The following is a 67,369-nucleotide window of genomic DNA, read 5'->3' on the forward strand; positions in this document are numbered from 1 at the left end:
GTCATCCTGGAAGAGACCACTCCCATCAGGATAAAAATGTTTCATCACAGGTTAAAGGTGATGACTCAGAACAACTTTGTATTGATTTGCAGTGACCCTTCCCTCTAAGGGGACAAGTGGACCCAAACCATGCCAGCAAAATGCCCCCCACAGAATAACAGAGCCACCGGATCCCCTCACTGTAGGGGTCAACCATTCAGACCTGTACCAGTTTTTCCTTTAATTTGTCATCTGTCTGTATATGTAAAACATGTACTTTGTATGTATGTATAGACTATGTATTTTTTTTTTCAAAATACACAATCTCCATTTTATTTCTATGCTTCACCCTATCTCTCCCATTGTTAACAAATGCTCCTCAGGCTATGAACAAATGTCCTGTGCTATAAGTTGGTTCCTATTAGCAACCCAAGGAAACATCTTAATCAGAGTAATGCCTTAGTCTCATAAGTTATTGTGTGGATCTAAACCTATAAAGCAGGTCTGGACAATGTTTGGCTGCACAGGTGTTTAATGATTGATCCACCAGTTGCTCTGGCAGGACTAACCATGATAAAATTATACTGTTTATCTGACTGGACTGACATATCTGGAGGACCACAAGGGTCACGGAAAAAGTAATAAATCATTTAATTAATTAATAACTAATTGTACAATAAAAACAGGAATTCATTCATTCATTCACAAATCAATTAATTAATCCATAAATAAATAGACCAAATTACAAAGTAATTCATTATTTGATATTCTAATGGGCAATAAAATCAAATAATGAATTACTTTGTAACTTGATCTATTTATTTATGGATTAGTTAATTGATTTGCAAACTAATGAGTTCATCCCTGTTTTTATTGTACAATTAGTCATTAAGTAATTAAATTATTTATTACTATTTCTGTGACATTCCGTGAATGTTTGTTTGTTTGTTTTTACAAAACTGGTAATAAGCAAATGTACATGGTATGATAACTATCAATTTTCATACTATGGTATAACCATGAAACCGGGATACCTCTGCATCCCTAGTGCTCACCTTCAATGTCAGTTCAAACATGTGTACTTGCATTACAACTATTTTGGAGCCACGTGTGGCCGACTATGCAACTTACACAAGTGTAATGTGGAAACTTGAAGCCTCCGGTGCGCATACACTGAGAATGAGCTTGACAGGGAAGTAGGACGCGTTTTGTGTCTAGCAGAAAAACTTTTGACATGAAAAATATTTGGATGTTCATGGATTCTGGATTTTTTTAATGAGGGAGGAAAAACCATATCAGACACAAGTTATTAGTCGAAGCAGAGTGTTTTCATATTCTTTAAAACATGTCTGGAGGGGTTACTGTAATTAAAAATATAATAAATGAATTATTATTTTATTACAAACAAAAATAAACAAACACCTCAAAGTAAGAAAAAATCTTTCACATTTTTATGTTCATGTGTGATTTAGTGGCTATGACTTATAATAAACACAGCATATACTCTTTCTATATGTGTAAGCAGTGACCTGTGTTTTTTGTGTAGATTTTTGGGATTGAATCCATCATGGGGAACACCACCCTGTGGCCCCTCCTGTTAGGTTTCACTCTACTGCCAGCTATTGTGCAGTGTGTCCTGCTACCCTTCTGTCCTGAAAGCCCTCGATACCTCCTCATCAATTGCAATGAGGAGAGCAAAGCCCATAGCGGTGAGACACACATACATACAGAAATACACATTTCACAAAACACACAATAAGAAACAATGTGACATTGACAAGAGTAAATAATGTTCACAGTGATCCTAACTCAATTATTAATAATGTGGTACATATCGTACATAGAAAGTGCATTTGAAGGGGATCTTTCGATAGCCTGTATGAACAGGAGGACTGATTACAGCAAGGAAAACCTCTTTCAGTGGTCATATGGGCCCCTGACTGTTATTTTAAGACACACTTGAAAAATTGTGAACCTGTCCTTTAATACCTCATCTTTTGACTATCCTACTAAACCTATCTGGCACCACTAATTTCAAAACCCTAGCGAAGACAGTGTGTGACAGCTTTATTTCCACATTGACATAGATGTGACTTGTCTTCCAGTGTTAATGAAGCTGCGAGGCACTGACGAGGTAAACGAGGACATGCAGGAGATGAGGGAGGAGAGCCAGAAGATGATGAGGGAGAAGAAAGTGACCATACTTGAGCTGTTCCGGTCTCCCAACTACCGTCAGCCCATCTTTGTTGCCATCATGCTGCATCTCTCACAGCAGCTGTCTGGAATCAACGCTGTAAGTCAAAGGACCAGAGGGACACAACGTACAATCTAATGAATCTTTTTTATTATCGGTCACATGTGTGGGTCAATACTGAGTCCACATCTTCAAAACTCTTCACACAGTCAACTTTACCAACACATTGCTGTGCACAGCAGGTCATTTTACACACAAAAGCAAATCTCTGAAGTATTAATTCACTTTGTGATCTCCAATTTTGTTATTGTGGATATGTATTTTGATTGTTGATAGTTTAAGAAATATGTATATTGTATAAATACAGTAAGATTTATACCTCTCTAAAGAACATACTACAGTGCATTCTACAGGAACGAGTCATAGAAACACAGCAGGGAAGCTTTCAGTGGGCTTTATTTCTGACACTTTGTCTTGTTTTTTGATTGAATATAGATTTATTTCAGTGTGGTTATGATTTAGCAGATTGCTGTCTGTATGAATATATGTTAGTGTTTGAAAACAATGCAAATGTGTCACAGTTGGGTCCATAATTGTTGACTGTGTGAAACTGTAAGATATATACAGCTGCACCATTCTTGCACCATATTTTTTTAAATGGTAGCTCAAATGTGTAATGTGGAAAGTGTTGCTATCACCAACTCTCAGCTTGACATGATATTATAGAATATCATATAATGCATGAGTAATATATTCATTAGGTAGACACAATCATTATTCAGTATGAATGCTAATGATGCTGGACGTGTAAATAGAAAACATGTTAGCTGCCCCCAAGTGGCCAAAAAAGAGACTGTCCAGCTTCTGTTCCTTATGTTACTTCATGCTCTGCAGGTGTTTTACTACTCCACTGGGATCTTTGAGAGAGCAGGTGTGCCCCAGCCTGTCTATGCAACAATTGGAGCAGGGGTGGTCAACACTGCCTTCACTGTGGTTTCTGTAAGTCACAAAAAGGAAATCATTTTTAAAAAAATAAACAAAAAGTCTTTGGTTCCAGGATGTTCGTAACATGTTTCTCCCTGTCTGTGCAGTTGTTTATTGTGGAGCGTGTAGGTAGAAGACCACTCCAGCTTACTGGATTGATGGGAATGGCATTTTCAGCAGTTCTTCTAACTGTGGCCATGGCATTGTTGGTAAGTGTATGATGATGCCAACCATGAATATTTAACATGTATAGTGATTGCTGTTACTATGTGACATGTTATATGATTAAAAGTGTCATTATAACAACATCACTCCGGGGTGCATTTTAAATGTGATACATCACCTTTACTATTTTCCAAAATATGGAATAAAAATAAAACATGATTCAAAATGATGTAGTTATTTTTATTTGTAGTGATTTATTGTGTATAAATTCAGATTTTCTGTGTGATACTGTAGCTGTACAACATTTAAATGATGTGAGTGAAAGCATCCCTGGTGTGCTGTTTTCCTCAGGACCAGCTCAGATGGATGTCTTATGTCAGCATTGTGGCCATCTTCAGCTTTGTAGCCTTCTTTGAAATTGGCCCCGGCCCCATTCCCTGGTTTATTGTGGCCGAGCTCTTCAGCCAGGGGCCCCGGCCCGCAGCCATCGCAGTTGCTGGCTTCTCCAACTGGTCTGCCAACTTCTTAGTGGGCATGGGTTTTCAGTATGTTGAGGTAAGGCAGCCTTTAATTTAAAATCAGAATAGCATTGTGCCATTCAGTCACAAACACCATCAACCTTCCAAACTGTTGCTCGACTAATCATTTAAAACAAACTATGTTTTGCCTTTAATTTCCCTGCAGCAACTGTGTGGCCCCTACGTCTTCATCATCTTCACCGTCCTGCTGCTGGGCTTCTTCGTCTTCACCTATTTCAAGGTGCCAGAGACCAAGGGTCGCACCTTTGACGAGATCGCAGCGGGCTTCCAACAGTTGGCTGGTCGCGGTGCTGACAAGTACTCAGCACCTGAAGAGTTCAGCACCCTCAGGGGGGACGATCTCGACCTTTGAAACCTGTTTCAAATATCCCATAAACTAACGTTAGGGATAGTACCACTCATGGGATTTAGTCTTTACACAGACTACTGAGAACATCACTGTTAGTCACTATGGGCTCAGTTTGGAGCCTAAGAAGTCTGTTTTCAGCACTTTCTATGCTGCTAAAAACAGCATCTTATGGGTTAAATAATTGAGTGAAGGAGAGGCAGGATGTGCTGCAGAAGGAGAACAGGGTGTGTTTGCAATGTAGATATTTGAAGTTATACTCTTGTAATATTCTTATTTAAAAGAGAAAATTTAAAAATTCAACCTATGCTCTTAAATTGTTACCTCTCTTATGTGCAGCTTGGTGGTCTGAGCAGTCATTATGAAAACATAGTCATCATCTGCCAGGCACGGCTGCATCATGTTCTGGCTTCACTGCGGTTTTGTTCCATCCTTCGCACAGTGTCATAACCCACAAGGAGTGCACCAGAGCATTTTGTTTTTTGAGAGAAGAGAGCCGCCCCTCTACCTGGACAGGAAGCCAGGTACCGGGGCAGTCATGGCAGCAGTGGTGTCATAAAATCTTGCAATTTTCCATTTCCAAGATGAACCTCTCATTGTCCATGGTGAGAAGTATCCTCTGACTGGTTGACTTCTGGTCTAGTGCCACTGGTTATAATGTAATGTTGATGTAGTGATGTGATATATGATAGGGAGTCTGCACAGGGTATTTTATTTTGAAAATTGCCCGGACACTCTATGCCATTCCTGTGCTGACTCTGTGTAGCTTGACGTGGCATCTATCATAAATAGACTAAGCTCGTATGTTTAGTGGAGCAGAAAGCAACTGTTAACCGGACACCTCAAACTGCAAACAATGTCAGTTATGACTCTTTCATTTATGAACTTTTGATCTATGGAGGTTTTATATTTGTAAACCTTTCCTCGAGCCAAGGAAAGCGATTTAAAAGTCTGTGACGTCATCACAATGTAAAGTCTATGGGCTGAGCGGGAACTCGGGGAAACACTACTGCGCATATTCAGTGGGCCGCACAACGCGGAAGCAAACCCAGAAGCCAGGAACTTTTTTTGGCATATGTGCCAGCCGAGCAATTCCCATAGGACTGAATGGGCGCCATTTTTGTCCAGTGTCCAGCTCTTATAATAAATCCATGCTGTGTCACAACAGGTGTTCTGTTGATATGTGCTACCTATCGAGATGTGCTACTTTGCGGTTCTGCGCATATGCACACATGCACATGACCCACAATCTTGGGCTCTGTTTCCATGTCCATAAATCTATGCAACCTTTCTGTTGTGCATGCTGTTGAGACTTTATACACATTTATACATTTACGTATACTATATATGTGTGAATACTTGGTAAAATGTATTTGGTAATTTTAATGTATATGGTAGAGACATTTCCTAATACAGTATATTCTGAATGTCCTGACAAGCAACTCAAAATCTTTTTCATAACTTTTTATCTAGCTGGAATTTAAAATATAATGGGTTTTATCTCTCCACATAAAATTAAAATTTATAAAATTAGCACATTTACTGTCTTCGGGGTAATAATAATAAAGATGTGATGAATGGATAGACTCTGCTATTCATTCGCGCTATGGTAGCATTTTGTGACAAGGCAGCATAAATCGTCAGAACACCGGAACACAACGCAGACACGCCCTGTGCTCCCTCCGGCGAACACGATGTTATAATGTCCATTGGTGCTCCCTAGTGGTGTAATTGAGTGAGGAAAGTGAGAATGCATTTAATGAGTTTTCCTCTCTCTTTAGACATGAGCACAATAATAGTGCCAGCAGGTAGCTCTTGTGCAGAGAAAGTTTGAAACAATAGTCTAACTACCTTGATTAAAATAGAAAACTAGTAACAATAATTGAGGAGAGGTTTTGAAAGCTGAAAGAGAAGTTATACAACAGCCACGGAGGTGCAAATGGCATGTATTGAATATTCCGGTGAGTTTATTTATATATTTATTGGGACCATGTACAGTGTTAAACATAAATGTTACCATTTGATGTACTGTACTAGTGTTGATAGACCAATACAACACTAGTACAGTACATCAAATGTTGATGTACTGTAGCTAATTTTCATCTACAGTCCCTTTGGCAGGTCACAATTAAAATATATAACAGCACAATAACAATCAGTACAAAGCAAAAAAACACACAGGACACATAATACAAAATACAAAGCTACACACATTAGCACATCACATACACCCACAATGTCAACTAGAAATTAATAATGTAAGCTTGTCAAATTAAAAGCAAGATTATTTGTGTTCATGAGAAGACAATGAGATGAAATTTAGAGTCAGTGGTTACAGAGCTGAGTAGTTTTTAGCAGATTTTTTAATTTGGTCTTGAACGTACTGATTGAACTGCAGCTCTTCATATCATCAGGTAGGGCATTCCACTGAGTTGTGGCTTTCACAGAGAAAGCTGACTGTAGAAATGCAGTGCAACGAAATGGTATGGTACAATCTTGTATAGAGGATATTCTGGAGGATCTAGTAGAACTTACTGAGCGAGTACACACAAAGTCACATAGTGGAGGAGGCCAAACCATTTAAGATTTTATAAACCAGGCACAAATTTGAGAATAATCTAAAATTCTCAAAGCTCAGTAAAAATGTATTTCTCCAGTACCCCACAGTGATGGAAATGCATTGGCTTTTTGTCCAGAGTTTTTAGAGTTTGTTTGTAAAAGGACCCAAGAAGTCTTAAGGCTGTTTCTCCAACCTGGCCCCAACATGTGATGCAATAAGACATATGGGAAAGAATAATAGCACGCATAAATATCTTGGCTGCGTCCAAAGAGAGACAGTTTCTAATATGTCTAAAATTTGCGATGCTGAACTTTATGATTTTAACTATTTTTTTTAACATGTTTCTTAAAGTTCGAATTTGGATCTAGTGTCACACCAAGATATTTAAAATCAGTGACTATGTCAGTTCTTTCACCTTTGATGAGAATATCAGCGTTAGGAGGTTGTACCATAGTTTTAGAGAAAAACATACCCTTTGTCTTGTTTACATTTAGACTCAGACATGATTGATCAAGCCAATGTGTGATCCTTTCCAATGCAATTGTTAGCTTAGCAGCAGCTAACTCAGCTGTTTTTGCATGTGTGTACACAACAGTGTCATCTGCATATATTTCCAGTTCTACATCATGACACGGTTGAGGAAGATCATTAATATATAGGCTTGATAATAGGGGACCTAACACTGGTCCTTGAAGACACCCATTGTGCACTTAATGTTACTGGACCATGCATCACAAACTTTAATACATTGGGCCCTATTTTAACAATATAAAGCGCACAGTCTGAAGTGCATGGCGCAAGTGCATTTGGGGTGTGTCCAAATTCACTTTTGCTATTTTAACGGTGGAAAAATGGTCACTGCGCCAAGTACATGGTTCAAAGGGGTTGTCCATAGTCGCCTAATTAATCATGTGTTTTGGGCGTAAAATGCAATAAACCAATCAGAGTGTCATCTCCCATTCCCTTTAAAAGCCATGTGTGCTTGCACCTTGGCAGATTGCTATTATGATGGCGCATTTGCCAAGTAGTAAGAAGGACTGTTCTCTGCAGAGGAAACAGATCTGCTAATGTGCAAAGTGAAAGCACACAATCCATAACAAGCACACTGGCTGCTCCTGGATCCTCCCGTGGCCCCAGACCACCAGTTTAAGGTCCTGTTCATTAATTTGTTGCAAATGTATTTTTGTTTGATTTTTGAAAAGGTTTATATTTTAATTACAGCTTTGGTTTCTTTAAATTCATTTTGTTCAGTCATGGATTAACAGATAAAACCAGCAGGGTTTTAATTGCTGAAAGTATGGAAACCTGATCACTTTACTCTCAAAAATGGTAAAGAATATTTGTTAAATATTGTTCAAAACTTAAATCATTAATTTTAATCATGTAATGAATCATTAAACACAGTTATCAGGATTTGATCAGCTCTCCATGGTGCTAATCCTGCTGCTGGCAGCAGCTAGAAGCTGTGCAGATTTATTTCCTTCTTTAATTTAATCATTGTTTTCACTTTATTTCCTCATGTGTCCCTCATGTCCTCATGTATTAATGTAGCAGGAAAGTCGATCTGTGTCTGATCTGTTCTTGTCCATCTGTTTAAATACCTACATGTATTGCCACAATTTGGTCAAATAATTAGATAATTTTATCCGTCATTACTGCGATTAGTTCATTCTGATGAATATCATGACTAAGCATTATGACATGTATTTTTTAAAATATGTTGATGTACACAATAATAATCTTTCACATTGTAATCCTTTTATTTGTCATCTTTTGCATGTTTGGGCACTGCTGCACATCCGTGTGTGTGTAAAAAGCAGAGTGCACACGCGTTGTGCACCTGCCTATGTAGCCACATAGTACTATGTTGATAATGCGCCCTTAAAATAATAACAGTGAAACACTGCACCATTGACTTCAGACCAGGTTTTTGTTGGTCAATAGTGCAATCGCTCTCTGCTTCCTCAAGATAGCAATGCTCCAACAATGCGCTTGACCATACCTCATTTTAAGACCAACATGCCCATGGGCACTCTGATGGGCGCAAGTGCGTTTGCTATTTAAACAATGTGGGCGCTGGACGGGAAAATGACTACTGTGTCGGTCCTAACCTAACTAAGACACTTGCCTCGCGCTTGGAGCCATTTTGCACCGGGTGTAAGATAGGGCCCATTGTATCCTATTAGATAAATATGAAGACATCCATGCCAGTGCTCTAGATGAGAAGTTATATTTGGAGAGTTTTGATATTAAAACATCATTATCGACTGTGTCGAATGCTTTACGCAGATCTAAAAATACAGCACCAACTACTCCTCCTGTATCAAGTCTTAATTTAATTTGCGCTATTAAGTGCAAGGTAGCAGTTTTGGTGGAATGATTTGCTCTAAAGCCAAATTGCATACAATATAGACCAAAATTGCTCGTGTTAAGAAATGTTGTCAGTTGTTCAATGACAACTTTCTCAGCAACCTTTGAGAGTACTGGTAGTATACTTATTGGTCTGTAGTTACTGGCTTGAGGGCAGTCTCCAGATTTAAAAATAGGTGTGACAATAGCACATTTCCAGTCATCAGGAAAGGAGCTGTGTTTAAAAGACAAATTAATTAAATGAGCAATGAGGGGAGTTAAAATATCTTTGTGAGATTTAACAAACTTGGTGTCAAATTGGAAAGCGTCTCTACTTTTGGAGCTTTTTATGGAGCTGATGATTTTGTTTACTTGTAACTCATTAGTCTCTAGCAGCTCGAAAACCTAGCTTGTAGCATCTATATGAACAATATCCAGTTTCCTTTTCATAAATTATTTTCCTAACTCATATACAGACTCAAGAAAAAAATTATTAAAGACAGAAGCAACAGTAAGATGGTCTTCAATTAACTTTCCCTGTACTTTGACTGGTAAGCTAGTCCCTTAACTGCTAGCTAAACAACAAATTAGCATTATTGTTGTTGCTAAACTTGAGAATTTGTTGCTTTATTATATGTTGGAAAAAAAACAGGATGAGCTAATAACCTGATGAAGCTACCGATGGTATGGTTTCACTTGAAATTGTTGAATACTGTGCATTTAGAAAAAATGTTAAGTTAGATGTTGGTTAATTCAGCTACAAGTAGAAACAATCAATGTTTTATATATTTTCTGTCCTTTTGTTGTAACTTATGTTCTCGGTAAGCTAGTCCCTTAAGCTGGACAAATACAATTAATTTCTAGACTAAAATGTGTAAATGAAATGTAATTTAAATGTATAGTTATTGAGAAATGAGTAGTATGTAAGGATATTATGTATTGGTGTCCTGAGAAGAAACACAAATGAACTGTTGATATGGACAACTGAGTGATTACTCTGCACGTTTTGAGCAGGTTGTTTTTTTGTTGAGACTATACTACAGACAGAACTATGCTGCTTAAGTCGCCGTCATTCCACTGCCTCATGGTCTCCATCTCCATCATCACCATCTTCTCACCACTCTCTGGATCTTCATCATCATCTTCAGTCCTCATCTCCACTACTCATCAGATTCAACCTTCTTCATCTTCTCCATCCTCTTAGAAGGCAAGTTTTCCTTGCTAAGAGTGGCGGTAGGAACTCTAGTACACTCAAACTCATGAAACAGGGCTGGACAAACATAAAGACTGATTTCATATTCCCTTTTACTTTTTCTACGAAAGGTATAAACTTTCGTTCTGAGACCTCATTTTTATTTTTTTGTTGTGTGAGAGCTGCGAAGCAGCTTGCACATTATGTTATCTTCGCTCTTTATTATTATTTTGTGAGAGCTGCGAAACATGGCCTGATGCACTTAATGGACCATAACTCTTCAATGCTGAACTGGATTGACACCGAATTTGGGCATCTTTTACAAACAATGACAGTGCACTAGTGTGTGAAATTTAATACAATTCTACCCACAGAGGGCGCTACTGTAATATTATAACATATAATATTTACAGTTCTGTTGTCTTTAATGAAATGAAAGTTGGTACACAAGTTCTCCAAGTCAATGTGCATGACATGTTGAAACATGGCACCAATAGTCCCCACCTTGTGGCCATTAGTGAAATACCAACAAACTAGTAATTAAGTTCCATATCTTTTAAATATATTGTTCCATGGTCACCAAATCCAGCTGAGTTGAATAGATGTGGATGCTGAACAAGACTGTAGCATTTGACAAAATTTCACCTGTAGGCGGCACAACAAGATTTTGTTACTGCCAATGCAAGCAGCAGCTTGCATTGGCAGTAGCAGTAGCAACAGCTAGCAGCAACAGCTAGCAGTTTGCAGCTCTCACACAAAATTTCTTTAGAAATTGCAGGATTTTCTAGTCATTATTATTGTGTGATTCGCACACTATGTCATCTTCTATGTTATCTTCACTCTTTATTATCATTGTATGAGAGCTGCAATGCAGCTCAATCACTGTGTTATCTTCGCTCTTTATTGTGTGAGAGCTGGAGAGCAGCTCGCACACTACTACTTATCTTCACTTAATTATTTGTGAGAATGCTGAAAGCATTCAAACTATTGTTATCCAAATCTATATTTATTATTATTATTATTATTATTATTATTATTAGTGTGAATGCTGAAATCACCATTGTTATCCAAATCTTTATTAGTGTGAATGCTGAAATGCTGAATGCTGAACATCAAAATGTTCAGCTCTTTAAGGACATTCATGCTATTACTTTTCATCTTTCTAGCATATTCCATGGATTTTTTATATATTTTTAAAATATTAAAATTTATAACGGAAAGTCTATGGGAGGAATGTCTGAAAGCTAATATCTGGAAAACTAAAAAGTGCTAAACTATTCATATCTGATGTACAGGTCCACCATTTTGGATTTTTTGATAAACACGTTTCTGTTGGCACATATTTCATCTAATCTTCACCAAACTTGGTACGTACCATATTTAGAGGACCTAGACAAAACTTGTTCATTTGTTTTTTGATATCACTTATGGTTTGTTTGTTATTGGTTATCAAAGTTTTGAAGGAGGGGCCTAACGCACTTAATGTGGGAATGTTGTACACAAGGTGACATTACAGAAGTGTGTAACATTTCCTAAAATTCTGACCACAGGGGGCGCTAAAGTAACTTTATAACATGATATTTCTGCAATTCGGTTGTCTTTAATGAAATGAAACTTGGTACACACGTTTCTGTGAGAATCTGCATGATATACTGAATCATGGCACCAATAGCCCCACCCTGTGGTCATAAATAACACACCACCATACTACTTATTAAATGCCAAATCTCTTAAATGTAACATGCCATGGTAATCAAATTCTATTTGTACAGATGGTGATCTTGAACAGGTCTTTAGTATTTTCAGCAATGCTTTACGATTTATTCCAGTTTTCAGCATTCACACGCATTTTCTGCAGGAAATGCATTTCTAGATTTGTTATCCAAATCTTTATTCATTGTGTGATTGCTGAAAGCAATCTCAGCAGCTCATTTTCTGAAATGTAACGTTTCAGTGATTTTATTTAATTTTGTAAAACATTAAAATTTATAATGGTCTATGGGACGAACTGTCCAACTGAGTTTGAGCCTTTGTCACTTTGACACTCAACTGCTCAGATGTCCCTTACCCCGGGATTCCACCGGGCTCCGACGCCGTTTTGCTCCATCCTCTGCACAGTGCCCTATTCCACCGAGAGCGTGTCAGAAGCAGAGCGTCTTAACAGCGGGGAAGCCATCCATGGTTTAAAGTCAGTTGCACTCCTACTACAGTAATTACAGCAGCCTAATCAAAGCTTATAGAGTGCCTTATAGCTACTGTAATTACTGCAGTAGCAGGGCAACTAGCCAATTTTGTTAACTTGCTCAGCTTTCGTTGATTTGGTCATTTTCCTTGATCTTTGTGCTTCTGCTATGGTTAAGTAGGCTGCATAGTTAAATGGTTTCTTTATTCATCTGTTTTAATTGCATTTATTGTTGATATACAACCAGGAGTCTGCACAGGGTGTTTTATTTTGAAAATTGACCAGATGCTAAATGCTGTTTCTGTGTCTGACGCTTTTATCTCGGACACACATATTCCAAAACTCATGAAAATTGGCAGATGCGTCAGTTAAAGTGTAAATCGCATATTTTATCGCAAAAAGTTTGGGCAAAATGGCTCAACAGCGCCCCCTGGAAAATTTCAAAATTGAAGCCCCGCCTTCCAGATTAACGTAGAAAAATGAAATTCACAGGGCATATGTATCATGTCCAGATGCACAAAAAAAGCCTCTTTAGCTTTAGCTACCGTTGAAGTGCGTTGCTGTGGCATGGCGTTGAGTTTTGATTTTTCGCCATGACAGAGATAATTGCTATAACTTTAGTGTAAATGCTCCAGTCAGCACCAAACTCTACATATTTGACAAGAGTCCTGCCCTGAACACGTCTACATGACAATATTTAATCAGTGATGCAAACTGGCTGAATAGCACCCCCTATGAAATTTCAACGAAGCAGCCCTAGCAGCAGGCAAAATAGTGCACAAAGGAAGTGATGTTTATCTCATTCTTGTACTGTCTGAAAACAGCCCGGGTCTGAAGACATCTACTTGCCTGTGACAGAAGCCCTATAACTGTGCCACGCCCTGACGTATGCAAGGCTGCAGAGGGTCCATTCATCGCTGCTTTAATTATTATTATTTTTATTCCCCCACGCTATTTCATTTTTAAGGGGCTTGAGATGCTTGAAAACTCATGAAAATTGGCATGCACATCAGAACTGACAAAATTCCAAAATTCTGTAGTGATTGGACTTGGGCATGGCAAACAGACTCCATAGCACCCCCTCCATTTTGAAGTTTCTTTGATGTGCATGAAATTCGGTGGGTTCATTGCTCTCATCATTATCAACATACATATTTGTACGTAAAAAAGCTTCTTGGAGGCATATTCTAAGTACATCAGGAAGTCAACCATTTTGAATCTACTTTGCATTTTTTTCGCTAAGTGAAGCCATCGACAGGCGTTGTATTTGAACAAGCTCCTCCTTAACCCAAGCGACTTCAAATTTGGTAGGTTACATCTAAACAGCTTTGTTATGCTAAACTGCAAAGCTTTTTAGTTTTCATGGAATGCCCTTGGCGTGTCTGGCCAGACAATTTTGCCCAAAACATGTTTGGGGCATTAAACAGGACGTTGTTGTAACTTGGCTTTACATTGTCCAATCAGCCCCAAATTTGTCATGCTTGATAAGAGTCTAAGCCTGAACACATCTACATGTCAATATTGAGTCATAGTCATACCACCACCTACTGGCGACAAGAAGTCATCCTTATGAGTGAAATGTCCTCCAATTGACATGAAATTTATGTGGTGTGGTCTACACATAATATATATATCAAAATGACATATTCTCAGTGGGTGTTCTCTAGCACCACATAGTGGACACAGGAAGTGATAGTTGTTTCCTACATGCAATGTCCAATATTCACGAAAATGTATATTCCTGTCATTTGCCTTCTGGTAGATATATTGCTGCATTAATATTTCTCTTAGTAGTATTTCTCTTAGTATTGCCTATGTACAACAGAAGTGAGGCTTAAATGATGTAAAATCCAGTTGTGTTAGTTATTTAATTATGAAAGTTGTAAACGTAAAGCTGTAAACCTAAATGAGAGAAAGCAGAATCAAAGTGAAGGTGAGTGGTTATGATAATAGTACAATATTAGTCTGCTGGCATGGCCTCAGGTGCAGCCATCGCATTCTGTTTCATTACTATTTTTGTGAATAAAGATTACCTTTTTTGCACATATTCCTGCCTACTGATCTTCACCAAATCACTCCAAATGTACTGTAGCCTACATTCACGGCAAAGGTTAACAATCGCTTTATTCCCCATACTTCTTCCCTTTTGCTCATAGGTACCCAGTAACTGTTTCATGGGTCCTTGGTAATTACAAAATATTTACACTGTAATTTGCAGGCTGTAATCTAAAGTGTGGAAAAGACATGAGTGAATTGTATTATGGGAATAGGAGGATCAAGCATTTTTGGATTTGGATCCGTACTAGAAACTAAATGTCAGGATATCTCGACCTCTGCTGCACAGATTTTGACCATTGTTTTTTAAATCTGTCTCTCGCAGTTCATCCAACTTTATGGAAGTACAATATTAAATCACTGAAGTATCCTGATCAACCGCTCAGCACTACACAAAAATAGTCAACGGTGGAATAATACTCCATTAGAGTCCTGCATTCAACATATTATTGAAATACAAGTATACAAGAGAAATTGTACTCAGTTACTTTACAACTCTACCATTTACCACTGTTACTGTAGATTTTATACTGTATGTTCTTTAACCAGAGTTTTGTTCACTGAACTTGAATGCTCCTATTCAGAAGTGCCTGCCTCACATACAATCAGACACAGTCACACCAAAAAGAATCCAAAGTGCAATTCTGAATGATTTTACATGTGGAAAAATCATTCCAAATGTTTTGTACACCATAAATCATACAATCATAGATTTAATGTCTTCAGGAACATTTCTAGAGCAGCCAAACCTCCATACACACCGTGGAGTGAATCAGCAGACACACTCAGCTGAAAGTGTGTTCCTGTGTGGAAACAATACACCAAAATAGCTGTGGGAGTGCGTATATCGTGGACCATCTGTTGTTTCAAACAACGTGGTTCAGCTGCAGTACTCAGGTCACCTCAGATACTGGCGATCATTGGTTTATACATTTACCTTTCTGTGGAACTTGTTCACATTGATCTGATGCAGAACTAGCTTTTTCCAGTTTGCTTCTATTGCAGGGTAGGCTCTTATGCAACCCTGTGCTGATCACCATATTTCCACTGTTACCACAACTCACAAGGCAGGGAGTAGGAAGAAAGCTGAAACATGGAAACAATTCAATTGGCCCAGTGTGTATGAGCAGACCATAGGAGCCCAGTGAACTCCCCATAGAGCAATCCATCACCAGATCCCCGAGAGAAGTCACAGTTAACTTGTTTTCTTTTTTTGGAAAGGAAGAGGAGTGCCCATACCTGTGACATCACAAGAAATTTGAAACCATCATTTTCAGCAGCCCTCCCTCCTCACTGCCTGCTCCCACATTTGTAACCCTCTCCCCAAGCTCTCCCTGAAACGCTGTGTGCTTCTCTGCAGGACTCCAAAAACAGGCCAATGTTACCATCCTCCCAGCCCAAATTACACCTCTGATCCCAGGACTTCACCACACAGGTTCCCCTCTGCTTCAGAGAGTCAGCTGGGCCTGCTTCTGGAGGTAAGTCACTCCATTCCTCTGGCTGAGTTGGAGCTACTGTATTGCCACGTGGTTTTGCTACTTAAGGAGGTCTGCTCGGGAAGAGTGAAGGAGCATGGGAGAAGAGCAGAGCTTTACTGCGTTGCAGGCACCTCCTGAGCTACCAGCCAGTGCTCAGAGGCTTTAATTTTGAAAGGTCTATCTGACTTAGATTAAACTAGTTGTAGAACACAGTGTGCAGCTGTGTTCCACTTGTGATCTAGTAGTTTTAATAGTTCTTGTTCCAGTTTTTGTAATGCTTGGTAGCCCTTTTATTTTTTACTATAAAGTTGCTTGACAATAATCACTCTTGAGATTATAACATCTTTGAAAAGGCAATTTTCTAATGTATTAACTATTCAACTTTTGCTTGTTTTATTAACTTTGCTAACATGGTCAGGGGGTAATTGTAACACAATGAGCATATTTTTTAAACTAAGGGAGCTAGGGAAAGTCACCTCTTGGTGGTGGTCTGGTTTGTTCTATAGTAGTGAAGTTAAGTGTCTTTGCTTGTGCATAAGAAGCGTTCCCAAAAATTCCCAGAATTGTTAAAAAAAAACTATTATTATAAATCTTTCTGTAGTAGCTTTCTAATCCCCTTCAAAGTACTCTCATTGGGATGCGATACACTTGTCAAAGCACTTCTCCCAGTCCTGGTAACATTTCCTGTAGTCATCTTTTGTCACTGTCTTGTCACCACTGGATTTCTTCCACGGTGGCGAATCTTCTCCCTTTCAGTCCTAATTCACTCATAGACATACGCTACGTAGCGGCAAATCCGATAACTACACCCTACCCCCGTGCTATCGATGGTGTCCTTAAATTTTAGGCTCCCCCCTCATATGTATTTTCTCTATTATGTTTACTCTTATTACTATTTTACTTTTTCCTACTTTTTCCTACATTTCAAGTGATAAATGGTGAGTCTAGGTGTCAAAGAGGGTTGCTAAGTGTAATTTTTTTTTAGATCTGTTCTGACTAAGAAATAAGTTTGAACACCTTAAGCTCTGTTGACAGATTATGAGAGAATGTATCATGTACATTTACTCATGATATGTATGTTTATTTCAGCAACTACGCAGAAATGTACAGTAATAAAATTTCAAAATGCAATTCAGGAAAAATCCAAATAAGAAAAACAAGAGGAGACAGTTTTGCTGATGTAGAGGTAACTTGAGTGTTAGCAGATGCCTCCCATACTATAGACCTCAGAGGTTACTGAGCTGCACATGAAAAAGGGTGACAGTATTACATAAGCTGCAAATGTACACAGTCCATGTAGGAAAACAGGGCAGGGCCTCATTTAGGCACACATTGTACACTATATGTTCTCTCATACCTCACTCTGCGGCAGGATCAAGTCCTGTACTATCCCTTTCAGGTGAAAACAGTATCTGTGATTTCTATGCTGTGAAATACGTTAAAGGTCCCATATTGTAGGAAGGGAGATATCCATTTCTTTTTTGATTATAAAGCAGGTTTACGTGCTATATGAACACTGTGGAAGTATCAAAATGCTCAGTCCCTGGAAAAATGCACACAGCCTGTATTCAGAAACTGTGCCTTTAAACGAGTTGCTTAGACTTCCGTAAGATTGTGATGTCGCAACTATATGCTCAGCTTTTGCCTTGGAGGGGCGGCCCACCCCTCCTGAAAGAAACAAAATATGTTTATGTCTTATTTACCTAATTTATATGCACTCGTTCCATTTCAGCTCAGTGTGAGAATCTCTGCTGCGTTTTGCTGTCATTTATGGTCGCGCTAGTTTCTCTCCTCTTCTCTGCTCTCTGTAATTCTCCTGAGGGTGGGGCTTGGCCCCTCCACACACACATGGAACGGAGCAGAGGAGAGACAGACAGCTGAGGAAACACTGCGCAGTTGTTGGATGTCAGGAAGCAAATTTGTAGTTGCACAGCCTTCCAAAGGTTGGATAACATTATCCTCAGCCTGGCCATTGCAATTTACTGGTGAGTTTTACTGAGAGCCCTACAGTAGTTTTCCCTACATTAGCTACAGTACACTACAATCCATTACCTGTGGTTGGCCTGGGCATGCATCACTCAGAAAACAGTCAGCCAATCAGAAGAGAGGGGCATTGAGCAGACACAAAACAGCCTGTTCTTGTTAGAGCTCCAAAGAGAGGTTCAAGAGAGGAGGTGTAAAACTATATTGAGATGGTTTTTGGTACTTAAATCCACAAAAATATCTTATGGATATCAAGACTTCAAATACAAAACACCAGAAAAGTGTTAAATATGGGACCTTTAAAGGCTTGCATTTAATTTCTAAAATGTTGAGGAACATGGTTTGTTATCATTTGGCACACATGGGGGAGTTTCTTAAAGCAATGGTACCAAACGTGACAAACTCACTGTGATAACAAGACTTCAGGAAGCTGCACACAGTCACTGCAAAAAAACATTTCTGTTTGTGTACAGATTAAACAAACATGATAGAATTAGTGAATCAGTGAGCTTTATTCTTTGAATAGTTCCCAAAATGTTGAACTATTCCTTTAACCGGATTATTGGCTGATTCTACTCAACATGTCTGTTCAGCCAGTGAAATAACAGCCCTGAATGTGAATGAGCCAATTCATAAAATGAAGTGTAGTTGTTTTACACCAGCTGCAGAATTAAACCCATATGTGGACATTTAAGACATACTGTGTATTGTAAATTGTAAAGTTAAAAAGATTTTCACAGACTGTGTTGCAAAAGAGATGTTTAAACATTTGATTCTCAATGACCCAGGCTACGGCACAGAGTCTGTCAGGAATAGTAGTTTCTGTTTACAATTGTCAATGTGTCTTTGGCCAGAAAACATTGGCATGGAACTCTCGAGCCTGATTGGTGCACAGGATGGGTGGGTGTACCTGCATTATTATAAGTCACATTGTGTCGGGTGAGCAGGCAGCCACAGAAAACCACCTGTCTTTGACTTTTAAATACTCTCACGTAATTGTTTGTTTTCTGTTTTGCATTTAAAATTGAATATTGTCCTTTTGCTGAACAATAAAAATGCATCATCCATCTAAATTCAACCAAATCCAAACTGTAATCTAATCAATTATAATTTGATTACAATTTAAACATTAATTCCCCATAAAATTTGATCCAAGTCAGGTTAAATTTTTTAAAATGCTGAAACACAGTGCAGACATATATCTGTCTGTATCATTAAACTAAGACCAGTGCTGTGTGAGAAATCCCCTTTGAATGGACAGACAGAACCTGACCTTAATCCAGACCACCCCCCAATCTATATAAAGTGTGAACTATTAACAGTGTGAATGTACAGTTTTGTACAGTTTTAAATGACATACTCTCAAGCACACAAACCTCAATAAACAACAATGTGTTTAAGTTTCCCACCACTTGAAACATATCACCCAAAATATGTATTTTTCATATAATTAAATATATCTAGATGTTTCATTTCTGTGTCAGGAACATGAACATATTTAGTAATGACACTATGAAAAGGTAAAATGGCCCTCTGTATAGGGACCCTATTTACAAATAATGTCCACGTGACGACTACTGTACAAAATGTCAATGTCTGAGGAAACAGCTCAGTCATGTTTGAGCAGGGAGGTCATTCTCAGCTGTTATCACTCTGTCTGTCATTACTGGGGCCTACAGGGAGGAGTGGAGCCATCCAGACTTGGTTTCACTCCAGCCTCTTATCTGAAGAGCCACGTTGCCGTTCACAGGGCTTTGGGAATATTTTGGCCCACCAATACAGAACTGAATTCTTATATATTACACTGGCAGCTAAGGTTTGATTCTGTTATCCAGTTCCATTGTTTTTCATCAACAAAGACCCATGTACAAACTATTCAAGTGGTCAACAAAATGACAAAATTTAATTCTGTGAATGTCAAGCTAAACAGATATGAATTCAAAATGCACAGTTTCCACATTAACGATCAGTAGTTGGTTAATTGTTAACAACTTATGGATGTTTTTCCATAAAAGTTAATATTCATACATACAGACGTGGCCCAAATTATTGGTACCCTTGTGTTTTATTAAAATAATCCACCATTCACCCTGAACAGTGTTGAAATTAAAAGATATTTTATTATCAGTGCATGTCTATGTTTGGTTTGCAGTGGAACAAAACAAAACTGAATTCATGCTTATTCCACAAAGACAAAATTATTGGTACCCTTTAGTAGTGATACTTAAAGCAGACTATTGTGTTTTAATTAGTATCACAGGTGTTTTCAATCTTATCATCACTCATGCAGCCAGTTTAAAAGGAGAAAATTACTCACTCTGTTGTGTTGTGCCACTGTGTGCATCATACTGAACATGGAAAACAGGAGGAAAACTAGACAGCGGTCTGAAGACATTTGAAAAAAGGTAATAGCCAAGCATGGTCAACGTTAAGGTTACAAGACCATCTCCAAAGAGCTTGATGTTCCTGTGACCACTGTTGCCAATATTATTGAGAAGTCTAAGGCCCATGGAACTGTAGCCAACATCTCTGGACGTGGTCGCAAGGGGAAAATTGGCCCAAGATTCAACAGAGGGATTGCTTGAATGGTCGAGAAAGAACCAAGGAAAACTTTAATACAGATCCAATCTGATCTTCAAGTTCAAGGTACAATAATTTCAAGTCGCACCATCTGTCACTGTCTGAATGAAAACGGGCTCCATGGTAGAAGACCCCATTTCAAAGAGGGAGATAGTCAGACTGGACTTTGCCAAAATGCATGTTGATAAGCCACACTCTTTCTGGGAGATTGTGCTTTGCACAGATGAAACAAAATTAGAGCTTTTTGGTAAATCACACCAACCCTATGTTTACAGAGGAAAAAATTAAGCTTTCAAAGAAAAGAACACCATGCGTACTGTGAAACGTGGAGGAGGCTCAGTTATTTTCACAGAAAGTTCTTGACTGCAGTTATTGCCTCCAAACACTGTTTAAATTATAATTCAAAAGCAAAGTTTCAGTTATATTCAATATGAAATAAAGAATTTTGGATACCACATACTTCTGTCACTTTCAACTTAATACAGAGAAAATTTTTTTTTTAAAAAAGGTGGAAGGGTACAAATATTTTCGGACACGTCTGTACATACAGGTGGACACAAACACAACGAATGTATGTTAATGTTGCTCAGTAACTGCTTGATGCGTAAATAGGGAACTGCTTGCTAACACACTCACCATAGCAACTTTATAAAGTGATAATATGTTCATTTTGTGTTTACAAATTGTTATACTGCCCCCAAGTGGCCAAAAATCTGTCCATTGCTGGTCAGACAGTTGCTTTGTGTGACTGCTATGTACCTGGAAAACCAACGACTGGGAAGCATGTTGCATTATTATCTGCGAGCTGTTACTTGCAGCACAGCTGTATCTCACGGTTTGTGATTTTCAAAAAATGTATTGCTTAGTTCTTTTTTTGATGGGTTTGAAAACATAAAATATCGATATATATTTTGATTAATTAATTGATTAGTTGTTCGGTCCATAAAATGTCAGAAAAGGGTGAAAAATGTTGATCACTGTTTGCCAAAGCCCAAGATGACCAAGAGTCCACAATCCAAAGATGTTCAGTCTTCACAAAATATTCACATTTAAGAAGCTGGAACAAGATACTTTTAGCAATTTTTCTTAAAAAATGACTCAAAAAGATTAATAGACTGCCAAAATAGTTGGCAATTAATTGAATAGTTGGCAATTAATCCTTTAATTATTGCAGCTCTACTCTTGAGGCACCCCAGGGTGCTGTAGAAATCTTTGGGAACCACTGAATTACCATAAACAACAAACCAGGGGCTTTTGGGCCCCCTGAGAGTCTGGTATTCAAGCTTTGTCAAATCTCAACCCTACTGCTGGCAGCACTGAGTCCAGTAATACAAACTCAGTTATGCTTAAATGTTTAGGTCATTTTTAACAGTACAAACATTACAAGATGATACCAGCTCTAACCCAACTTCAACTGAAAATTGTCATGTGTGTGCCCTGAAGTGTGTGGATAAATACCGCGGTGTTTGTTGTTTTGTCTTTTCTTTCTTTGATGCATTCAGACCAAACAAACAGACACATGGACAGAGGTGGGTCTTGGCTTGGTGGACTCAGATGTGTACTTTGATACTGATGACATGGGACTGACTGTAGCTGCCAAGTTCTCCTTGCGTAATTCACTTTTTCTCGTCATTAGTCGTCTCTCACCGACTGTATGCTGTTTTATAAATCAGCAGTAACAGGATAGGGAATGGATAGTTTGGCTTTTGAGACAGACCATGAACCTGCACAGATGTATTATGAAATGTATCAATGTAACAGTTAATCCAACTGTTTTTCTGCTTCTGCTTGTTGACAGATCAGAGTTTCTTTTCATTTGGCATAGCTTTTGCATTTTCTGTTAACCAGTAGCACCAATGTCAATATATTTACCATCTGACATCTTCGAGATAGATGAGGATAGAGAAAATGGCCCGCTTTAAGAGTTTTTCATTTTATTTTGGCACCTTCGGTACATTGCTGTGTGGTGCGAATGCTAACATGTGTCTTTGTGGTTTTTTTCCTGTTAAAGGTTTTTTTTTTTGTGGAGTTATGGAGGATAAATTGTTGTGATTTGTTATTTTGTGTTATATAAATAAAATGGCTTGACATTCTGTCATTAATTTAAGTTTTGCTTGTTGGTCAATTTCAGTACCATATTCATTGGGTGCCCAGATATTATTTCGGGTTTTGACAATAAACCTTATGTGCATTGCTAAAGCAGTTGTAACCAGCTGACACTGTGATGGTATCAGTGTTCTACACTGATCAACTGTTCAATATAAAATGACTTAAATAAGCCATGTGAGCTGTGTTTTGTCTCTTCTTTTTCAGATCTGTCTCCATGCCTTTCTATTCTTTTTGAAATTTTCATCTATCTGAAGACATAAGTCGGTCTACCGTACCTGTCATAAGTATGGAACTACAGAAGCTATCAAATGGTAATCACCAAAATGACGTTGCCACGCTAGTGGAGGGAGGGTATGTTCCCTATATGTTTCCTAGTTTCTCAAATTGTTCTGAATTCATACTAAATTAAGTATGCTCATATAGTTTAAAATTTCAGAGGTTCAGTGTTTCTTTTGTTCTTGATGGATCGCAGAGTGCCACCAGAGGAAGAGAAGTTCCTGCAGCACAAGAGTGATGGGTCAAAGAGACCTGAGTTCACAGATGTAAGTATGAGTGAGGCAGAGGCCATGCAGCCTGTTGTTCCATTTGTTCTTTCTGTCTTTCAGACAATGGCTTTGCTTAAGATACAGTATATAATTCATAACAATAAACATTTATTTTTTAAATGTGAAAGTCATCATCATGTGCTAGGGGACAACAGACACCTGATCTCACAAATACCAGGCTACAACATCATCTGAACTATTTCATCTGTCCTTTTATTATTTGGAATCCAGGGATGGTGCACCCACAGAGCTGCTATATCTGCCTACTTCACTCATTCGGTGGCTGTGATAAGTCTTGCTTTTTGATGGAAAATAGATAGAAATATAAGATTCAGCCCCTTTCCCCACGCCAAAAAATGATGTACAGTCCCTAATGCAGTTGCAAACAGGATTGGTATAGAAACCTTCCCGTTGGTGCACTCACGTATTGGGGGAAATTTCCAGCATTCAAAATTTAACCCTGTCTCCTATAAACTACAATCATGAGCAGCTATCTTGCATCAGTGGTTACATTTAGAGCAAATGTAATGCTGGAGGTCAAATGTTTGGCCTTAAGACCAGCATCCTCACTTCACATCTGGTCTCATGTTAGTAGTCAGGGCTAGACATCCTCTGACATCCCATTGAAATGATATTTCAACTTCACTCAACTTTTAATCAGTGTCCTGTCAACTGGTGGACATAATTTTATCATGGTGACAATATTTACCTAACATTAACTGAAAAATGTTGACAATGAACATAATCAAGGAAACATTGCTTCCCTCCCCCAAAAAACATGCATGTTAATGGAAAACAGTTGCATATCAAAGTATGTTGTAGATGACATGGTTGCATGATTTGTAAGAAAAATGCTGAAAGGCATTGCATTGCCTTAGACACTGTACTTAAGTGAATTGTGATGTTAAGACACAACACGCAGTTGAACATTAAATCACTGATATTGTGTCTTTTAGTTTGTATATTATATTTTTTATAATTAGTTTATATTTTATTTTTATGTTTCTTCCAGTTTGAGGGTAAAACCTCCTTTGGGATGTCTGTCTTCAACCTGAGCAACGCCATCATGGGCAGCGGCATTCTGGGTCTGTCATACGCCATGTCAAACACAGGCATCGTCCTTTTCCTGTAAGTCCCAGAGCTATACACACTTTGGAACAGGGAGGACAACTGAACGTGACACAAACACACACAAACACCCACACACATGTTCTGTACCTCAGTAGTTCCCTGAAAGAGAAGGACAGTACACAAACAGAAATGACAAGGTAAATATTACACAACACTTGGTTAGAAAAACATGCTTATGGCATACATAGTTATGACATATATGAAGTTCCTTAAATGTTTAAAAGGAAATGATATCAAATATAAAAAGACAACATCACTCAGGTGGTTGTAAAACCCAGCACCTGGACTCTTTAATGCTGAACACTGAAGCATTGATTTTATTTAAAGTGCTGATGTTGTGCATGTACATCAGAAGATCATTATCCAGTTAGCACAGTTTTAAGTCCACAGATGTGCCTGTTAGCCATGTCAACATTTTCACATGATGATTTTGACACAAAAACACTGTGACGTAGAAATGATATGCAGTACTGTGCAGGTTTAAGCACTGAAGTTTATCAATTAACTTCATACAAAGTTTATTAACAGAAGAAACTTAGATGAAATCAATATTTATTTGTGTTTTTTTGCTTAAAAACATCACCAATTCTTCTCAGTACACAGGGAGATCTAATGTAGATTCAAGCCTCGCGTACTGCCCATAATTCATTGTGTGGGTGTGCCAGCATGAGTTGATATTAAACTAAATCAATTTTTACATAGTGTTCTTGATGCTGTGTGTTAAACCACACTATCTTTGTTCAGAAAAGTGCAATATAAATATATATAACTGCAGTGCATAGACAGATAGGCCAACAGCTCTGTCACCATTACTGAATAGTGTTCTACTCTCAAACTAATCAACATGTATGAGGTGAGGTAAATGACATTATCTATCATTACTGTTTGTGTTTTACAGGGTCCTGTTGACATGTATTGCCTGTCTATCCTGTTACTCTGTCCATTTGCTGCTACGCAGTGCTGGAGTTGTGGGTAAGGCAATTTTGAAAATACTGCCTGACTATAAGACAACCCTGATTGAACAGCTGTTTTTGTAAAAAAGACTTTCTCATACAACACATTTTCATACTCGTCCTGTTGGGAAGGTTTCTCTGAGATACTATTAATACAAGGAGAAGAGAGTCTTCATCTGGGAAGTCTTTTCTCTCATATTAAATTGAAAATAATACCATTAAAGCAGAACCCTAATTTGTCTATCAGTTACATGCACACTCTCTCCTATCAGGCTCTTGGAAGCGGTCAAAATGATTTTCTCTGTCAGTTAGCATTCATCATCAGGCTGTCTGTGCTTATCATCTGTAACAGTAGTAATCTTGGCTGCTTGACAGACAAGGATGCCCCGGTCCTTTTCTATAGTAAAGACCCTGTCAATTTATTTCAACTCGTTTTCAGTGATCATGAATTTATTTCCCCCACAGTAGAAAAACACGTCACACAAGCCCCCAGAAACTCCTGTAGGTTAAACTGAGCAAACCAAACACTTTTAGGGCTGACAAACTCCAGACCCCATTTACACCTGTTATTAACATGTGATCTGTATGTGGATATATTATCTGGATAATTGTATCAGATTCATACATTCTCATTTTCTCAATTGTGCCCGTTTTATGTTCAAATCTCAATATGCCAATGAGTTAGGTGGGGCATTTATGCCTGCTGAGATCTGATTTCACTGCAAGCCTGACCACCTCTAAATGTGGTCTTGCAGATCCTATGGCATTCCAATGCTGATGTGTTGTGAGTGCATTTATGCCTGCAGTAACATACATTTTTACTCATCCAGATACAGATCGCATTTTAATGAAAGGTACAAATGGGCTACAAAAAACTCTATAAACTGACTTGAATACACTTGTTAGCAGCAATAATGTTACAAACTACCCATAATGCAACTGGGGTTGCAACAGAATGAGATTTTCATGGTATGATAACCCTCTCAGGAAATATCAGTTTCCCGGTATCACGGTATTTCACAATTATAATTATTATCAGTTACAATGACCCTTAAAGGAATGAAAACAGAAGCGTTTTTTTTGGTTGAACACTTTATTATAGTTGAAACTCAAAACATTTTTTTTAATGTTAGTACGTGTAAAAACTTGGTTTGCATGTTAGCACCAGTGATGGAGGAAGTATTCTCATCCTTTACTTAAGTAAAAGTACTAATACCACACTGTAAAAGTACTCTGTTACAAGTAAAAGTCCTGCATTGAAAATGTTAAATAAAAGTATGTAAGACTTATCACAGAAATGTACTTAAAATATTAAGTAAGTACTCCTGTAATGTCCCCTGTGACTAATATATATAATATCATTAGATTATTATTACTCATTATTATTACTCATTACTACATTAATGTAAAAACAGGATTTTACTGTTGTAGTTGGTTGAGGTGGAGCTCTTTTGAACTATTTAGTATCCAACTGCAACTAATGATTATTTTCATTATGGATTCATTTGCTGATTATTTTCTCCATTAATCGATTGTTTGGTTTGTAAAAATTCTCAAAATAGTGAGAATTGCCGGCACAAGTGCTCTAAACGATAATCAAAACAGTTGCCAATTTACTGAAGGTGTGTGACAGCACAGCCAGACTGATCTGGACTGGACACCTACTTTGATCTGCACAGAGGGAAGTGTTCCCTCCTTTGGCAACCACTTGCATCCACATTTTTTACAAATTGGATATCCATCCTCGAGGACGACCCCATATTTATTTTTGCGATATCCAAAATATTCCCACGCTGCTGATTTCAACTTCTTTTTGGGGGGATGGAGACTGAACCAAATATGTCAGTCTTGCTTCTCTCTGCCATTTTCTCCACTCCATATGTGTATGTGGCGCCAGTTGCTGAGTCTGACAGGCAGTCCAGGAGGAAAGGAGATGCACACGTCTTTTTACAAAACCGGTAATAATCAAATGTACATGGTATGATAACCGTCAATCTTCATACCATGGTATACCGTGAAACCGGGATACCGCTGCAACCCTTAATGCAACACACTCTGTAGGAGCCACTAATGATTATTTTTATTATTGATTAATCTGCCAGTTATTTCTTCGATTAATCAATTAATTGTTTGGTCCACAAAATGTCAGAAAATAGGGGAAAATGATTATAATATAATTATAATCTCCCAGAGTCAAATATGATGTCTTCAGATGTCTTGTTTTGTCTGAATAACACTCTAAAACACAAATGTATTCAGTTTGCTGTCGTGTATGACAAAGAAAAGCATTAAATCATCTTATCTTAGCAGCTGATACCTGCAAATGTTTGGCATTTTTCTTTATAAAATGAATAAAATGATTAGATCATCAAAGTAGTTGCTGATTAATTTTCTATCAGTTGACTAAGCGATTAATCCACTAATCATTGCAGATCTAGAGCCAGTGTTACACCAGTACACTCCATTAAAAAAGGATGTGATCTTGTGAACATGTAGTTGTCTAGTCCTTGAATGTAAGACAACCTCTACTCTTTGAAATTTTATTTCCATAAAATATCATCTTATATTCAAGCCAATCCAGCAAATTTGAGATTATCCTCAGATCTCAAACTTCTTCTATATAAGGCTCATTCAGCTGTTATTACTGTGCAGGTATCTGATGGTTTTGAGTCAGTTTTCACACTTTGCTGTTGGTCTGTTCAGGTATTCGAGCCTATGAGCAGCTGGGCCTGAGAGCTTTTGGTCATACAGGGAAGATCCTTGCAGCTGTCATCATAACGCTACATAACATTGGAGGTAAGACACTACTGGTATCTATATGGGGTATTTGAAATGTTTCTGTCAACCACCAACAGGAGTTGTGTGAGTAGGTGGTGGTGGTACAACTTCATGATGGCGCCAGGGAAACAAATAAGCCAGAATAGCTCTGTTTAGAGGGAATTCCGTGTTTTCCTCTTCTTCAGCCATGTCCAGCTACCTGTTCATTGTGAAATCTGAGTTACCACTGGTCATCCAAGCCTTTCTTGGCCAGACATCCAGCTCTGAGTAAGTACTGCCAACAACTTTGAAATCAACAAAATGTAAATGTAATAAAATTCAATCTGAGTTTCAACTGTGTGTGTCCATTACAGAGATATGTGTTGCACGATATATCGTCTACTTATACTTTTTCAGGATTTTTAGATATCTTTATCTCTAATTTAATTTTGACTAGTACAAAGTTGTAGATACAATTTTAAATACAATTTCTACTAGTAAAAATGTCATTGTGTATCTTTAATTACCATTCTGACTAGTGAGAATACAATTTTGACTAGATGAAATGCTATTATGGATATCTAAAATGTAATTACAGATCGGAGTGTGGTTCGATTAAATTTTAAAACAGATTGCCATTATAAGTGACCATTTTTACATTTAATAGCTCGACCGGATATGTACTGCAGATATCTGTAGCTCAGTTCTTCCTAGTCAAAATGAACATTTCAGATATCCACAATGACATTCTTTCTATCCATAATTGTCATTCTTCCAAACGTCATTTTTCCAAGGACAAATGACGTCACTTTTGCCATTCATGTGTATTGGGCTTTCAATTTCAGACATCCACAATTACATTTTTGTTATCCAGAGTGAACATACTTTTCAAGGATTTTTAGATATCTTAAATTTATTTTTGACTAGTAGAATCAAAGTTGTAGATATCTTGAAACACAATTTCTACTAGTAAGAATGTTATTGTGGATATCTTTAATTACCATTCTGACTAGTGAGAATACAATTTTGACTTGGGGAATTGCTACTGTTCAATTAAATATTAAAATGGCTTGCCATAAGCACCATAAATGAATGAAGCCTGATAAAATTATGACATGAGTACTGTCACTGCTGGTGACACCAAAGAACCATGTGACTGTAATAAAGTAACACAGTCAGCTCCTCCAGTGTCGCCATGTTTAGTTATGTTTACATTGTAGAAAATCTGAAGTTCTTAAGAAAGATATTCTGGTCTTCTGCCCTCATCTGCCACATGTATGTGTTGGTAAAAAAGCTTATCTGTGTGATGTCTTGTGTTCTGCACGCAGTGATTGGTTTATGAATGGAAACTACCTCATTATCATCGTCACTGCCTGCGTCATCCTTCCATTGGCCCTGATGAAACACCTGGGTATGTAACTTCCCCTCAGTCTCATTTTACTCAACAACCTGTGTATGTGTACAACTTTCTTTCATTATATTATGTTTTTTAGAAAGAACACAGCCCCCTTGTTTCCTTAATGTTTATCATTGTAAGCAGCCATCACAAAGACTGTCTCTGCTATCCAATATATCTGCCTGTAAGTATTTTGAGGTGTGTCTGAAGCTTATTTTCTTGCATTCTTCAGGGTATCTTGGTTACACCAGTGGCTTCTCTCTCTCCTGCATGGTCTTCTTCCTCTCTGCGGTGAGTCACTATGAGTGACTTCATAGCTTTTGTGTATTGGTAAAATGATTTGTTCTTACGTCAAGGGAAATTAATTCCCAATAAGCTACAGTATACCTGCTATAACAAATGGGACATAACATATACTGACAACCACTGATTGTGATGTATTTTCGTTTGGTTTTTGAAAAGGTTTATTTTTTTAATTACAACTTTGGTGTCTTTAAAATCGTTTTGTTCAGTCATGGAGTAACAGGTCAAATCAGCAGGGTTTTAATTGCTGAAAGTATGGAAACCTGATCACTGTAATCTCAAAAATGTTGAAGAATATTTGTTAAATATTGTTCAGAAATTACATCATTAATTTTAATCATGTAAAGAATCATTAAACACAGTTATCAGGACTTGATCAGCTCTCCAAGGTGCTGATCCTGCTGCTGGCAGCAGCTAGAAGCTGTGAAGATTTATTTCCTTCTTTAATTTAATCATTGTTTTCACCTTATTTATTTCCTCATGTCCTCATGTATTAATGTAGCAGGAAAGTCGATCTGTGTCTGATCTGTTGTTGTCCGTCTGTTTAAATACCTACGTGTATTGCCACAATTTGGTCAAATAATTAGACAATTTTATCCATTACTGCGATTAGTTAATTCTGATAAATATTAGAACTAAGCTTTATGACATGTATTTTTTAAAATATGTTGAAGTACACAATAGTAATCTTTCACATTGTAATCTTTTTATTTGTAATCTTTTGCATGTTAGTGCGCTGCTGCATGTCCTGTGTGTGTAACAAGCAGAGTGTATGTTGTGCACCCACCTATGAAGGTGCATATTACTGTCTTGATAATGCGCCCTTAAAATAACAGTGAAACACTGCGCCATTGACTTCAGACCAGGTTTTTGTTGGTCAGTAGCGCAATCGCTCTCAAAATAGCAAAGCGCCAACATATGAAAGTTTATTAAGATTAAATTTGACACAGCACTCCCTTTGTTACCCCATACACCTGCCAAGTGTGGAGAAGATCCAATGAACGGTTCAAGAGTTACGCGAAGGACAAACGCACAGACATAGAAACATGGGCCTACAGACAGGGATTTCTTCCTTTTAGATAGACTAGTGCAGTGCCTGTTCAAAATGTGCCTGTTCGGAATGGGCCGATTGCTTATTATTTCTCAAGAACCACATGTATTTGTATCACTTAATAACTTAAATGGTTTTAATCAAGACAGAGACTTCACCAGTGAGACTAAACTGAGGCTTAACTGTAGAAGTAGTTTATGATATTCCATTGGTTGATTCTGCTGTCATCAAATGTGTCTGCGCTCCTACTGGCTAGTTTTACTGCTTCCGCCTCTGTTTTTTTCTCCTATGTATGCTCGTTCTTCTCTCTCGCGCAGTTTAACTGAAACTTTGCCTCACTCAGCAAGTCAGAGCCCAGAAGCCTCGCTCCACTGTAATGTGACAGTGTTTATATCAAACAGCCCCTGTTGCATAAAATGAGGCGTAAAACCCACAACGAAGCCTAACATTTAACATTATCAAATGAAGAGAGATGTCATCTCCTTGAGTCACTCACGGCAGGGTTTACAGCTCTCATTTACAACCATTGCATACGCACAGAACGGGGCTTGAAAGAGACGTATGCCACTTTCCATGCAAAAGTTGTGATCTATAAAAACAAACTTGACAGGAGAATGTACGTAAACTCTGACCCATGCATACGAAAATTTAGAAGACAGGGGAAACTGGCAATGCAGATGGTGAGGTGGTGAATTGAAGCCAGATTGTATAAAAATCCTCTCACACATTTAATTTCATTTAATATCAAACTTTAATTATAGATCCACATTATCATAAACATTCAAACCAGCAGTGTTATCTGTACTTGTGCTGGTAGTGAGCCCTAACTATTTCATAAGCACCTTTCAATTTGAAAAGATATAAGCCAACTCAAATCTTAAAACAAAAAACCGCTCAACATTTCATCAGCGCTGTCTCACCCGGAGCGCAGAGGAGAGGCTCAGCTAAGGAGCAGCACAGCAGCAGCAGGAAAGTCTGGCTCTCCTTTCCCCGATATTAAGTGTGAATATACTGATCCTCACCTCAACCACATTAAATAACTGATGAAATTATCATCATCGGTTGTAGAAATCCAAGATGATATAGATTTGATGACTTAACGTTTGTTACGTTAAACAAACATAATTTTAAAAAAATTGCAGAACAGAGCGCTAATAGATTTTAATATCTTCTAATGCTGTGCATATATCATCAGGTATGATGATATATCAATGAATACTGTGTTTATTGTGTAAAACTAATTAAAACTGATTAACTGGGAACTGGTACACTGCAGGGTGTACAGTAAGAAACTTAACTAGAGATGTCTCATTGTACGATCCACAGGAATGTTTATTGAAGTTGTATATGGCTGTTTTGGGTTACAAACAAGCTGCAGCATTTATTAACTGACACACTGTAGCCTGTACTGTACATTTACTGCTAGATTGACAACTTACTGTTAACCTTTTCCTCTGCTCCACTTGCATTCACCATCACTTTTCTGCTGCTCACTCTCTCACTTAACCACTCACATGCTGACTCAATTGGCTTCTCTCAGAGTGTAAATAAACCCACTCACTGTCTTAATCACACCTTAATCACTTCTGCTGACTTACGGCATCGAAATGGAACATTTGATAGTTTTTCCACAAAATCCCATTTTATCAGACCATTACTTGATAACTTTTGAATTCCTATTACCGGATTACATGCCATTAGACAAAAATGTCTTCACTAGATGCCTATCTGATAGTGCTGTAGCTAAATTTATGGAAGCAATTCCATCAGTACTGAATTCTGTGCTATGTCTCAATACTTCAGAGGACTCCTATGCTAATTGTAGTCCCTCCCAAATTGATAATCTCATTGATAGTGCTGCAGGCTCACTGCAAATGACACTCAACTCCATTGCCCCCTTAAAAAGGAAAATAATAAAACATAAGAGGTTAGCTCCATGGTTTAACTCCCAAACCCACAAATTAAAGCAAATATCACGAAAATTGGAAAGGCGTTCCACCAAACAGAAGAATCTCGCCTAACCTGGCAAGATAGTCTTAAAACACATAGGAAGGTCCTCTGTAATGCCAGAGCAGCCCCTTACTCATCATTAATTGAGGAGAATAAAAATAGCCCTAGACAAGGTTTCTTGTCTGTCTTTAGTAATGGGCTATGTACCACAGTCCTTTAAAGTATCTGTAATTAAAGCTCTTCTTAAGAAGCCTACTCTCGATTCAGGCATCTTAGCCAACTATAGACCTATATCTAATCTTCCATTTCTCTCTAAGATCCTTGAGAAAGCTGTCACCAATCAGTTGTGTGACTTTCTAGATAACAATAGTTTATTTGAAGATTTTCAGTCAGGATTTAGAGCGCATCATAGCAAAGAGACAGCACTGGTGAAAGTCACAAATGATCTAACTGCATCAGGCAAAGGACTTCTCTCTGTACTTGTCTTGTTAGATCTTAGTGCTGCATTTGACACAATTGATCATCAAATCCTATTACAGAGGCTGGAACATTTAATTGGCATTAAAGGAACTGCATTAAGCTGGTTTGAGTCCTATTTATCAGATCAATTTCAGTTTGTACATGTTAATGATGAATCCTCCATGAAGGCAAAAGTTAGACACAGAGTTCCACAAGGTTCTGTACTTGGACCAATTCTTTTCACCTTATATATGCTTCCTTTAGGTAATATTATTAGGAAACACTCCATAAATTTTCATTGCTATGCAGATGATACTCAAATATATTTATCAATGAAGCCAGATGAAACCAATCAGTTAACTAAACTCCAAGCATGCCTTAAGGTACATAAATACCTAGATGACCTGCAATTTTCTGCTACTAAACTCAGACAAAACTGAAGTTATTGTGCTTGGCCCTAAACACCTTAGAAACACATTATCTAATGATATAGCTAATCTAGATGGCATTACCCTGGCCACCAGCACCACCGTAAGGAATCTGGGAGTTATCTTTGATCAGGACATGTCCTTTAACTCCCACATAAAACAAATTTCAAGGACTGCCTTTTTCACTTAGGTAATAATGCAAAAATCAGGCACATCCTGTCTCAACAAGATGCAGAAAAAATAGTCCACTTATTTGTTACTTCTAGGCTGGATCATTGCAACTCATTATTATCAGGCTGCCCTAACAAGTCTATAAAGACTCTCCAGCTGGTCTGCACGTGTACCGACTAAAACTAGAAAGAGAGATCATATTTCTCCCATCTTAGCTTCGCTGCATTAGCTTCCAGTAAAATCCAGAATTGAATTTAAAATCCTTCTCCTCACCTACAAAGCCCTTAATGGTCAGGCACCATCATATCTTAAAGAGCTCATAGTACCGTATTACCCCACTAGAACACTGCGCTCCCAGAATGCAGGCCTACTGGTGGTTCCTACAGTCACCAAAAGTAGAATGGGAGGCAGAGCCTTCAGCTCCTCTCTTGTGGAACCATCTTCCAGATTCGGTCCGGGGGTCAGACACCCTCTCTACATTTAAGAGTAGGCTTAAAACTTTTGATAAAGCTTAGGTTGGACCAACCCCTAGTTATGCTGCTATAGGCCTAGACTGCCAGGGGACTTCCATAAACCATGCTGACGTGTTGATGTCCTTCTTCTGTCCTTCTCCAGCTGTTCCTGCTGTTGTTGCTGTTTCTTGCTGCAAGTCATGTATCTGTTGTTGTTGTTGTTGTTGTTGCTGTTGTTGTTCTGCTTCTCTGTGTCCCCACCCCCCCACCCTCTTCTCTCTCTTGACTCAACCAGTCAAAGCAGATGGCCGCCCACCTGGAGCCGGGTTCTGCTTGAGGTTTCTTTCCGTTAAAGGGGAATTTTTCCTTACCGCTGCAAGTGCTTGTTCGTTGGGAAATTGTTGGGTTTCTCTCTCTGTAAATTAAAGAGTATGGTCTGGAGCTGCTCCATATGAAAAGTGCCCTGAGATGACTTTTGTTGTGATTTGGCACTGTATAAATAAAATTGAATTGAATTGAATGAAAATGCTACACGCACACATTACATACTGCCCTATGCCTTAAAAGGAGCTATGCTACCAAACGTTTCACAGGCAACGACAGAGGGTTGAGCTGCTGTAGTGGACTGTTAGTACCTTTGGGGAAGGTATAGTAGTTGATAGGTTCAAACAAATTACCTACATACAAAGGCATGGTTAAGATACTAACCAAAACAACATATATTTTGGGAAGGTTTGTTTTTTTTGTTCCCAAAGGCAGCAAAGTTGACATTTCTTCTACCTCCTCAAACTCTCTTTCTGTCACACCAGGTCATCTACAAGAGATTCAACATTGCTTGTCCTCTGGAAGTGTTTGGCAACCACTCTGTGATCACAGAAGTTCCAGAGGACTCATGTACTGCCAAATTCTTCACCATCAACCAAGAGGTCAGAGATGAGCTCCCTGAATTTGAAGCACAGACACAAAAATGATCATCTGCATTTCAACTGTTTATTTATGATGTACTCTGTTCAAAGGCTAATGTGTGCTCTGAACACATTTATGGTCAGAAACTATTTGTGGATGCATCATGTTACATGCAACACATGGCTAGACACGTTCAGAGTTGATGTGCTTCCTGGAAAACAACCAAGTAAAGTGACTCTGTTATTTGATTTGCAGACAGCTTATACCATCCCCATCCTGGCATTTGCTTTTGTCTGTCACCCTGAAGTGCTTCCCATCTACACTGAACTGAGCAAGTAAGAGCCACACATAGATTCTGACATTCCACATACACAGCATGCATTTCTCAGTGGTGGAAGAAGTATTCAGATCCTTTACTTAAATGAAAGTAACCAATATAACAATGTAAAAATACTGAAAGTTTAAACATTGTTTAAACATTAACATGGAAACCAACAGAAAAAATAAATCAAAGCAGAGGTCAATAATTTCTGACAGTTGGATGAGCAGACCTGATGTTCCCTCCACAAAAATTACACTCTGACTCTGCAGTTTGTTCCAAAATGACAGACACCTATAAAGTGCTGCTAAATGTCTAATTTATAATCAAAGTCCATTATACCAGGAACTTCAAAAAGCGCCATACTGTGCCACAGATACTGGAATACACAAAAAAGAGCAGTGCACAAGCCATGTCAGGCCAACAGCCATGTTATATTATATGAGTTAGGATAATATACTTGTAGGCTGGTTTTGGACTCAATGGTTTGAGTCTCATGAAGAGTCTTTGAAAGATTGGAGAAGTTTGAAAAGTTTGGAAGGATATTTCGGACTGAAGGTGTCAGTCAGGACGAGGACAATGCGGCATTCATCAGCCACATTTTCAGGACTAATCAGCACTGAGCTTCCCACCATGATGATACACATGACTTTCTGCTGTTCCTCTAAGACACACAAATACAGTTCAATTATTAGAACAATACACTCTCACAATTTTTGATGAAAGCACAAAGTTCAAGAGACAAGTGATGCTTCATTCCTTTAGTCTTGCTGGAGCAAAACATATAAGGATTTATTTATGAAAATAAATTAAGAAACACAACAAATAACGTCCACAAGAAGCTTATTTGGGCAATTTTACTCAATATATCCTGTAAAAGAGCCTTAAACACAAACACAGTGCCAGTCTATATAACCTCAGCTACCAGTTGTATTCAGACCAAATCACCACCACGGGGTTGAGCTGAGGGGTGTGGGCATGTTTATTTGTGTTCTAGAATGTAACAGCTGTGAAACAATCAGAAAATAACGTTTTATTGATCTGACTCACCGGCTTTCTCTCTACCAGCACTCCCTCTCTTCATTCACTCTCCAGCTCGCTCAACCACAGTTCCTCTCTCTCTCACTGGTGCTCTCAGCTTTCTCTTTTTTTAAATGAGTCAGGAAGCTGACAGCAAAGCCTAACTTTACTTTTAACATTATCAAACAAAGAAAAATGTCCTCCCCTCCTCCTAGTAACATCTTTGTACTTCCTCATGGTAGGGTTTTACAGTTCTGATCCGATCTTACAGTCTGATCTCCAGCTGCGATTAGCCACCGCAGCCTTCAGCCGCAGTGACATCAGGTTGCATTTCTCCAAAAGTTGACTCTGGCTCAACTTTCCAGCTGCAGGACAGTGAGGCGCATCCGCACCCAAAATGTACCACCCCCATTCAAATGAATGGAAGGACTGGCGTTTTTGCTGCACCACCTGATGCAGTTTGAATGCGACCTAAGCTACCAAAATAAAATGCGTGTGCAATATTAGTTTGTACTCAGGAGTTATGAGATTTTACCTGAAACATGGGGAAGAAACCACTGAAGACCAGGTGGGGATAGGTGTGGACAGGCTGTGGGTGGATTTTAGGCTGGACACTGCAGCAAACCAACACAATTAGCATCACATCTTTTACAAATTACATAAAATTGGTATAGTATTAAAAATACACACATGAATTTATATACTGTAGACTGCAATAAGTCCTCATTCAGGTGATATAACTCTTCATTAATCTAAATTACATCACAGACATATCTGTTTACCACTGACATGCTAATGCAGGCTAGCATGCTAACACCATAATCACGATTAGTAGCACACTTTTTACAAACTTCATCAAATTTGTACAGTGTCAAAAATATACACACGTACATTTACCTTCTGTATATTGCACTAACTCCTAAACAGGTGATATAATTCCATTATTCTGCCAAACAGCTGTGTCTATTCCCTACACAAAAGGCTAAAACTTGGATTTAAACAGTGAATAAAAGGAGCCTACTAAGGTGTCTTTAGTAGAACATAATTCCTAGGAAATGTTGTATTTTGTATCCCACTTTGGCGCCGTCAGCCATTGAGGCACATAGCTATTGACTTGCATCATAAAGTGACATGCAACCATGCATGCAACATGGTATTTACGTTTTTTGTGGAGCCAGGGGGACAGGTGTAATAGCCGAATAGCTACCATGCATGGCAAGCCGTTTTAATAGCTAGACTGGATATGTACTGCAGATATCCATAATTCAATTCTTCCTAGTCAAAATGAACATTTCAGATATCCACAGCATCATTCTTCCTAGGACAAATGACATCACATTTGCCATTCATGTGTATTGAGCTTTCAAGCACAGCCCAAGGACACATCGACATGTGGACTGGAGGAGCCAGGAATTGAACCACCGATCCTCCGATTAGTGGACGACCCGCTCTACCTCCTGAGCCACAGCCACCCCATATATTATCCAGTGTGTCAAATTTTCATCTGAAAAGTAACTGGTGACTAAAGCTGTCAAATAAATGTAGTGGAGTAGAAAGTAGGAGTGTGCCCAAATATGTTATTCGACAAAACACAAATAGTGTTGTTTTTTTAAAATATTTGATATTATAATAATATGAATATTATGTTTCATACAAATATTTTTAAAATTATTTGTCTCGGGAAGAAAACACCATGCCAAATACAAGTGCGCAGGTCGGTTACATCACTATCTCAGTCTTTGTCCTCTACTCCACTGTTACGTCTATCAGCAGGTTTCCACGAGGAGAGTCACATCCACCTACATGAGCTACATGATACACATTTCCTAATTTGGACACTCCCGGAGTTGGGGGTGTTCCCCAGAGATAAAGCTGAGTTACTGATACATGCAAAGTGCTCCCAAGGGACTCTCCATAACCTGTTGCTCCCCTTCTCCTTTCCACAAAGTTAAATTGTAAAAAATAGGTAATAAATGAAACGTGCAAAGCATTAATCGCCTATCAAGTTCTTCCCTACACATTACACAGTGTGCTGTCTCTGTGTTATGGGTGTATAAACAGGTAGAGGTCTGTCTGCAATGAGGTGATGAGTATAGTGGCTCATAGTGATGAACCTATAGAGATTTACCAGCGACTCTGCAAATCCCCGTGGCTTTACAGTTTCAGCTCATTGTTTAGCTGTCCAGCTGCAACTTTACCTTTTTGGTTCACTCTCAGTGCTCTCATAGTGTAGTTTTCAGAGAAAAAGGTCTAAAAACCCACTGTACACTACCTGCTCAGCACCAAGTGGCAAACAGACACAGTTAGCTGTAGACTAGCTGGTGAACATATGTGGAAATAAGCAACTGTTAGCTAACAAGTTCAACATGTCATCTTAAAAGGTGATGGTATGGCAGTGTTGTGTTCATTATTCGCTTTTGTTGCTTCCAAGTGGGAAAAAAAAGTTATTGCAGGTTTAAATATAACCTTTTCATAAAATAAACTATAGTAACAACTTTGTTTCTTCCTCTTAGCATCATGTACTGGATTCGCTAAAAGTCTGCTATCTTCTCCCCCTAAAGCCCAACCAAGAGAAGAATGCAGAATATTGGCAATGTTTCCATCCTCGGCATGTTCACCATGTATTTCTTCACTGCCATATTCGGCTATCTGACCTTCTACGGTGAGAGCTATACCTCTTTCAGTCTCCTTCAAAGCATAGCTCAGTCTGATGACAGTAAGGTGTCACCAGTTCTATATCTGTGTGTGTTTGTGTGTGTGTGCAGGGAACACTGAAGCAGAGCTCCTCCACACCTACAGTAAGGTGGACCCCCTGGATACTCTGATCCTATGTGTGCGGCTGGCTGTCCTGGTGGCTGTCACTCTGACTGTACCTGTGGTCCTGTTCCCTGTAAGAATATGTCTGTCTGCCCTTCAGTTAGACATCCATACATTCAATACAGAAGTAAAGTGGACAAGGGAAAGCTAGGCCAACACAATGAGAGGAGGTGGAAATATTGGTGGTACAACAGTTCACATGATAAATTCAGCAAAATGTCCATTTTCTTTAACATTTTGAGATCTACCAAACAGAAAAGAAACTCTTCTTCATTCAATTATCAGTTAAATTGACAACTTTATCTCATAAAGCATAGTGTGTAGTGAAGAGTTGTGCAACATGTTTTAATTCTGATGAATTATCAGTACATTAAGAGACCACTGAGAGATTTCTGAATGTACAAAACTGTGTTCATGAAAACTTGAGAGCTCTACAGAGATAAACATCCAATCACAGATCTTTGATCGATTGCAGTGCGACAAACAGCAGAGTGAAATATGAGGTAGAGCTGTGCAGAATTTGTTAAATAAACTCAACAATTTATAATATAATTGAATAAGTTCACTTGCAGATTTTGGATACATTGTTGGTCCTTTGCAAGGAGCACGTACACTGAATTATCTGTTTTACCGAGCAAAATTATTAAGATAACTGATAAAGTGACAACTGCGCATATTTCTATGTGTAATATTTCCCCAGTATTTGGAAGAGAGAAGAAAATAATATTCTTGTGCTTGCTGTGATACCTGAGCAGTATCATGCATGCTTATGTCTGTGTTCCTGTCAGATCCGTCGAGCTCTCTTGCAGCTGCTGTTCCCAGGGAAACCCTTCCACTGGCTCCGTCACATCGCCATCGCTCTGTGTTTGCTGTTTGCTGTCAACCTGCTGGTCATCCTCGTCCCCAACATCCGAGACATCTTTGGCATTACTGGTAGGACATTATACTTAAAAGCTTAAAGTTGGAGACTTCGCCATGTAACTAAATAATGGCACTCCATACTGTCCAATATTCTAAAAATTGTATATTATTATTATTGCTTTGTAGTGTGATATGGAAATCTCTGTGGGTGTGTGTACATTTGCTTCGGCATGTTGCTTTTAACTCTGTTCTGCTCTGACTTTTAACCCCAACAGAGCAGCCTACAATATGAAAAATTAGTCTAACTGGTTCACTACTTTCTAAACAAGGAACTGCACTTTACCCGTGTTAGTTCAGGTCACACTGCATGGTACTTTCAGGTCACCATCAGCACATTCTGGTTAAGCCAAACCTGCGCATTCACCTATCTGTGTTGTCTCGGGCCATCTCCCTGACCTTGGGTACCAGGACAACGTCGGTTCACTCTTTATCAGAGTGGCTCCAGTTTTCCCCAAACAACACAGACGGTTACTCTGAGTCTCAAGGAAAGGAGAAAATACCTCCTTCTGCTTAAGAATATTAGTATAACCCCTAAAGATGGAAAATTCCACAACACTCAGCTCATTATGAATTATTTCATGATTTTATTTCTGTTTTACCAGAGTTCATTCTTATTACATAACTAATTTTATTTAAAAATGCTCTTTTTAGAAACAGTTTTTATTTCATAGTCATTCTTCTTGTTTTTTTAAAAACAATTTTTTATGAAAGCTGTGTTGTCACCCATCCCAGACTGACCTCATTCCGTACCTTACTCCATAATTCAGGCACATAGTGTTCTGAATGCAAACCTTAGGAGAGGACCAAAGCCTTTTTTAACTTTTTTAACACATTCAGAGGTTTTTCCATGCTCTAACAGATATCTACAGTCCATATGGAATAATGAAAAGTATTTAAATCCAATATTTCCACAAAGATGTACAGCCATCTGGTGAAAAAATGCAGCAGCACAGTCCATGAAAATAAAGTTGGTTTTGCTCTTCATGAAAATTAGATGTAACAGGTTAAACAGTTCATCTTTTTCTCAAGGTGTGAGACAGTAACATACGAAGTGCGAGGGTCACAAATGAGGCTAGTGTGAAGAGGAGCTAACTAGGTAGCAGTTACTCAGCCTGGAAGAGAGGTGAGAGGCAGGAACAGGCAACAATATTATAAAAGACTGAAAGAAAAGAAGCATTTGGAAATAAAAAGTCCACTGTATAAGTCCATTACACAGTGTTACCAGTTTTGTTGTATTGTTTCCAGTTAGTTAGTTATGTTTCCACTGAGTGTTACCAAAACTCATCATTTGTATCCTTGGGGTCTGACAAACATGTAGAATGCATTTCCTTCCTCATAAAACACAGCAAATCTGTTTTTTAAAGTATTTTTATTGCTACACTGCTCTACATCCATGTTTACTAGCTTGCAGTCTTCTTCTGTGCCTTTGCTGGCATGTTAATGCGTATCATGGCGCATTCTAGCCACCTGTAGATCAGTGCAATAATGAATTACCTGCATGCACGCATGCACATGTGTCCTTGTGCGCATGCATGAGCCAAACAAACCAGGCACCAACACATAACTGGTGAATTTAATTTTCATAACGTCTTATTTATGTAATAATGGCCATAGTGTAATTCTATATTACAAGTGAACAATGTGCATCTGCAGTATGTGCAGTAGTGAGTGCAGTAGTTGAAAGTCAACTTTAATGACAGCTTAAAATATGTTTTTAAAGCACTGAATAATTAGCCACAGCACAGGGATTTATCCAAAAGACAGTTTGTTTGTTTGTTTTAGAGCTTTATTGGTTTCAGACAAAATCTATTTGAGATTTAACCAATATTTTAAAATGAAATGATTTATGCCATCTCCTCTCTCTGTGTTCAGGGGCAACTACTGCTCCCAGTCTGATCTTCATCCTTCCTGGACTCTTCTACATTCGCATCATCCCTACCAGCCGTGAACCCCTGAAATCCAGACCAAAGATCCAGGTAGAGTTATGAGCCTGGAGGTGGAGCTCAGATTCAAACAGATAAAAAGGAAGTATAACTGTATTTATAAAAACATAGATTGTAGTGATTTCATTCTAATATTTTCCTCTTTATTTGGTTTTCAGGCCGTGTGTTTCACAGCACTGGGTTTTATATTCATGACCATGAGCCTGACATTTATTGTGCTTGATTGGACGAGCGGGGAAAAACGAAGTCTCGGTGGACATTAAAGTGCATCCTCCCAAATCCCACAGCAGCAGCAGCCCCCCGTGGTAACCCTCCTCCAGTCCTCCAGATGGAAAGCAAGATTCAGCTTACTGCTGGAAGGCTAGACCACTGCCTAGTGGTTTATTAATCACAAGGACAATCTGTTCCTCTAGACTGTTGAGAGGCCAGTTGTGTCCCGTCACCCACCCAGGTTGATATGCTCCACCAGGATTGGGCAAATGTCTAAATGCAAAAACATGTTTAATTATCGAAGTTTGATATTTGGTATGTGCTTTGCTTTATAACAGTGCTATTCAAAACAGATCCCATCATGATATTTAACATTTTAGTCCAATTATCTCTGCTCATCAGAGAGACATACAGAATGAGGAACCTGAACAAATGTATAATTCACTTCAGTTGATGTGATTGTGCAGAGCAGTGTTGGACTGACTGAAACTGGAGAAAAAATGTTGTCTTCCATCAGCCAAAATCTGGCATTTAAGTTTATATAACTGTGAACCAATTAATTTGATATCATTAATTTGTGAATTTATTTGGGACATGTGGATATTGTTTAATAAAAATTCACAAAAGATGAAACCTGTCTGTTTTTATTTATGTTTTTTCTATTTCTTTTAAGTGATATGATGAATAGTACAGATAAAAGACCATTGTATAGGCTTTAAAAAGCGTTTCAATTACATTAAACAATGTGGCTGTTTGCTCTTATTTGCCACAACAACTTAGCCAGTTGTAAATTGGAACTGTATTTCAGTCAGCTTATTTTGGAGTTTTTCTGCCCCCTGGTGGTCAAAATAGTTCAATGCAGCTTTAAGATTATATATATCAAGATCAAGTTTGAAGCACAGGGGAGATTTGCAGTTGCAGCCCACAAACTCTGGAACGAGTTGCCTCTGAATGTTAGGCTGGCCCACACACTGCCTGTTTTTAAATCCCATCTTAAAACACATTTTTACTCTACTCAGTATGAGAGTTGCATTGCTTTGTCTTTTTGTCTGTTATATTAGTCTTTGTGTGTTTTGTGTGTTTTTATTATGTTGTTTATGGCTTTTGTTATTTTGATTGTACAGCAATTTAATCAACTGTTTTCAAATGTGATTCATAAATAAATTCAAGTTGAGTTGAGTATATATTATGTTAAATTTATGGTGGAACCAAACATCAAATGAACAGCATTATAAAAGGATGGAAGCCATTTGTTAGTTACAGAACAAATTAGGTATGAGTGGCAGTTTTCTCCTTAGTTACTGGCTACTGTGTTTCAGCAGCAGCTCTGAGATCAGTGGCTAATAGTATGTCATTCTCATTTTTCTGGCATATACTGCCTCTTTGGTATGGTGCTGCTGCTCTACTGGCATATAGTACCCTGGTTATTGTAAAGCTGTGTATAGGCCTACATGCAGCAAATCTGTAACCAGATTTCTCCCCTAACCTCTAACCTTATTTGGAACCATGGCATGAAGGACAAGCAACAACTGATAACATTTATCAGCCAGCGGCAGCTAATGTTACGGGGCAAGCAAGTGGCAGCAAAGGAGATCAGTCAGAGTGTACAACATAACTTAAGGTTGTGTTGTATATGGCAACAGTGCTCACACATACACCCACCATGTCACAGTCAGTCAGATGGAGGAGGCAATATCAGTGACCATAACCAGCCCTATCTATGACCGCATCGCCAACAGTAAATACGTCAGGGTGATAGTAGGTGAAACTACTAATATCATGGTTGAGAAAATACTGATCACCTAGTGATACCTAACACTTCAGCAGAAAGGGGAGGCTGAAACCTTGTTCATTGGCAAGTATGCAATGCCCTCTGGCACTGCAGAATGCATTACAGCAAAAATAAAAGATGTGCTATTGGGCCGTGGTGTAGCTATGGCTTGGGTCGTTGGACCGGGAAGTAATGCAGGGAGTGTGATGGTGGGTTGAAAGGCCAGAGTTGCACAACAGTTGCACCAGAATGACTGTCCCTACCATATAACCATTCACTGTGCGCACAGAACAGCACTGGCTGCCCGCAATGCCTCTAAGGCTGTGTGTGAAATAAGTGCATATGTCACCACAACTCCAAAATGAAATGGAGGGACACGATCCACTGAGCCTAAAACAACCATCGGTTACACACTGGCTGTCTCTGGAGAGGGTAGTTAAGGGCACATGTGCCAACTGGGTTGGTCTGGTGTTGGAGTTGAATGAGGAGGAAGCTGCGAGAGACCGTCTGGTAGCTAAGGGTATTAGAAAGCACCTCCAAATGTATATGTTCCCTGCCTTGACTCACCTGCTGACTGACACCTTGGCCGTGGTGAATCGCATGAATCTCATGTTCCAAACAGAAGATGTTAACATCTCCTCCATCCAACCTGTCGTGACCCTAGCTTGCCTAGAGAACATGATGACTGGGCCAGGTGAGGTGGAGACAAAATTCAGTGAGGCTTTACAAGATGACGGGTTCTGTGGCATCACACTCCCGCAGGCAGACGCGCAGACCTTTTCAATTTTGTACACGGAGTGCACCGCAGAGGCAACTAAATCTATCAAAAAACAGGGTCTGTCTGGCTTGAAAACAATAGTGTCAGAATTCCCCCAGAATTTACAGTTTGCACCTGGCTTGGAGATAATTGTGTCTTCTGACATATTGTCTATAAACCGTAATCCAAACAGCTTTCTGTGTGCAGTTTTTATGTGAGTTCCATAAGCTCAGCAGCACCAGCGGTCCTCATTATTTACCCTGTTGTTCAAGTGCACATTGTTGAAGTGCTTTACAAAAGTGGATCATGGGTAAAACCACTCATCATGATCTGCATGTCATCCTGTTTGTGGTGTTGACCGATCTGCAGGCTGGGACTAAGTGGGAAAATCTGTGCTGACCATTTCAAATTCCCTGTTGTTGACCTTCTTGCACTACAGATGTTAACCTCAAGATGACCATCCATTCTGTGTTTTATGGCACTGTTGGGATGAAAATTTAGATCTTGTCCTTCTAAAATTTCTTGACTCCAGTAAACTTTTTCTATTCGGTGGCATTTTAAAAGATAAATAAATGGACAACAAAATCACACAGACATATTTTTTATAATGACACGCTTTCTCTCCTCCCGGACAGTCCCACTTCTGCTCCCTCTGTGATGTCATGGATTATAAAAAGTTTACAGTAGTTACCCCATGGAGTTTCTGACCTCTAGTGGTGTTATGGAGCAATTTTTAAAGAGTGGGTCTCCATTTTGTTTGTCTCATGTACACGTATGGGAACGTACGTGCACTTAATACGCAAACAATCGACTTTCAATCGTTTCATGGGGAAGGAAATGGATTCAGTACCTCTGCAGGGCACCTTTAAGATACGCTTTTAGATACATCAAGGCTCAGAAATCTTAGAGATCTGAAACATACTGCAGTGCAAGACCAAAGTTAAGTAGTTTTTCATGCTTTAATGTCTATTTGTCTTTTTTACTACTACTTACTGTTATGTAAAGATTGCCTATATATTCATGCATGAATATTTTTTTGTGTTTGACATGTGTTTATACATGTTGTATATAAATTATGTGTCCCTAAATAAAGTTTTAAGATAGTCTTTAATTAAAATTTATTAGGAACACCTGTGCAATATAATGCAATCCAATACAACAGCTCTGCAATAAGTTCTGCTGCTATGTAGCTGATACATTTTCAGTTTTGAGGTCATAATGGGTGCTAGTAGTGTACTGGAGTGCATTATATTTAAAAGTGTTCCTAATATTTAGCCCCCCTCATGTATGTTAATGGGGTGGATTGTATTCTATTGCATTAGATTACACAGGTGTTGGTGAGTGACCATTTAAACAAAGTAAAATTAATAAGGCCTTTATGAGGACACCTACGTGTTCTAGGTGTTTTCAACAGCTGCTGTCACTACGAGCAACCATGACACATTTGACCAAAAGTCACCAGTAAATTTAGTCACTAGTAGATCTGAAACACCGGTCACAAAGAAAGAGATTGCGCCATGCAATAGCTGCTGCTAGTGTTCTGCCCTTAAAACAGGGAAAATAGTGAGGGAAGAGGGATGAAGAAACCCGCACACTTCTCTTGTTTTCATTCGTTTGTATTGAGTTTTAATTATGCACAGTAAATAAAGTATGGATACACTCAGTCTCAGGACCACAGTTTCCACAACTAAGTTATTCTGTTTTTTTTCTAAATAATGTAAATTATATTTTTAACCAACATAGACTGTAACTTAAATGAAATACATTTACTTTTTAAACTTGTGTATTTTACCTAACACATGAACTGAGTCCTTACAGTAATAAAATAATGTTTTTAAGAATCTCACAGAAAATATCTCAGTGACAAGCTCAAATGCAGAAAATGGCGGAACAACAGTTCCACGCTAGATCGAGACAATAGCAGTAGCTAGCTTACATGGTGACGGAGTTAGCCCGAAACTCTTTAACAATATAAAAGTACAAAATTCACCTCTTTCACTCACAATGAACAACAATGACAAAACAACAAATATCAACGATGTGTGTCGCTAAGTTTATAGTGCTTTGTGTACGGTAATTACCTTAAAACAGGGAAAATAGTGAGGGAAGAGAGATGAAGAAACTCGCACAGTGAGGGAGAGGAGCGCAATTCCCCCTACTGGAGCCCTGAGGCATTACCAGTAGATGGACGCACAATCAATCCAGAAAAAGAACGCATATTACCTATTTGTATTGTTTACACTCTGGCTGGATATTCTCCACAGTAATAAACTTAGCAACATAACCGAAATAACAATAAAATAATGTATTAAGAAAATAGAACAGGAGAAATATAATTACATAACTCTGAAAAGAAATAAAATTATGTTTCTGAAAAATCAAATTATTTTTAAATTCTTAACTACCACACTAGTCAGTTGCTGGACACCAGCTTCACATTAGACTCAGGCTGCTCCAGCCTCTCAGTATATAGTATAGTCCTATAAATGTCTGGTTCCTGCTGCCGCTGTGCAGTCACACTTTGAATGTGAAACAATCCAAGTGGAAACTATCATGGCTTGAGGCTCAAACCAACGTGGAAGTACCTTAAAGTGTAATGCCAGAGGCACCTGGCTGCAGCAACATGGTGGACTTCATGGCTGAGATCATGCCTCCCGCATGATCAGCAATGGTCATCCATACACAGAAAGTCATATGATGACATGCAGCAGAAGTTGTTCTTGGCGGTATTTGTTACATTGGGTTGTGCATGAAAGGATGGCAGGAACCTTGAATGCATGACAGTGAATACATGCATGTTGGAGTGTTTGCGCTTTTTCCTACTGCAGTTGGATCAATATAGGTCAGAGGAGGCTTGTCCACAGAGGCAGAGGAGGTTGCTCCTCCTCTATTTTTGAGAGGCAAGAGGGAGATGATCAAAATATAAAAAAGAATAATTAGTAAAGTAAAAAGAGAGTAATTGGTTGAAATAAACCATTAGAAAATCTTAGTATCATATATAAAATAATTTTTCTGTCTTCTTTGGAAAAAATCCATTATTGAAATTCTGATCAAAATGTTTCAACAGTGACACTTGCAGGGCAGGCGAGAGGAGAAAGAGCAGTGTGTGTAACGCTGAGATCTCACCAGGCGTGTGTGCGCCGCGTTCCAGCTCCAATGCAAATTTGCTCTGTCCTCTGCACAGCGTCCTGTGTGCAGGAACCACAAAATCACGCAGTAATCTGGATGTATTAAGAGAACAACAAGCAAACAACAGGTTACTGTGCCTGTCCGACGACAATTAAACCTCTAAAAAATAAATTAACAAATGAGGCATTCTCAAAACCCCAAAAAACTAAATTATTTTAACATTGCAAACTAATAAATATATTTAAAAAAAAAACTGTTAAACTTTAAAACAAATAGCCAAAGTAAAAAAAGCGGCATTTTCAATACCCAAACAAAAACAACCTTTTTAACATTGCAAAATGACAAACATATTAAGTAACTGTTCAGATTTCTAAATTAGCAGAAGTTAAAAAAAACAAATGAACACTTTCAGATTTTTACAAGTAACTATATACAATTGAGCACTTTTTGCTTTTTTACCAGAGGTCTATGTAGTAGGACCCCCCAGTGCTTGTGTCTTCCCATTGTGGGTCACAGTTGGAGGAAAGTATTTCTGTGAATGGCCCCATCAGTCTTGTGGTGGTTTGTGGGGGATGGTTAATTTGCCGAAAGCCAACTGGCTTATAGGTGTGACTGGAATGCCCTCTGATGTTGTGAGTGGGGGGAGGTAGTGGTGTTTGTGGTGGAGGGTGAACAGGATGCCAACCAGCAGTGTGTCGTGGGGGGACAGTAGTTTGGTGGAGTTGTGCTCTGCTTTTTTCAAGGACATACAAAATGTTCAAAATTCCTATTTTTGCTTATTTCCTCCTGTCCATGTCCAGTCTGTGCAACACTAGCACAAGGCTCAGTGCAAAATGATATGATTCGTCTAGTTCATTATCAGGCATGTGTGGTTTGGTTTCAAAAATTTAATTAATTTAAATTATGTTTAAATAATTTCATACAGACCTTCTCGGCTGTAGGTGGAGCAAAAGGAAGGACATAATCTTGGCATACTTCCATTCTTTTTGATTGCCACCTGCTGATCCACTTGGAAGATTTCTTTTTCTGCTTCTTACTAAAGAATCTCTTAAAGCCTTCCATCTTGCCTTGCAAGCATCAAATAAAAAAAGAAGAGACACAGATGTATATAAAAAAAAGACTTTCACATGTAACTTAGATTTTCTTGTTTCTCCCCTCACAGGTACTTGGCTTCTGGGGACTCACTTGTCAGCCTAGTTTTCAGCTATCACCCAGGGCACACAACCATGATCAACTCTGTCCATATGGTGTGTGTAGTCAATGAGAAGGTCATGATGGAGAGGTTCCTACCCAAGTCAACACAAGACACTTGGGAGGAAGTGGCTCAAGTCTTCTGGTAAACATGGAATTTCCCAAATTGTCTGAGAGCAATAGATGGAAAACATGTTACTATTCAAGCATCACCACTGTCTGGAAGTCAGTACTTCAATTACAAGAAGACTTTCTCCATTGTGCTTTTGGCATCTGTGGATACTGACTACAGGTTCTGTGTTATTCAAGTGGGAGACTTTAGAAGAACCAGCGATGGTGGGGTGTTTGATTGGATTTGGGGAGAGGAATGGAAAACGGAACACTTCATGTACCACCCAACACCTCTCTGCCAGGTGCTGCTCGCCTGGGTGACGTGCAATTTGTCATGGTGGTGTCGCAGCTTTCCCACTCAAGCCCTGCTTGATGAGACCATAGCCCGGATGGAACCTCACTCACCAGAAGAGGATTTTTAACTACAGACTTTCAAGAGCAAGGATGGTGGTGGAAAATGCCTTTGGCATTCTGTCCTCCAGGTGGAGGATATTTCATTGCAGAATCAACCTGCACCCACAAAATGTGGACACACTTGTGGTGGCTGCTGGCAACTTCCTGCCTGCCCCTAGTGACAACATGAGGTTGCTGAATGAAGCAGAGCAGCTGGGGAGACACATGCCACCAGTAAGGAACATGGGAGGAAACATCAAAACAAGCATCAAAAGAGGCCAGTAATGTGAGGGAGGTCTTCTGCACCTTCTTCAGCTTTCTTGAGGGCAATGTGTCTTGGCAGGACAGGATGGTGTGATAAAATGGCCAAAGAGGTTATTGTGGACTGAAAGACATTGTGTATATATTCATTTGTACATGGCTCTCTTTTTTTATTCAGATGTTATTTGTTTGTTATCATGCTCATAAAGGATTGAAAGAAGCTGATAAATGATTACACTAAGATAAGTTATTGTTGTATGTGAAAAAGACTTCATTCTTTGTAATGTCTTTTTGAAAATAAAACATTAAAAGAAACATTTTTGTTTGACAATTTAAGTCTGTCAGCCTCATGGGAAAAGAGGTGCTGCCACTCTGTGGATCCCCTTCAGCAATTAACATTAGTATAAGAAAGCTAGAGACTGCAAGTGAAAGCACTTCCCCCATGGTAGACTCCATTTGAACAGCATTTACACCGGGTAGTTACAGCCTTTAGGCCGTATTCCTACCAAATCAGGCGTTGCAGTGAAAACGGCAGTCCTCCCATTCATTTGAATGGGGGAAGTGCGTTTCGTGTTAGTGCGTTTTGGCCACAGCAGCGCCGCACCGTACTGTGGCTGGAAAGTTAAGCCAGAGTCAACTTCTGGAGAAACGCAACCCGACGTCACTGCGGCTGAAGGCTGCTGTGACTGATCACAGCTGGAGATCAAGTACAAAGATGTTACTAGGAGGAGGGGAGGACACTCCTCTTCATTTGATAACGTTAAAAGTAAAGTTAGACTTTACTTTACAGCTTCCCGACTCATTTTAAAAAAGATGAGAGAACGAGAGAGAGAGCGAGAGAGAGAGCAGCTGTGGTTGAGTGAGCTAGAGAGTGAATGAAGATAGGGAGCGTTGATTGCGAGAAAGATTCCTTAGGGTGGAATCTCTTATTTCAATTTAATGTACTTCATTTTTTTCATGCTAATCTATGATTGGCCAAAATATGTAAAATGATGCGCCAAGGGAGGACATCCTCCCTAACCAATCAACAACCAGAATACAATATTGACATCAAGTTGGTCCAATGACAGTTTCCAAATTTCATCTTCAAACTTCTTCAAACTGTGTGCGGTAGAGCGATAGTCAAAGCAAATTTTAGCAAATTTCAGCAAATTTCCTTTCCTCTGAAAGAGTCTTTAGGCCAGCTTCACTTCTGGTTTGCAGTATTGCTCTCAGAGAGCAGGTAGAGGTTCAGTTTCAAGCATTCTCCTGCTTCTTCTTCTTCTTCTTCGTTTTCTTCTTCTTCTTCAAGAGTCTAAGTTGAGGTTTCAGGCTTTAGTTAACTTGTAGTAATTTAAGTTCAGTGTTGAATAAAGTTTACTCTGACTACGCTCAAATTTTCAGCGGTGTCTACTTCAAAATAAAATACTGCACTTGTTTACTTCAAAATTAAATTACTATACATGAAAATACGCGACTTAATGTTACTAATAAAAGAAAAACAAATCAACTTGTTGCAATAAAAGATTAAATACAGATATATTTGGTTGAAAAACAAATAAAAGAGACGTTTTTTCGAGTTCTTGGAGGCCAGCTCAAAGAGGAATCTCTTTGATGCTGTTTTTAAAAGTTAGGATAAAATGGGAGGAGTTTGGGTGTGTTCTAAAGGGTTTTGTGCCGAATTATTGATGAATATTCAATTTCTTTGTTCTACCTGCTTTAGGTGTGGCTGGTGCTTTGTAGCCTGCGTCTCCTGAAGTAAAGGAATTTTGGGGAAGTCTAATTCTGAGTACATGCAAAAATCACACTTCAGAGTCACTGTAGCCTAATATTTCACATTAAAGCTGTAAATACATTCTTTTCATAATGTCCAAGCATTTCATGATGTTTTTTGATTGATAAGGGTTAAGCAGTTTACATGATTCATGATAAGTCAGTTCTTCTAATAACAAACATTAACCTTCATATTAACACTTCATGATGTCTAAGCATACAATCTTCATTGGTTCAACTTTCTCAAACTATTTACACATCTTAAACCATCTACTGAAATAAAGTTTAATACTATAGTGAAAGGAAATAAAGTTAGGCAACACTTATGTGATAAGATCACTTTCAGAAACATATTTAAATATAAGTTGAACATAACTCTTACTTCATAATATAAAAGCATTCAATGTGACTATTGTTTAACAATAAAAGAAAACTTCAAACTGAAATCTTTCAAACATTATATCTTTACATTCCTATTACTTCAGAAACTTCATTATTTCAACACAACTACTTGTCTAATTTAACTATTAAAATATGATTGTCTATGAGGTTAATAGATCACAAGTTAAACACTTGGGTGATTTTAAAACGACCCAAAAATGTGCACACACTGTACAGCTGTACTGTATTTTGACCCAATGTGGAACTGCTTGACATAGTGTAAAATGAGACCTATAGCGCCACCGTGTGGTCAGTTATTACGTGTTTTGTGTTTTGGCTTATAACTCATGAACCGTGAGGCCTATCCAAACAATCTTTGCACAGAGTATACCTTGGATGATACCAAGTAGACTGATATAGGTCACACCCATTTGCTCCAAAAAAAATTCTGCCATTTTGAATTTTTCATAAAAACATTTTTTGCTTCTTTTGGCACATTTTTGATCCAATATTAACCAAACTTGGCACATACCACATTTAGTTGACCCTGAACAGAGCTTTTGCGTTTGTTTTTTGGTATCACTTACCGTTTTTCTGTAATTGGTTACCTTTGAAGGCGTAGCCTGATGCATTTAACGAGCCAGAACTCTTCAATGCTAATTCGGATCAACACCAAATTTGGGAATCTTGTACATACAATGACAGTGCACCATTTTATAAAGTTTGATACAATTGTACCCACAAGGGGCGCTACTGTAATACATGATATTTCTACAGTTCTGTTGTCTTTGATGAAATGAAACTTGGTACACAAGTTCTCCATGTCAGTGTGCACAACATATTGAAACATGGTACCAATAGCCCCACCTTGTGGCCATTAGTGAAACACCACCATACTACTTATCAATCAATCAAATTTCATTTATATAGCGCCAAATCACAACAAAAATCTCATCTCAGAGCACTTTTCAAACAGAGCAGGTCTAGACCGTACTCTTTAATTTACAGAGACCCAACAATTCCCTCATGAGCAAGCACTCGGCCTACTTTTAAATGTAGAGTGTGTCTGCCCCCCAGACCGAAACTGGAAGATGGTTCCACACGAGAAGAGCCTGATAGCTGAGGGTGCTGCCTCCCATTCTACTTTTGGAGACTGTAGGAACCACAAGCAAGCCTGCATTCTGGGATCGCAGTGTTTTAGTGGGGTAATACGGTACTAAGAGCTCTTCGAGATATGATGGTTAGCAGCTAAGCTAACTGCAGAGCTAAAATAACAACTGTGGGACTAGCAAGAAAAGTTGCTAAAAGAAGGAGAGAGCCAAGAGTGCTTGAGGGGAACTAGCGTGAGTTTACATATACAGCGGGTATTTATCTATGGAGCTATTTCCCTATCTTTATTCAAGAGCGCGGTGTATCAATTTGAGAGCATAATTTATTGATGTCATGTTCAAATTTTGTAATTTGTCTCTCAAAACTCTGCCCTCACACTCAAATAGCCTCTGCTTGCACTTATACTTGCTCTGTTTCTGCTCAAACTGTGTGCTTGCACTCAAATATAATGTTGCTTGCACAGATTTCCTGCGCTCCAGCTTCAGCTCTTCTCCTCGCACTCAGGCTGCTTCTGCGCGCTCGTGGAACTTCTGCTCTCAGATTTCTCCTCTGCTCTTGGATTTTTTGTGCAACAACCCTGTCAAGATCCCCCAACCAATAGAAGGTCAGGTTTAGTGTTGACCAATGAAATGATCCCTGCCTCCTTGCGAGTTTGTTCGCTTTACTTCTTAGAGCGTCCCGTATGGGCGGGTACTCTTTAACTGGGTTCATCAGGGCTTTATAAAATGTACTTCTCTTGCTTTATTTATGACTTTTGGAATAAAAGAGCGGTTCATTTATACACCAGCACCTGTGAATTTCACTATAGTCGTTGCATATTTATCCACAGTAATGAGGAATATAGCAGAATTAACTGAGTTAAGAGCAGCAAAAACACTATCAGTAAACACAGTCAGCAACCAGAAATGACACAGTACGCTTACTGCAGCAGGTCAGCACATCTAACCACATCAATGGAGGTAAAAGACCAGCTAGTTCATCAATAGCTGAGGAGGAAATATGCCACTCACTTTACCTCCTGTCAATACAATCAATCTATATACATGCAGCAGAGTGTTCTATGTTTCTCCTCAAGTCCAGTGAGTTTCACATTACAACAACTTAACTCTGACTAGCCTATTATCCACTAGATCAATGAACTCACAATTTTAGACGGTGCGGAAATTGATGACTTTAAATACTTACAAAAAACTGTGGTGATGTTTTGGTATTTCAACAGCTGATATGACAATGGATGTGGATATGAATATTTTGAGGGTTTGTAAAATAATTTACAGTGTTTGATAGTAGTGTTGTAGTAGCAGCATTGCTGTTCACAGCAGGGTGGACCATGGGCAGACAGACAGACAGAAATGCACCTTGACTGCCTTTGAGAGACTGATGGATACCCAGCAAACTATTTCAGGTTTGGATTTGGGTTCTATGAACTTTCCATAGTAACCCTCAGGGAACGTTCGCTGTGGGGGTCCAGTGAACATTCTGCAACCCTGCAGGTACCGTTTGCAGGATGTTCCCCTAACTGAAAATTGTTTGCTGGGAAGTACTGTAATAGTAAATACATGTTATTTTCTCATTTAAATTAAGGGCAGCATTTAAAAATAAAATAATGTGCATCCAAAAATAAAGTGGATCGATGATATTGGGTTCTTAGATCAATCAAAATATAGTGCTCAAAATATTTGTGCTGTGTAGTGGCGCTTTACAATCACCAATCACGATAATTAAATGAACCGATGATACATGGACCATATAGGATTCGCATCACCAACGACCACCTTCACACTTGTCAATTCCATTCTGGAAAAACACAGGAACACAGTGGAAATCTAAAGATTTATTTACTTTGTATTACTTTACGTTCAAACAATAAGAAAATTACAACTCCTTTTCTTCTCACTGTTTTCTAGTCTATTAAGTAATGATACAAACACCTAATGCAAAATGTATCTAAGTTAATGGTGATGAAGCCTGCATTGTAGTGGTTCTCTGAGCCAACCTCAATGCAGGCAACATGACAGTACTGAACAATCATTCAGTGAAATGAAGTCTGGTTTCCCCTGTGTGCTCTGCCCTGCACCTCTTCACTATGTCAGTTCAGCCTGGAATGTGTAAACTTGTGTTTAGTGTTGATGTACAGACAGACTGTCACGTCTTTAAACATGTCCTTAGCTATGCAGCACCAGTTGACATAAAACAGTCTAATAAGGTCACATATGACTTGAGGTCCTGGAGTTGTGGGTACCTTAAAAGCATTGACCTTATGAGGGGCCCTCCACGTGTTTGTAGCAATTGTGTTAGACACAGTGTATTTAGGAATATACACTAGTAAATTTGGCAAGACAGCTAATTAACAACTCAAAACTAAATGACAAAATAACTGTCACTGCCTTCCAAAACTATATGACAAGTCTCTCAGCATCTCAGTGCCTTCCACTAACATTACATCTACTTCTCTGATTTGGTTAACAGATAAGATTACAAAAGACCAATGTTGCCATTTTCCTGGGAGGGAAATTATGAGGTCTTCTCATAACGCAGATCCCACCTTGAGGACCCTTATCATTTGAGATATTTTGCTTAAGTGGTGAATATTCCCAAATTTGTAACTGATCAAATTACCACAATCCAAATGCTAGTATTTTTGCAAGTACTCCATAAGATCAGTCTATAAAACGTCAGAAAAGAATGACGAATATCATCATTTCCAGAGCCCTCTCTAAGGTCTTCAAATACCTTATCTGTATGCTTCAAGGGTAACAAAAAATATTCAATTTACCATGATGTGTAATAGATTTGTAGCAGAAAAGTAGTGCAACTTCACACTGGAGGAGCTGAAACCAGCAGATGTTTGGCTTTTTTTCTTGACACATTTGCATCAATGGGCAGGAACACCAATTTGGAAAAGTAAGTGTTGCTTTTAGGTGAACTGCAAGTATTGTCTGTACATTAATTCATAAACAGAGAACACATTCCAGAATGAAGAGGCACAGACAACATTAGAACAGAACAAATGCAGTGTGAACTGACAGGCAATGTGGTGCTTGTGTTAGACATCATTCTGCTGTGAGCTAACCTCAGTAAAAAACTATGGAGCTACAAAGTACATGTGCTTGCTCTGACAAAAATAAAACTCTACAGACATTTTCTCTGCAGTTAGATAGACAGTCTCCTGTCTCTTCTCTGAGGTAGTAAATAAGTAGAAATATCATTAAAGGCAAGTATAGAGAACAATGCTTGACTCTGGAATACACCACCAGGACTTGAGTGTGTACCCAGTCCTTCAAAGTTGAATTTTTAAACACACCCTCATCTTCAACAGTGGTAAAACTGCCTAACTGTTACAGGTTAAAACATTTTCTAATGATTCTGCAGAAAGATATATGGCAAGGTAGAGGTAGAAAGTTTGAATTATAATGTCAATGTCTGCCGCTAGATAAAGACTTTAGATTCATAAAATCTACCTTTATAGTTTCAATCTAATGGCACAAGTAAGAGCCAAAATATCTAAAAGCAAATACAAATAAAAACAGAAACCCACGGTTCTGCGTGTTTGAGGTACAGATCTAATTCATCCTTTTTTTTTTAGAAATGTCATAAGTGCTTAAATCCAGTCAGGAGATTAGACACTCAGGGAGGCACAACAGTAGCATTTTAAGACATTGGTGCAACACTTGGAAGCTTGTGACAATGCTAATGAGTCCTTCAACACAGTCAGTGGAATTAAGGCAGAAGAGAGAGCATTGTCTCTACATATCTTCTTTCCAAAATCACATCAATCACTTGCAACATCCATCCGGAGGGCTCCTCCGTCTCCACTGCAACTGTCCGACTTCATGAGTGGGGCGTCCACTATTGGAAGGCTGCCAGTTAGGACCCATTATTCTTGCCATGCTGCAGTGTGACTGTTAAAAGGGAACCTGCAAAATCCAATTGCTTGTCCACTGCTTTACCAGGCCTTGGAAGTGAAGAGGGGGCCGTGACAAGAGAAGGAGGGAGGTGGGGGGGGGGGGGGGGGGGAGGGGTTCACCTTTCATTCCCCATTGCATTAGAAACTCTTGAGCTCCAACTTCACAGCCTTGGAGAGAGGGCTGTCAATACTAACAGTGACATTAATAAAAGTAGGAAATAGGTACAAGTGCTCTGGGAGAAAATGCTAGAACTGATACTGCACTACATCAAAACTTCTTCTCAAAACTTACTTCAGTTGTCCAGATTGAAAATAAAAAAAAAAACAGGCTCTGAGACTTCCTATTGCCTAAATTAAGATTGTGTTCCAAAGTGCCTCAGGTCCCCTCATGTAGTTAGGGCTGCCACCTTCTACTTAGGGAAATTCGGAGATGGAGACAGCTGAATGACTGCTTCACACACAAATGTAGACAGATATTGCAAAGCACTTTTATGGTCCTCCCTATGTCATGAGGCATGAGTATACAGGTGAAGTTTGATTTGAAAATGACAATAACATTTTGTTTCCCACAGGCTGAGGTTAGTGGTGAACTTTCCACCCACATTTTCTGTGAGCAGTGGAAACATTCAAGCTGCTACAGGGACTGTCAAATCCTAGCTTTACATGCCACAACCCTTTAACATTTCACATATTTCTCTAGCCCTGATTCAGAGCTATCATACTATGTGTCACAGTTGTGGATTGCCATCTCATGGAACGTGGACATTCAGTCACTCAGTGGCTAAATTTGTTCTAGGAAGAATGATGAAGAACCTCAGAGGGTGCAAGGGGATTTTCTTTGTGACTTTGAGAGCATAAAAAGCTCAAGCAGGTGTAAGATAACAAATAACATGAGTTATTCTAAAGCTTCTTTCACACATAGTTCCCAGTAAATTACTGGGATAACCTTTCAGGCACTGCTTGTGATTTTCACTATTCACACATGACATGGCAATGCTGGAATAGATGGTGCAAGAGACAGTCCAGCAGATGGCAGTAATGCAACTTATGGGTGCCAACGGCCATAAAACTCAACAGAAGAAGATGGGGCAAGGCCGGATATAAAAACACTGGCAAGGCAAACGTAAACAAGTCGGGGATTCAAATGCCTCATCAGCAGAGTCTTGTGATTGGTTTGCTCACTCTACGTGAAAGCGTCTTTCATCAGACAGACGTAAGCCTTTACATGCTTGTCCCTGCAATGCTACTTTTATTCACAACACAGATGTACTAGCATTTACCCTGAAATGTTACTAGGTCTTGAGGTGGGAAATTGACGGAAATTGGCAGATTTCCCTAAATATTGATCCCTGCTCTCATTCAAACATCACCCCATGCAGGAAATGTTCCTGAACATTTCAGGGATAAACTGCATATGTAAAAAGGGTCTTAACAGAGAGGTGTTCTATTAAAATCAATGCAAACCATGTCAAATCTGCCATTGGTGGCCTGAAGATAATAAAGATTAGTAATGCTGCCATGTATCTTATGAACACTGATAGCAGCACTGAGCACACGCTGCTGAGCAGCAGTCCAGCAGTGAGTGAGGAAGTAGTCTTGCAACATCTTATTTTACAGGGTTTGCATTGACTAATGGAAGACACATTTCACTGTTGAAGTCCCTGCTACTCGAAAATACTTTTTTTTCCTTGTTCCTTCATTGTGCTGTTGTTCTCTTCACTGTGCAGAATGATGAATGTGTATTATGTTCACATTCATCTGCTGAAAGAGGAAAGTTTCTCTGAGCTTATACTAAGTCTCAGTTTAAAATGTGTGCACGATCTCTGACATCACAACTAGTTTGGAGCCAATCATGGTCACGAGTTTGATTTAGAAACTTGAAGTCTCCAGTGCACTTCACTGTAAAATCCATTCCATAGAATGGACTTTACAGTGAAGTAGGAGACATCAGGGGCCAGATGCATAAAACTCTATGTAGATTCATGACTAAACTGTGTGTACAAAGCCAGTAGACATTCGCATTCTTTTTGTGAGGTTTATAAAGCCGTGTGTACACATGGTTATGCTTTATAAATCTCAATCATTGGGGAACCGGGCGCACATGCACGAGCCTCATTTCCACTCCCACAATTGACCATAAATGGATGAAGACACACCCTGAACCAGCCGTTTTCATATCAATTAACCACCCGCCCACCAGTCTGTACAGCTGTCAATGAAACAAATGGGAAAGAAGTGCAGTTTCACAGATTGTGTTGCACTGGCGAGGTTCTCCAACAGCCAGAATAGCTGGCATTATGCACGGCTGTGTGGCTCTTTATACCATCCATGTCATTAATTCATCATGTGGACCTTTAAACCATCATCAGCAGTGATATCTCAGAAATGTAATCAATGATTAGTTGGTGGTACTCATATCTTAACTGGGGGGAATCTGGGGGGATGTTTAAAATGAATTATGTTTTTGGTACTTAACACTAACCTGACAATTGTTTCCCAACTTAAAAATCACTTGAGAGAATGCTTACTACCAGGTGAATTCATAGTCAACATAATTCCCAAAACAAACTATGAACACCTGAGTGACTTCATGTCTGGGTTCTGTGGGATGGCTTTTCTTTTTTAAATAAGTGTTTTTATCTATTTCAAGGGACAGGCAGCAACCCTGAGATCAGTGACCTGGTTAGCTGTGACAGCAACTTTACATTTCAAAGTTCTCAGTTTGACCTTTTAATACAGCAGATTAAGATTGAAGTAGTTCTACAACAAAGAACAACTGCACTGCTCTCTGAAGGTCTGCTCAGACAGAGACGCATGATGGACTGAGGATGCTCGGAGCATCGCAGGAGGGGAGCCACAGATGAGTAGTTGACTGGCAGTGATTAAAAAGTAGGCAGGAATATCAGATTGGTTCATCCATTGGTTGCCAGTTGGATCTGACAGGCGATCTGTGCTGCCTCAAAATCTTCAATAATACAGTATATGGAGTTCAAGAAAATGTATTCTAAGTAACACTTCTGTGTCTTAACAGTGCCTATTGTGTCAAACATTCTGGCCCACAGAACACTTAAAAACAGGTTTAAAAAGATACCCATAGACAGCAGTGGAGCAGCATGGTTTGGTTTGATTTGGCATGACTTGATTCTTTTAAGGCCTGCGATGCTGAAAATGGAACTTAAGTGCATTTTAATCTAGTGACGCTACATTACAGCAACAAAATGGGGGAAAGCAGCTGTGTAGCATTGAGTTTGTGTCACAATGCTGATGTGACCTATCATAACATCATTCGTCTTAAAAATTTGCAGTGCTTCCAATTTAGAGTTTTTACTTGAGAAGCTGGTCTGTTACATCAGAATTTTCAGGCTCTTAAATTCAAGCCCCTCAACAGTGTACCATTTTCGATTGACAGGTTGTTCACTTAACTAATCATGAATGACATGTATGGGTTTACAATACTCTTCCTAAACTTTAGTAAGTGCAGTCTTACTGAACTTACACTTAAAATAGACTGATTTTTTTATAAGGCCTAATTCTGAATTCAATAGAAATGAACACCACTTGCAATAGTGGTTGATGGTAACATTTGGTTATTTTAGATTTAAGTCTTCTGATGCACTTGGACACATCAATTAGTGTAATGCGGGGTGACTGGATGGGTTACTGCATGTTTTAGTGATTTAACCAGCAGAATACAGACTGCTGCTGAGTTTGCATTGTCTATCTTTTTCCCCATGCACTCAATAATGTGTAAATCTTGAACCAACCGTTCTCAATCTGTAAGACTGTTAATGCTCTGATACTATGAAATGAGAAAATATAAAGGTCATCCTCAGTAAGGATGGTGACACTGTCTTACACAGGATACATCACTGTATACAATTTTTTTTCCCAACACTGTATTTTCCATAATTTTTCTTAATGACTGAAAACTGGAAGACGTTAGCATTGTGCTGCACCTGTGACGAGTGTGTTAAGTGCATCCATGGTTGTTAACAGGTAAAGAAATAATAGGCTACTCCATTTTGGTTGTAGTGAGATCAACTACATTTCCTCCAATGTTCAAGCTTCCTTTTTAAATTATGAGGTAATACTGATGAGGTGACTTGTTGTGTTCAACAAAAAAAAAGTTTTGTAATAAAAAGATGCCATTCACATATTTGACCCTTTTCATGAAAAATCCATGAGCACGTGTGAAGGCAACAAATTTTGAGGGGACAGAGCTGCTTACTGCTGAAAGGCCTGGTAGTAGTGAGGTAGGGAGCTGGAAGTGCTCATAGCAGGACTGCTGTATGCCTGAGGTAGCTGGCTGTGGTTATGGGCTCCAGGGCCCTGGGGTACATGAGCCTGGGGGGGCTGGAAGAAGGTGAAAGGCCCTGGAGCCTGAGAGGACAGCCCAGTTGAAGAGGATGGAGAGGGGGTGGAGGTGGTGGTAGGTGGATAGCTCATCACCAACCCTCCCATCCCCATGTGAGGGCTGTAGGCCGGCAGGCTGAAAGGCAAGAAGCCCAGCAGAGGCCCAAGGTCCATGTTAGTGGTGCAGGACAGCTCGGTTGAGGGGATAGTGGGGCTCCTAGACAGCAGGTGGGGGTCGCTGCTGGCACCCACCCCTTCACCCAGCACCTCCCTCTGAGGGGAGGCAGAATTAGAGGTAGAAGAGTTGACTGCACTCAGATGAGGTGGGGGGGCGCTCTGCAGGTCCAGCAGGAAACTGTCCACGTCGGCGCGAGGATATGAGGTAGATCCGTGCTGGTACCTGGACATGTTGCTGTAGGACTGCTGCTGCTGGGCTGCTGGTGGCTGCAGGTGATGGTGGTGTAGGTGAGAGGATGGGGGGGGCATGTGGTGACCGACATTCATGCTCGAGGACAAGGAGCCCTGCATGAGGCCATGAGGATGACCCATCCCGGGGACAGGATTGGCCATTGGGTATGAGTTGTACATGTCCCTGGAGAAAGTCTCCATGGCCTCCTTGGTGACAGAGCCCATGTCAGAGGTCACAGGGTTAGGCTCCTCCTTCGCTGGGCACTGGGTGGGGGGGGTGAGTGTAGCCACGGGAGTGCTGGGTGTACCAGGTGGCATCAACCCTGACTCCTGGGCATGACTCTTCTTTAAGTGACGGGTCAGGTGGTCTCTGCGGCCAAAGCGTTGTGCACAGCGGGGGCACAGGAAGTCACGGCGCCCAGTGTGCACCACGGCGTGGCGCCGTACATCCTTACGGGTGTAAAAACGGCGGTCACATCGCTCACATGAGTACTTCCTTTCTCTCACGGGCAGAGCAGCGTTAGTGTTGCCCTCTGATGGTGGAGGCCTGTCAATATGGCCACCCAGGTGCTCCAGCAGGGATGGGGCCCCCTCTGTGCAGGGCAGGCCTGCTGCAGCGCTGTGGGCTGCCACCAGGTGGCGTCTATAACCCAGCTGGGTGTTGTACTGCTTCCCACACTCCTGGCAGTGAAAGAGCTGCCTGTTAGCTGGGTGGCTCTCCTGCAGCTGGCTCTTCAGATGGTCCTGCTGGTGGTACATGGTCTAACAGAAGGAACAGTGCTGGCTTTGCTGCTGCACAGGGACTCTGGCCAAGAGCCTGAGCAGACACAGACAAGACTCATGAGGATTCTCCAGAGAGCTGACCATCAGCGTACTGATCTCTGGCTGTCTAGTTAACTTAGAGTGCTAGAGTTAATGCTAAATGCTGTTTGTTGACTGTTTGACTGTCTCTTGCGGCAATGACTAGTGGTCTGTCCTGCCTCACTCGGGCATGCCTGTGTCCAGCAGTTGGTTCCTGTGACAGCAGCTGCCATAGCAACCCCAAAAGGGCTGCAGTGATGAGGAGCTTTCGAAGCTCTCACTGGGTCTGTGTGTTTCCTGAGAAGAGCTGTTGTGTTAGCCTGCAGTCTATTTTAGTATTCAGCAGCCCTGAGTGCCACAGTCACAGCAGCTGAATCAGAGAGGCAGGAACATCTTTATCCACCTGGAAAGCAAACAAAGAAAACAAACAAAACTTTTAATCCATGTTCCTTCATCTAAAACGATTTCCTATTCTGAAACAAAACTCGGAAAACGAAAAACCGGGCGCTTTTCAATTTCCAGAAAATGAAAAACAGCTTTTTTTTTAAATTATCAATGTTTATAACACTGTTTTAAAAACAGAAATAGAGTCATTTTCCATTTAATTTGGTCCTGAAAATAGAATTTTGAGTTGTTTCCTTATTACGGATTTTCATACGGTGATGCAAAATGATTGGGGCAATTTTAAATTATCTTTGTTATCAAAAAGTGACCTGGAAGCTTTCATTGACGGTGTTTTTAGCAGTAGAAGCAGGTCGGGGCAAGAAAATCTGTGTCGGCATGGAGTGGTGCATTGTGCACCCCCAGCTTAATGCTTGCCACACACACACACACACACACACACACACACACACAGTGAACTTTTATTTCTATAAAATGTCGTCTTTACATCCCTGGCTAGATAATACAACCCAAATAATAAGAGTATAGTTAAGACAGGTTATGCAACAACCTGACTGGTTGACTGACTGCATCCATGTAGTTTTAGGCTATTTATCTAAATATGCAACAGTAAATATGCATATCAGAAAATGGAATCGCTCTCCTCCAGTAGTTAATTCAAGACAAGATGAAAGTTAGGAAGTAGATGATGCACAGGCAGACACTGAGCTCACACAACATTGCCTGTGCGTCCACTATGTGCCACAGAAATGGACGGAGAGGCCACAAAACAAAAGCAGATGATCTTTAAGGTTCTTGCAGCACATCAAGGGCACTGAAGGCTACGCCTAATATCCTTGCAATGAAATTTGCCCTTTGATGCCTTCACTGCAATGTGTGAGAATTTCTATTTCTCACTGTCAAGATGACTAAATGTGACCGCAGACTTGTCAGTGCTCAGTGGCTTTGGTGTTTTAGTGCGCACTCTGGAAACACCTGACAGGTGAAATCCAAGCATTCCTCTCCGCTCCGTTTGCCTGTTGACTAGCTATTGTATTGTCAACAAGGCTGTAAATTGCTTGGCCATCTTCCGAGGTACCTGAAGGACTTTGATAATGGTTACTAGTTTAGCTGAATGTAGTTCATAATAAGTTGAGTTAAAATACTATTCAGCTGAATCGGAAAAAAAGTATTTTTCTGTTGAATATAAGATATTGTTTGTTTAAGTTGAAACACGGTAATAGTACAAGTACTATTATAAAAGACTGATAATCTAACTAAAAGGAATGGAAATAAAATATAATAGTGTTAAGTAAAACAAACATCTTCGTAAAGACAGTAATTTGACTATACAGTACAGTACACAGAGAGGGGAATGTAGTGTCATCTGAGCTGTTAAGGTACATCACTGCCACCTAGTGGACAGATACAGATGGTACTATGTAATGGAGTTTTGTGTTAAATAAAGGTTACAAAGTGAAACACAAGACGTGTATGGTCCTGAGCTCTCACTTCTAGCCACCCTAACATAACAGTGATGGAAAAACCAGGATACATTACAGCCGATTTACTTGGTCAGGGATTGATATTTTTAATGGTTGGACGTTTCCATTTTGGCAGATATGTCTGCTGAGATTAAACTAACTATGATCATAGGGCGATAGGATCCGTGGCCTGTGAGGACATTTATTATATTCGGTTAATATTTCCAAAACTATAGCCTATGTTCTGTTAATATGCAGGCTACAAGGTTTTTATTTCTTCAAACTTGGAAATTTTTCCACCTGAGAAGATAATTACTGTTAGCAGCTTTTATCAGTAGGCATATTTTCAACCAAATTATCAATAATGGACTGTGCAATGTCGGACCTACTCCACACTTCTATTAGTGTAACGGTGGAAGAAAACTCTCAATGGAATTTCAAGCCAACAACACGCCACCATCAACTTTTATAATAGGTAGGTAGAATGCTTGATATTTGCTGTTATAGCTTTGATTATTCATTTGGCGACAGGATTAGGCTACTGTTGACAGATTAGTGAATGTGATATATTAACAGAGGATGTATGATCATTTTGCAGCCAATTCATGTTGAAGTTGGAAAAGTTTAGAGAGAGAAATTACATGAGCGTTGGTAGGCTATTAATTTTGATAAAATAGTCTGGAGATTACCCTGCATATTGTAGGCAGTTCGTCCACGGCTTATTCTAGACTTGAAGGTATTACAAATTGCAAGCTTTGTGTCTTCTACACTCACACTGAAGAACTTTCACACCAACTACATGTTTTGTGTACAGTGTGTGTGGCTGTACTGTCTGTGCTGCAGCCATGGTACAGACAGTATGCAGTAAGATTCCTTAACTGCTGGAAAAGTGAAGGGGATAGCCCCGAAGTTAGCGACAACAATGCTAAACAGAGAAATACAGAACGGAGAAATGTGTGGCTGCTGCATTTGGATGATGGTTGTCCTAAAAGGCTGACTTCCTCTTGTCAGTAGGTGGTGCTATGACTTTGACTCAATTTTGACATATAGATGCGTACAGGGAATCTTATCAGGCATGACAAATTTGGTGCAGGTTGGACAATGTACATTCAAGTTACAACTTCCCACTTCATAAAGACAATACCTGCAAATGGCAAAAATTGCAAAAAAAAATTGCAAAGTAAATTCAAAATGGCTGACTTCCTGTTGGACTTAGGGTACAGCCCCAAGAGGCTTTTTTGTGCATCTGGACATGATACATGAGCCTACCAAATTTCGTTCATCTACTTCAAATTTAAGGGGGGGGTTCTTTTAATTTGAAATTTTGTGGGGGGCAACCTCGAAACAGTTTGCCACACCCATTCCCAAGACCCATATCGTTTGTCAAGTCATGCCAGTCCTGATGGATGTGCAAACTTTCGTGAGTTTTCGAGCACTCCTAGCACCTCAAAAATGCTAAAAGTAATTAGGGGGCACTATAGAGCCAAGGTGTCACGCCCAAGCCCGTTGTGATATGAAATCTAAATATTACTGCAAACATACTTGCAAATTCTCACGAGTTTTTGCGCATCCAAAAAGGTCTCAAACATTTGTTAATATAATGAAAAATTATGTATGAAATCCAAAATGGCAAAGTGGCTTCTTGTCTGGCAAAAAATTCCCAAAAAATTATTTCTGCGTAGAATGAGGAGAGAAATTAACCCACCAAATTTCATGAAAATCAAAGCAACTTTGTTACGAAATGTCTGCTGACTTCCTATTGTCAGTTGGTGGCACTATCACTATGTCAATATTGATATGTAGATGTGTTCAGGCCTGGGCTTTTATCAAGCATATGACATTTGGGCCAGATTGGACAAAGTCTAGTGGAGTTACAACAATTCCCTGTTTCATGGCGAGACATGCAAATTGACCAGCAGCCACGTCAAGGGCGTTACCCGAAAACTCATGATTTTGATAACTTTTCATCACAAGGCTCTTAAGATGGCACCTACCAAATTTGAAGTTGGTCAGTTCAAATCTCTCTACGCTGCACAAACAAGTTAAATATCATTTCCTGTGTGCACTATGTGGTGCTAGACAACACTAATTATACTTCATATTGCTATATATCAAGTGTGGCGAAACATTGAAGTTTGCCGCAACGCCACAGCAACTGCACATAATGAAAACTCAAGATTTTGATCATTTTTCATCGTAAAGGTCTTTAAATGACACTGACCAAATGTGAAGTTGGTCAGGTTAAATCTCTAGAAGGAGTTTGTTAAAATACAATGCCTATATATTGCAAAAAACTGCGCTACAATCAAACTGTATAAAAATATGGACGTTGTTACTGTGACGTCACCCGTTGGTTTCTGAAGAGCGGTTTTGAAGCTGAGAGTAAGCCACTCCGGCTGTTGCCATCTTGGCAGTGAGTGACGCTGCCTAACTCCCAGCCAATCAAAAATGGGCAAAGAGGCGGGGCCGAATGGCTGAAACAAGCCACCTGGCGGCTGGCAGACCTGTCACTCAAAGCAGCCATGTCCTTCATTATGCATAACTTTACGGCTTAATAAAATTTAAACGGGCGAGTTATAAAAAAATTCACCCCCGGTGCAGTTGTCATGAATGGGTAAATTAGCTATAGAGACCAAAACCGTGTTTTGTACCAGGTTGTAAACATGTTTATTTCTGCTGTAAAGTTGGGCATTTTAACATGGAGGTCTATGGGGATTGACTCCCTTTTGGAGCCTCAAGTGGCCGTTCAAGG

At 39.3% G+C, this 67,369-nt stretch overlaps 3 protein-coding genes across 3 annotated transcripts in view; 2 read left to right on the forward strand and 1 right to left on the reverse strand.

Annotated features, from left to right (window-relative positions):
- Positions 1–6,198, forward strand: part of LOC122982346 (solute carrier family 2, facilitated glucose transporter member 1-like) — a 13,544-nt gene extending 7,346 nt beyond the window's left edge. Inside the window, exons 5-10 of the mRNA XM_044351566.1 lie at positions 1,526–1,688; positions 2,085–2,272; positions 3,068–3,172; positions 3,265–3,366; positions 3,674–3,877; positions 4,007–6,198. Coding sequence (XP_044207501.1) covers positions 1,526–1,688; positions 2,085–2,272; positions 3,068–3,172; positions 3,265–3,366; positions 3,674–3,877; positions 4,007–4,213 — 969 coding nt within the window. The 3' untranslated portion in view covers positions 4,214–6,198. The remainder of the gene's footprint in view (positions 1–1,525; positions 1,689–2,084; positions 2,273–3,067; positions 3,173–3,264; positions 3,367–3,673; positions 3,878–4,006) is intronic.
- A 9,408-nt stretch (positions 6,199–15,606) lies between these two features.
- On the forward strand, positions 15,607–43,060 carry LOC122982347 (sodium-coupled neutral amino acid transporter 3-like). Its single transcript, XM_044351567.1, has 16 exons — positions 15,607–16,023; positions 22,900–23,046; positions 23,168–23,237; positions 24,253–24,368; positions 25,270–25,343; positions 28,028–28,120; positions 28,288–28,369; positions 29,410–29,492; positions 29,710–29,768; positions 35,101–35,217; positions 35,453–35,532; positions 39,098–39,198; positions 39,302–39,426; positions 40,142–40,286; positions 42,147–42,250; positions 42,376–43,060. Exons 2-16 carry the CDS (start codon positions 22,982–22,984, stop codon positions 42,478–42,480), a joined length of 1,419 nt encoding a protein of 472 aa, XP_044207502.1. The 5' UTR covers positions 15,607–16,023; positions 22,900–22,981; the 3' UTR covers positions 42,481–43,060.
- Positions 43,061–60,388: 17,328 nt separating this feature from the next.
- The window catches only part of LOC122982338 (zinc finger protein PLAGL2-like), a 14,756-nt gene continuing 7,775 nt past the window's right edge, over positions 60,389–67,369 (reverse strand). Inside the window, exon 2 of the mRNA XM_044351548.1 lies at positions 60,389–63,155. Coding sequence (XP_044207483.1) covers positions 61,415–62,710 — 1,296 coding nt within the window. The 5' untranslated portion in view covers positions 62,711–63,155 and the 3' untranslated portion in view covers positions 60,389–61,414. The remainder of the gene's footprint in view (positions 63,156–67,369) is intronic.

The sequence above is a fragment of the Thunnus albacares genome, chromosome 5 (assembly GCF_914725855.1).
Source record: "Thunnus albacares chromosome 5, fThuAlb1.1, whole genome shotgun sequence".
In the NCBI taxonomy this organism is placed as follows: domain Eukaryota; kingdom Metazoa; phylum Chordata; class Actinopteri; order Scombriformes; family Scombridae; genus Thunnus; species Thunnus albacares.

What these genes read in the sequence shown, in the direction of transcription:
- LOC122982347 (XM_044351567.1), top strand. Translation starts at nt 22,982, where the DNA reads ATGGAACTACAGAAGCTATCAAATGGTAATCACCAAAATGACGTTGCC. An exon ending in ACAGGCATCGTCCTTTTCCT is followed by an intron (nt 24,369 to 25,269) that starts GTAAGTCCCAGA and finishes TGTGTTTTACAG; the next exon opens with GGTCCTGTTGACATGTATTG. An exon ending in GGCCCTGATGAAACACCTGG is followed by an intron (nt 29,493 to 29,709) that starts GTATGTAACTTC and finishes TGCATTCTTCAG; the next exon opens with GGTATCTTGGTTACACCAGT.